The sequence below is a fragment of the Castanea sativa genome, chromosome 2 (genome assembly GCF_040712315.1).
Source record: "Castanea sativa cultivar Marrone di Chiusa Pesio chromosome 2, ASM4071231v1".
Taxonomy (NCBI): Eukaryota; Viridiplantae; Streptophyta; class Magnoliopsida; order Fagales; family Fagaceae; genus Castanea; species Castanea sativa.
Window position 1 is genome coordinate 33,031,634 of NC_134014.1, and position 67,728 is coordinate 33,099,361.

Genomic DNA, 67,728 nt, shown 5'->3' on the forward strand with positions numbered 1-67,728 from the left:
TCCACTCAAATGTAGTACTTTTTTATATTATAAAAGCATTGACGCAAGTGCTCTAACTGTGTAAATATATACGGGTAACTTTTTATTTTATTGCTTTAATATGTTTTGTTTCTCTCTCTCTCTCTCTCTATCTATCTATTCTCTTACTCTCTTTAGTGTCCATCAAATGAAGAGAGATAGTGTGTTGGTAGAGAAAAAATAATAAATGATTATTTAAAAAAAATATTGTGTATAATAAGCAATATGATGTTGGTATTTTGCAAACTGTTTATGTAAAATAGGAAAAATCAATTTTTATACTAAAATAAAAGAAAAATTTTAGACATGCTAAGAGCATCCGTAGCAGATGTTGCAAAAAAAAATGTCATTTTGCAATACCAAAACCCTACTTTATTATTTTACCACATCATTTTACAACATCTCATTTATCAGATGTTTTATACTTCAATTCTATACATTAAAATAACATTTACAACAAATTAAAATAATATATTAAATTTCTCCCCATCATCATCATCAACGCACCCACCACCATAACAAAAGAGAACCACCACAAATCTTCTGACACCACCACCACTAGCACCAGCTCACCACTGCTGCACTACACACTTGACACTACCACCACCACTAGCAACCCACAATTTACCATTAACATTGAACACCAAAAAAAAAAAACGCAACCCACGGTCTCCACCAAGCAAAACCCAACCCACGGCAAACAGAACACATACCCATGGTGAGCAAACCCAGACCCATGGTGGCAAACCCACGACGAGCAAACCAAAAACCACCAACCTTAAACATAACCACCGAAACCCAAATCGCAAACCGAAAATCACCAACCCAAGTACCACCCAAATTGGCCAGCCACCACCACTGAAACCCAAATCGCAACCCACTGACCAAAATCTCAACCCACTACACCCAAATCACAAGACCCACCACTAATCCATAACCCACAACCCGAACGCACCCACCACCAATCTGCCCATCCAAACCCACCCATTGCCTAAGCCATTCATCAAACCACAGCCAAAAAACTTGAACGGAAAAAAAAAAAAAAAAAAAAAAAAAGAACCCAAAGCGAAATAGAGAAGATAGATGGTCGGCGGTGTTGAGTCTTTGGTGAGATCGGCAGCATTGAGTGGTGGGCTTTGGTGATCGGCGTGCTGTGGAAGACGAAGTGAGAAGACAGAGATGAGAGAGAAGACAGAGATGTGAAGACGGAGAGAGAGTGATATCTGTGTGAGGAGAGAGAAAACGTAATAAAATAAGATTATATATTTTGCCACACCTGTCCGTACCATGGCAAAATTGCCACGGTACTGTTCAATGTTGCAAAAATTTGCAACATTTAGCCTATCTGATGAATGAGGGTATTTTGTGTTTGATGTGCCAAATGTGCCAAATATTTGGCATTTGGAACATTTGGCACATCTGCAGTGGATGCTCTAATGTTAATTCATATAACATTCTCATGTGTTGACATGGGAATACATCATGGGCGAAGCCTTGCCTCTCGTAATGCCCAAGTATAACATTTAGGAAGAAGAAAAACTTATTTCGCCCAAGCCCACAAAACAATCTCTCCTAAATCTTCAAAGCCACCACTAAACTTAAAATTACATTGAGACTTTTTTTTGGCCTTCAAATATCGTTTAGTGTATATGATCATGTTAAATGGTAAATTACAATGAATGCTTCTTATTTTTGGATACAAGATAAAAAATCAACTCTAGCATAATCAAAATGTATATGTGTGTGAAATTTCCTCCTGAATACTTGAACTCCAACCTTTGACCCCCACACCTTACATGCACTCCATCATGCCAAAGATATGTTTTGGTGGTACAATGAATGCTTCTAACTTTTAATATAAAAGTGCAACTTTAAATTAGTCAATATAACTAACTTCTTTGCCTATGCTATAGATATATACATACAATGCATTTTGGAGAAGCCACAATACGTTTTGGATGATAATGGAACATGAAGTGAATGACCTTTTTACTTTATCTACTTTCAAATTTATGTAGTTGGAATAACTTATGAGTTGTGAGAATAGTCAAGGGTAAAGTTATATTTAGATCCAATTTAAACATATAAATGGGTCCAATGTTGAATTTGCTATACTTGAGCTCCTCCACCCATTTTACTATTAGGTCATTAAGATCCACAAAAAAAGTAAGCAAAATGTTTTGGCTTAGATGAAATTTATAAATTCAAGTTCTTTTTAATTAGTTTCATTTACCTCCCCCCCCCCCCTCCCCCACATAATTTCCTGAAAATTAATTATGGTTTATAAATTACATTATTGGAGACGTTTTACCTTTTACCACAAGGGCAAAAAATGTAAGACGATCCAAATCTCCTCTTAGATTATTTAGAAGTGATTATTTGTAGAGAGTATCAAATAAAAAATGCATAAATGCATAAAAATTCAATACTTAGGGTCCATTTGGATGCAGCTGAAACTGAAAACTGAAAATACTGTAGCAAAATAATTCTTTAATGTGTAAAAAACATTGTTTACCCTTAAAATCACTGTTCATTGGCCTAAAATCACTGTTCATGACCAATGAACAGTGAACAAAAATTAAAACCCACTGGTACTGTTCATGGAAAAAGTCAACAATCATGGCTTGAAAAAAAAAAAAAAAATGCTGAAACGCCAGACGTGTGAGCTTTCAGCCGGATCCAAACGCTCTCTTAGTAAAAAGAGGCTAATGGTGCTTTAACAATAGAGAAATTAAAATGCCAATAACATAAATACATAAAACAATAGGTTTGAAACTTCGACCCACATACATCAAGAAGAGAAAATTAAGAGAGGTCGTGACAAAGAGAAGGAAGATTCCTCTATACCAGTATTTCCATCCCTAAGCTTCAGAATTGGGAGAATCATTGTTGGCTGAATGAGCTTTTGTTTACAAGATCTCCTCTATAAGCATAAGATGATACTAGAGTCCCTTGCCCACTCTGTAGCACACATATGCTATGCTCATACAAAATATCCAAAAGAAACCAACCTATACTCTCCAAACGACACTTCCTCATTTTCCTCAATATGTCGCATGGGCTTGGGCCATGCCAAAAAGAATAAAATAAATATAATACATGAATTGAGTTCACAAGGAAGTCAGGCTTAGCTGAATTAGACTTGTAAAAAATGCATTGCAAAAATAGGTATCAACACATACACATTAAGTGAATTAGCATGTAACTTGTAAGTGCACAATTGCACCTGGACCCAAAAAGGAATATTGGGCTCAAGCCCAATAAGCCTTATACAATAAAATTTGTAGAGTATGAGTTTGAAACCTAGGCTCGGGATATTGGAAGTTCGATTAACAGGCTAGAGTGTTACAATTTGTGCAAATGATGAACAAATATGACAAATAGATCTCCTCGGACGTAAGTCGAGGATGATTTGTTTAAATATACTCTCTTTAGGCCAAAGTTTATAGTCCTTCGTTCCTATTTTATTCTTAACAGAAAGTCTCGATCTCCTTCTCTTTCCTCTCTCGTCTCCTTATATACTTCTTCCTCTTCACTGTTCATCCACGTGTCGTACAAATCTTTCCCTTAGATACTTTTTTATCCACCGCCACCTTGAAGTCCTCAAACAAATAGTAGGGGGGGTTGCATCCTACTGTTCAGAGGTCATTTCCCCATTAATGCGGCCAGGGAGGTAGATGCAGGGTCTTTAATGTGGAGGTAGCAGCCTTTTCTCTAGATATTTCTATCACATCCTTGCGTCTAGAGGGTGCTTGGATCACCCTCTTACCCATCAGTTTTTCCAGAATTCTGCCTTTAACCTTCTTGGCCAGTCCCAGGGATATTGCTGGGCCTGTCCGAGGAGACATTCCTCCTCGGACAACTCCTTGGACCTTTACAGCGCAGACTAACTTGTGAGCCTGGAGGCCTTAATCAAAAACAAACTGGTACCCGTCAATAAAGCCCAAAGCCCAAATGTTTATTCGGGAATTTTTACCACTCACGTAACTCATGCAAATACATTAATGCATTTAAAATTAAACATAATTTTTATTATAAAAATAATTAGTCAAATTATTATATAAAAAAAAGCATGTAATACATGCATAAATATGGATATATTTAAAATTAAACACATTTTTATCATAAAAATATAAATAATTAGTCAATTTTTTTAAAAAGAAAACGTAATTAATTACATATTAAAATTATTACCTTAATTTAATACTACTTATAATAAGTTTTTTCTAATTTTTAATAAAATAGAATGTGTGATGATATTTTTTGTGTGGTGATTTTAATTGAGTATATGTGATTGGTTTTTTTTTTTAAATTTCATAGTTCATTAAAATTTTATTTTTAGTATTTTGCACTCATTAACCCACTTGTCACAAAGATTAAAAAATTTAAGTGGACACATGGTACAAACTTAAGTGGATAACTATAGTGTGGTCCCCACATAAATTTAGACACATGACACAAAATTGGATTCTAATTTCAAATTCTAATTTATTTTTCTCTGAGTTTTACCTATTAATATATATATATATATATATATATAAAGAGAGAGAGAGAGAGAGAGAGAGAGAGAGAGAGAGAGAGAGAGAGAGAGATGGGTTCAAGTTACACTTGGTGTAACTCTTTAAAGTTACACATTTTTTTAAAAATTGGATTTAAGTAGATCTAATGGTTAAAAATATATCCTCATTAATGCTAATATTCTGATTAGGATCTCATTAATTATTCCTCATTTATTACTTTCTAAACCTATCTCTAAACTCAAAAACGTTTGACGTTTGACTCTCTCTCTCTCTACGTTTCTCTCTCTCTCTGTCTCCTCCACCATTGTTCCACCTCTACAGGTTGCCAGCATAAGAAAAAAAAAAACCGAACACTAATGATCACAGGTGATGTACATTGATAATAGCTTAATTTTGCATATTTATATCATTGTTAGAAAGCATTATCATACTTATTTTGAGTTAATTCATGCATTTTATATTTGGTTTTGAAATAATGTTGAATAATCAATTTTGTGCTTAATTGAATCTTATTGCGTGAATTTATCTTTTGTAGGAGAATGGAATTAAATAAGTGAATTTGTGCATAGAAGAATGCTAATGGACTTTACATTTACAAGGGTCATGATGAAGTTAAAGAAGGCCAATCTAATTAAATTTAAGTCCAATTGGAGCAAGGAATCAAAGGAAATTTGCACCGAATCCAAGTCCAATTCGGATTAGGATTCCAGCCTGCACATCAATTAGTATTTTTGGCATAACTTTCAACTCAAATGTCCAATCGAGATGATTCAAGTTGGGCTGGAAATTTAGCTTAAAGGGCTACAACTTTGTAGTTTACCAAAAGTCCGAATTCTGATGTTAAATGGGTTTCTCCAAACGAGAATTCAACTTGTAATAGGATTCCTTAACCTATTTAAAGGCTCTTTAGGGCAAAATTCAGAGAGACTAGTGCTAGGGCTGGGGGTTAAACATAAAGAGTGCGGCTACTTCTTTGGTTTTCTTCCATGACAGTTAGTTTTATTTTATTTGTCTAGTTTAATGTTTAGTATTTTATTTTTGTAGTTTACCAAAAGTCCGAATTTTGACGTTAAATGGGTTTCTCCGAACGGAAATTCAACTTGTAATAGGATTCCTTTACCTATTTAAAGACTCTTTAGTGCAAAATTCAGAGAGACTAGTACTAGGGCTGGGGGCTGAACATAAAGAGTGCGGCTACTTCTTTGGTTTTCTTCCATGACAGTTAGTTTTATTTTATTTGTCTAGTTTAATGTTTAGTATTTTATTTTTGAGTTTTATTTTAATTACCATTAGTAGCTAAATTTATAATTAGGGCTGAGGATGAAACCTTGTTAAGGATTATTAGTAATATTTATGTGATTTGATTGTTCCCACAATAGTTGTTCTTTAATGATTTAAATTGTTCTTACTTCATATCAATTGACTAAGATGAGATTCTAGATATGAGTTCAATCATGTTTTTTCTCATAATTTAGGATTTATCTTAATTAGTTGAATGCTTGGTTTATTAATTCTTGATTATAAAATTGGATATTGCTTGTGATTTGTCTGTCAATAGATACAATTTATGATTCGATTTTTAGAATTGGATATATCTTGTGATTTGTTTGGCTATAGATACAATTGATGATTTGATTTTATACATAAGAAGTGAAGAAGAACATGCTTTTGATTTTTAAAATAAGAATTTTAATGAGAATATTTTCTGTGATAGCAAGATTAATTTCTAGATTATCATATAGTGGTTGGGAAAAAAATTAATGATCATAAATATATGCTGATATGACTTACAAAGCGGATTCCAAAACCATAATTCCTTTCCTTTGATTGTTTACATCTTTTTATTGCTTTATATCTTTTGCTTAGTTTAACCATTTGCTTAATTTTATTATTTGCTTAGCTTATTTAATCTCAGAAAAACCAATTTTTATTAAACTAGATTATGATTAATTTGGTTAAGGTTTAATTAATTTTCCTACGTTCATTCAAGTCTCTGTGAGTTCGACCTCGTTCTTATCAAACTATACTTCGGTACGACTCATACATTTACGAGTACCTTAAAATTTCACAACAGCAGGTTGCCAGTAGAAGCAAAAATAATCTGTTATAGTACTCCTTAATTGAATTTAGGTCAAGAGCAGCGGGCGCAGAGAGGCATGTGCATGACATTGCAGATTTGGATATGGGATATAGAAATTTATGATGCATATACGAATTCTATAAATGAAGGTGCTTGATGTTGCTATATATGACAAACATTTTTTTAATATAGGGCTTTGATCAATAATAAAATGTTTATTATATGATTTTGTATTCAATTATTTGGATCAATGTTTAAATCTCACGTTTCTATTTCTTGTGTGTTGAATTTTCTTGGTCAAAATAAGAGGTGGCATACAAAATCATCTCATCTATTGTTCAACAAGTTTCTTAGCCGGCCAATCTCTATATATATTTCTACCCTGGCGCGGCGGTTCAAGTAAAAACTCAGCACTCACAAACCTCTATCGTTAGTGTTTTTTTTTTTTCTTCTTCTTCTTCTGTTGGCAACCTGAAGAGGTGGAATAATGGTGGAGGAGATAGAGAGAGAGAAACATAGAGAGAGAGAGAGTTGGATGTCAAACATTTTTGGGTTTAGAGATAGGTTTAGAATGTAATAAATGAGGGTAATTAATGAGATTTTAATAAGAATATTTGTAATAATGAGGATCTTTTTTTAACTACTGGATCTACTTAAATTCAACCGTTTAAAAAAGGGTGAGTGTTATACCAAGTGTAACTTGAACCCATCTCTCTCTCTCTCTCTATATATATATATATATATATATATATATATATTTGAAGATTTGAAAGTGCCTTACAGGGTGTATGCTTGTATTTTGTAGATAATTCAATAATTGAAACACCAAGAGAATGTAAACTAATTGTGCCACAATACTTTTGGTGTGTATGTCAGTCATTTAATTAGAAGGTTATTTTTTTAGCATAAAAAAGATTGGCATTTGGTATCTAATTTCTTATTCACTTTTCATGGGTTACAATTATCTCAATTGGTAAAATATTTTGTTATTAAATAAGGAATTTAGGGTTTGATTGTCGTCTATATATAAAACTAATTAGTATTTTGACTTAATAATAAAAGACAATCATCATAAATGAACATCAAATGTTGAAATAATATCACATTTATCAAAAATAAAACAAACAAATCTCACTCACTCTTCCCACTAAATTGAGCATCAAAGCAAGCACTTTGAAAGACAAGATTTAGTGGAGAAATGAAAGTTGTAAGATTCGGGCAAAAGACATCACAAATAAAAATAATACAATTACCGTTAAACTATCACTCAAATCTTATAAATTTTATTACACAAATCTTACAAATTGGCGTTAGAGTAGAATTGATGTGATGATAAATTTGGCCCTTGGCTATAAATAGGTGAAGTGGGTTCCAGTTAGCTCAACTGGTAAAGTCTCTGATGGTTGTATAAGAGATTTTTGGTTCAATCCCCGCTTACACAGTATCTTTATCTGATGATAGGGAACTATGGCATAGGTTGAAACTTTCTAAAAAAAAAAAAAAAAAAAGAAGAGGAAGAAGAAGGTGAACCTAAATAAAAGGAAGAAGAAGAGACCGTTTACCCAATATTGGTTGATTAATCATGTCATCCAGCATGCAAAAAGAAGCAAAAAACAGGCTCTAAAAACCTTATCTGGAATCTGGATCCCTCTCCTGTCATGAGTCACCACCAAAATGTCCTCTAGTTCAACGTGTAACCCATGACAACCATTGATTTAAAAAAGAACACGTCCAACTCTGGCAAATCACATGAGTTGTTCAACCAAATTAATGTTAACACCCCTTAATTGAACACGTGATGGTGTTTGCCACCAAGTACTTTTTGAAATTTCTTTTTCTTGATGTATTGATGCAAAGAGTTTATTGAGCTTAAACGTAATGAAGCAATTCAAGTTTGACTCGCTTTTTGTAGTAGTGGAAAAGCTAAAAAGGTATGTGATTGCGAGGAACAAAGGAAAGGAACGGAGGCGGAGAGTCAACAATGAGGTCATAAACTCATAATAGGGGAAGTGTTTATAATGCGCGCGTGGTGTGCAGTACGCACCTTGAGTGACCGAGAGCATCAATAGGGGAATCTAAAGGCTTGAGTGCGCATCTAGTGAACTGTAGCGTTACTATATGCGAAGTGCAATATACTCCTCTCTACAAAAAATCACCATCTGGGAAACAATTGGGTATACTTGCTCTTATGCTTTTTTTTTTTTCCGTATTTTTTTAGAATATACTCTTACGCTCTGTTTGTTTCGATGAAAAATTTTGTGTAAAGATAATTTTTCATCTTTTCTAGTATTTGGTAGCATAAAAAAAGATGAGTCAAAGGAAAATTATCTTTGGTTAACATAAAAAGTATGACTTATTTTTAGAGATTGTTTTCCATTAAATTTTTTTGGAAAACAACTATATCTCACAGCAAGCTAAATAAGGGAAATTAGGAGGTTGTTTTTCAACTCATTTAAAGTTGCTACCAAATATTAGAAAATGAGATAGTTTTATAGAAAATACTTCTTGAAAAATGACTCGTTTTCTAGAAAACGTCATTGCTGAAACAAACAGAGCATTATTCTCCTTTTAGTTCTTACTTAGGCACAATTTAGTGGGATAAAAAAAAAAATACCATATTTGGTTACAAATTTTGGCGGTTTCAACTCGACAAATTAGGCGGGTTGACATTATTCTTTTGATAAACTACAAAGTATATTTATTTACATACAAAGATAACTACTATTGGTGCTTAAACTAATTGTATTACAAACTATAAAAAGTTAAGAATCACTAAAAGTATTAAACGTGCACAACAGTAAAACTAATTCTATTATTAGAAACTAAATGACATAGCTTTTCAATCTAAGTTACATGTCATTTTACATTTTTTATAATATATATATATATATATATATATTTATACAATATAGAATTTCTACTCTAGCCTAATCTAAGTGTATATGTGTGTGAAGCTTCTTCCTAGAGACTTGAACTCCGACCCTTACCCCCCACACTCCACAAACATTTATACTTGTGGAGCGACCACCGCACTAAAAGTGTGCAGCGGTCATTTTTTATAATATATAAAATGGGTCAAAAGACAAAATATTTGTAGATTTACAAAAATATATGGAGCCCAAATATAAAAGACAAACAACATGCATAGATACAAACATTAAACAATACAAGACAAAAAAACAATTATCTTTGTGGTTGTCTAGAAGAGTACGCAATTGATGGAAGGTGAAGAATTGAAGGGATGACAAATAAGAAATGCTTCAATGTTGGTTGAAGGTGAAGACTAAATACAGAGTGTATGTAGTATACGACTGAAGTGAGTTTAGGGTTTCAATGTTGACATTTTATATTTTGTTTAAGAAATTGTTACTAATTAGCTATAAAAATTGATTAGATGAATGGATTAGCTTTTAATACAAAAGATAGGTTACAAATTTTGAAATAATATATATTTTTCTATGTATTTATAATTAAGTGGGTGGGTCAGGTTGTAGCGGGTTGGCAATGTTTCAATCTGTTTCCCAACCTAATTTGCTATTTTGGGGGTCTAACCCGCCCAATCCAAACCGCCAAACTTAATGACCTGCATGGAGCAGCGGGTCGACTGCGAGTCGGGTGGGTTAGCGGGTTAAGCGGATATTCTGCACACCTCTACATGCAACTAATAAATATAATTTCTTAGAGTATTCACATTAGCTCGTGCAAACGATTATGTTTATATTAGAATAAAAACTTACATTTTCTATTTTACATACTCGTTTTTTAAAACATCCAACATCAGATAACCTATGTTACCCTATATTTCATTAAAATATATATTTTTATTTTTTAAAAATTATTAATCTTTTTGCACATAGAATATCCATTATCCAATTTTTTCTTTATCCTTGGGATATGTTAAAAAAATATAAAATAAATAGAGTCTGACCCGATCAGACCTGAAGGCCACGGATGGATCCGAATGTCCATACAGGTCGGGTGCGGGTCAATTAATTTTAAAATTCGGTTATTTGGGTCGGTTTTGGGTCCCTTGACTTCTAACCCGTGTAAACTGACCCGCCCGACCCAAAATTCTTACAAAGAAAAAAACACAGTGATGATGGGTCTGTACTTTGTTCTATGTTTGAGTTTCAGAAAGCATAAAAATTTCTCTCACGTTCTCTAATTTCTCACTAAAATCCATAACCTAGCCTCCTTGCTGCCGCCATCACCAAGGTGGGCCTTGTTGCCGCCCCTAACACTAGCCTCTTTACTGACGTTGCCCAGTCTGCCAGCATTGATTTAAGTTCCACAAACCTATTGCCGACTTTGCCCCTTCGTCGTTGCACTCGCCGTCCTTGGTTGAGTCTCAAACTCCACAAGCCTTCTTTGATCAACTTGAAATCTCCTCTTGATACTCTAATATGTGCATTTTGATGGTGGGTCAGTAAAAAAGGTTCTATTATTATTATTATTTTTTAAATTTTGTATTGATCTTGTGATGGATGTGTTGGTTAGTGGTGAGGGAGGGAATGGTGGTGGTGTTGTTGGTTTAATCTTCTCTTTTTCGTTTTAGTCATAGATCTGGGGTTTTTGGTTTGGATTTTAATTTCTTTGTTCTGATTTTTTTATTTTATTTTAAGATTGTTCTAGGTTTTTATTTTGATTTAGTCTCATAGATCTAGGGTTTTTAGTTTGGATTTTGAGAAGATTGTTATGGCTTTTTTTTTTTTTGAATATTGTTATGGTTTTTTTTTGTTTGGATTTTGAGAAGATTTTTATGGGTTTTGAAATGTTGTTGTGCTTGAGACCCGAAATCACCCAAGGCTCTGACCCGCTCAATCGATGACTCGCTTCGTCGGCCGCCGGTCTATTTTCCGTTCACCTGATTTAATCAGGTCGGATGCGGGTTAGACCCAAACCTGACTCGACCGGACCCGTGGACAACCCTAGTCCATGTAAATCTATATGGTTACTGTAGTAAATTTGTAATTTTACACAATCAATACTCTGATTGATGTGGGTCTTTTTAGGCAAAATTGTGTAAAATTATTATTATTAGGAAAAAATGCAAAACTGACCCTCTAATTTTTAGTTTTTTTTTTTCATTGCAGTTCTCTAATTTTCAGTTTTATCATTTCAGTCCTCTAACTTTCAATTGTTGTCAATTTGGTCTTCCGTTAAACTCCAGTTATGTCATGCTGTTGATTGAGCTAAAACGAAGTCGTTTTAGCTTTTTTTTTATAATAAATTTTGGAATTTAAAGAAAATTTAAAAAATTGATATTAAAAAAAAATTCAAATAAAATGCCGAAAATTGCGGGGACTGGATTGGGTGGGGTCGAGGAGGAGTTAGGTTCGAAGATCGGGCGCCATGAGCTAGGGTCGATCTTGTCCTCGGACTTGTGAGGCGAGTTGGACTCGGAGCCGAACTCGTCTTACTTGGACGAGTCATGGAGAGGGGTGGGATCGGGTGAGTCGGAGGAGGAGGATGAGGTGGCGTCTTTGAGATCATCTTGAGAGAGAATGAAGATGAAAGGGTGAGCGGTGAGTGAGAGAGGGTAGAGAGAGAGAATTAGGAGAGTGAGTATGAGGTTTTTGGTTGCGATACGCATTGTTTTGATTGATCGATGATGTTGATTGTTAAAGTAGAAACGAAAGAAAGAAGAAGAAGAAGAAGCAGAAGAGAGGTTGGGGAATTTTGTAAACTGGTGAGGGTGGGAAGGGATGGAGGCCGTCATAGTGTCTGCAATGGAGTCCAGCATAGAGTCTTTTGAGATAAGGGTGGGAGGGGATTTTGGTGTTTGGGAAGGTAAGGTTGTGAGATGTAAATTTCTGTGAGTGATCCTCGATTTTTTTTTTTAAATCCCGAAATTTATTAAAAGAAAAGAGAGTCAAAATGTCGTTTTGGCTCAATTAACGGCAGGACATAACTGAAGTTTAACGGAGTACCAAATTGACAGCAATTGAAAGTTAGAGGACTGAAATGACAAAATTGAAAATTAAATGACTGAAATGAAAAAAATTGAAAGTTATAGGACCAGTTTTGCATTTTTGCCTTATTATTATTATTATTATTATTATTATTATTATTATATGAGTGCTCTTAAATGCTGGTGAAATAGTGTTAGAGAAAACGTATATATGTATAGATGCTTTGGTTAGAGCAACCACATCAGCTCTTTTAAAAATTTCCTCTATTTTACACAAAAAATCTACATTTTCTATTTTACACTATCACTTTTACAAAATACCTACATCAGTTCATCTATTCTAACCCATCTTTTAATTAAATAATCAACTTTATCAAAAATTTTATTATTTCTCTTTTAACTACCTATATACATACCCGCCTCATTCTCTCTCTACCCATTTGAAATTGCTCTCTCTCTCTCTCTCTCTCTCTCTCTCTCTCTGTACCCATTTTCTAGACCACAGCTCCGACGAGCTCCGACCAACAATCCACCACAGCTCCGAGCCACGAGCTCCGATCCGACGATCCACCACAGCTCTAACGAGCTTCGATCTGACGATCCACCACAGCTCCGAGCCATGAGCTCCGATCCGACGATCCACCACAGATCCGAGCCACGAGCTCCGATCCACCATCCACAGCTCCGATCTGAGCTCCGACTCACGATCCACCATCCACACTCCGATCCGAGCTCCGATCCACCATCCACAGCTCCGATCCAAGTTCCGACCCACGATCCATACTCCGATCCATCATCCACACTCCGATCCAAGCTCCGATCCACTATCCACAGCTCCGATCCGAGCTCCGACCCACGATCCACACTCCGATCCACCATCAACACTCCGACCCGAGCTCCGATCCACGATCCACGAGCTCCGTGTTTGTGTATCTCTGTCTTTTTTTTTTTTTTTTTTTTTAGCAAGTGTATCTGTGTGGATGTGTTTGTGCGTGGGGATGAGCAATTAACTGGGAGAAGAGAGAGAAAAAACGAGCGAACTGAAAATTATTAAAAAATTGGATAACCGAGCTACAGTACCTGTGTAAATTTACACGGTACTGTAGCAATTTGAAGGAGCATGTAAAATATAGACAGTTATGCATGAGCTGATGTGGACTGTTTTTGATAAAAAATGTGTAAATTTGAGCATTTTTTTTATTATACACACTTATACAAGAGCTGATGTGAGTGCTCTTATAAGGGACATGAATGACGGCTGAAGATGTTTTTGAAATACTCCACTGAATGTAGTTTTCATTTTCAAATTTTATTTATATTAGGCTAAGATGTATGCGTTATTAGCTGATTAATGTTTATTTATGAAGCACCTTTTTCCAAAAATAAAAACAAAAATCCAATCAAGGCAATGAATTTCCATGGTAATTCAAATGTTTGGAGGATTTGGATTCAGTTGATTTGAGAGGCATCAGAGTACCTCTCAAACAAATTTCACCTTTATTAAATTAAAAAAAAAAAATTCTGAGTTTATAAAGGTTTTAATCTAGAACCAAGTCAATTTTTTGTTTGAATTAGTATCAAGTGCAAGTAAAAATCAATTTTGTCCATTAATACAGCCAATTGATGTTGCTAGGCTGCTAGCTCTAATTTGCAGCTGGATATATATAAATATAAATATATATATATATATATATATATATATATATATATATATATATATATATATATATATATAAAATAATGGAACAACCTCTTCAAACGGTCACCTGAAGATGATTGAAATGTAACATGTCAATTTTTTTTAACAAGTAAATCAAACATGTCATTTGAAGTATCATATACGACATTAGTGTAAAACTTTTTGTAATGATTATTGATATAATGATATATAAGAGTGCTACGTAAAGATACTACACAACATGCACAGTGACTTGTATATTGATGACGATGTTTTTATATAAACATATGCAGCACACATTCCCTGTCTTTTAAATTATGGATATGGCCAAATAAAATTAATAAGGGAACCAAGTTTTTTTTTGAGAAACAAGGGGAGCCAAGTTTTTTTCTGAGAAACAAGGGGAACCAAGTTATACATATCTGTATTGGAAATATTAATTTAAAAACTATAACAAAACAAGGGGTTAGCTGGTTGCTACCATGGAAAAAAAGAATTAACAAAGGGTTTAGCCACCAAATTAGATTGTGAAGTTATTACTACATTTTTGGACAAATTAGTATGATTGTCTATACAAACTTGAATCTCCACCTATATATAGATTATTATTTGTTTAAATGTTGTATCTAGATTCTCCAAGTTAATCAATAATCTTTTTGATAATCTGTAATTTTTGATAATTTATTTGTTAAACATGAGGTAAAAATTTGTAAATTTTAGTCTTTGTTTACCAAACGTGTGACAACAAGAGTTTGAAAAAACTAAGGGAATGAATTTTCTTTTTGCTAAACAAACACAATAATATAATAAAAATTTAAGTTTATTGGCATGAACTTATAGTACTCTTGGTTTTTGTTTTGTTTTATTTATTTTTTAAATGTATGATAATAATTGAGGGTTGAAAAATTTAAATTCTTAATTTCTCCATTAAAAACAACAAAAAATGCAAGTTAATCTACAATACTCACACTTTTAGGATAAGTCATACCTATAAATTCTGACCTTTGTGTATTTTGCATAATTTAAGCAAAATTAATTGTTGGTAAAAAAAAAAAAGTGGAAATAATTAGAGTCACGTGTGCATATAAAAAATCATTGATTCCTTGATCCCCGTCTGAGTAGCACACTATAGTGACAACTTGGCCTTTGAAAATAGTTTTTTTTTATAAAATTTTTAGAAGGGACCTTTGAAAATAGCTGAGTAGCCTGAGTTGACCGAGTCACAGAACAGAACAATACTCTTCCAAGGAAAATGGTTAGGTACTCCTGGAGTATTATATACATGCGTATTGTTTCCTCTCACATAAATAGTAAATTCTACTATAAGATTAATGAGTGAAAACCATCATTTATATGATGAAAAAATATTCATTTATGGTGGTACTTTGGGAGGGGAAAATAATTTTTCATCTTTGAAGCACAAAAGGCGGTTTGTACCTGGTGGAGCACATTAGCTGAGCGTCCACGTCAGCAACCCGTAAGTCCCACGCGAGGTGGACACGTGTCGGTCAATTTTCGTTCGATTGAGCTCTCTCTCTCTCACAGCTGAGTTGGCTTGGCGCGGCTGCTCTGTCTGACTGTCCCTAACCTATGGCTTCGGTTCGTTCGTTCACTTCTCTCCCCAAACTTTTGGCGAACATTTAGAAAATCCAAAACAAACTCTCTCTCTCTAAAACGCTCTCTCTCTTTAAAAGCTTTCTCTTTCTCTCTCAATCAACGGTCTCTGCAAAACCCTAGCATGCCTTGCCTCCGCCGCCTTTCACTGTTCCGAAGCGAGAATAGAAGAAGAGCATGAGCCACTCCTGTAAGTTGTTATAACATAAAAATTCATTTTCAATTTTCGTTCCCAAATTTTGAAATTTGATTTCTGTTTGGTTGCCGAGAAATAGGAGAAGCAATAGAAATTAGAAACTTGCATGTTCTCGTGCTTCTTACTTAACTTGGCTGAGTAACTTTTGTGTATTGTTTGGTAAATCAAACGAATAGACAGAGTGTACTTGCTGGTTAGTTATCTCAGCAACCAAGCGGTTCTTTGTAGATTGTTTTCCAATTTCTATGAATTGTAAGTTCTTAAAAGTTAATTCATTTTGAATTTGATTTGTGTTTGGTTGCCGAGAAAACTTAGGAATAAAAAGCAAGAGCAAATAAAATTAGCAATTTGCAGGTTCTTGTACTTCTTTAGTTAACTTAGCTGAGTAACTTTTATGAATTGTTTGGTAAATCAAACGAATAGACTGTGTGTATTTGGCCTTTAGTTTTCTCAGCAAGCAAATACTAGTTCTTTATAGATTGTTTTTGAACTTTTACGTATTGTAAGTTCTTAAAGTTAATTCATTTTGAAATTGATTTCTAATTGGTTGCTAAGAAAACAGAAGCAAATAATATTAGAAATTTTCATGTTATTGGGCTTCCTAGTCAACTTAGCTTAGTAACTATTATGTATTGTTTGGTAAATCAAACGAATAAACACTATGTATTTCCTGGTTTTTGTTTTTTGGCCTTTAGTTTTCTCAGCAACCAAACAGTTCTTTATAGATTGTTTTTGAATGTTTTATGTATTGCTTAAATGTTAATTAATTTTAATTTGATTTATGTTTGGTTGCTGAGAAAACTTAGGAAGAAAGACAGGATCTATAAAACTAGCACTTCGCATATTCTTGTGCTTCTTACTTTAACTCAGTTAAGGTAACTTTTATTTATTGTTTGGTAAATCAAACGAATAGACAGTGCGTATTTGATGGTTTTTGTTTTCTGGCCTTGAGTTTTATCAGCAAGCAAACAGTTCTCTATAGATAATTTTTGAATTTTTATGTATTATAAATTCTTAAAAGTTAATTCATTTTAATTTCATTTATGTTTGGTTGTGGAGAAAACTTAGGTAGATAAAACAGAAGCAAATAAAATTAGAAAATTTTAAATTCTTGGGCTTCTTACTTAACTTAGCTAAGTAAATTTTATGTATTGTTTGGCAAATCAAATGAATAGATAACATTTTCTAAAAAAAAAAAAAGAAATGAAAAAAAAGAATAGCGACTGTATTTGCTGAATTTTGATTTTAGCCTCTGGTTTTCTCAGCAAGCAAACAGTTCTTTATAGACAGTTTTTGAATTTTTATGTTTTTTAAGTTCTTAAAAGTTAAATTCATTTTGAATTTTTGAATTTGATATCTGTTTGGTTGCCAAGAAAACTGAGGGAGAAAAAGCAGAAGCAAAGAAAATGAGAAATTTTCATATTCTCGGGCTCCCTAGTTAACTAAGCTAAATAATTTTTAAAATTTTTTTTTTTATTGTTTGATAATCAAACAAATGGACTGTGTGTGTTTGCTAGTTTTTGTTTTTTGGCCTTCAGTTTTATTAGCAACCAAACAGTTCTTTGTAGCTTGTGTTTGCAATTATATGTGTTGTGAATTGGAAATTTCAGGGTCAGGAGGATGGAGATTTTACAAGAGTTCAAAGTGTTGTTAGAAAGGATCAATATTTCTGGAAGGATATTTGAATTTTGAAGATTTTTGATTGTGTTCTGTAAAAATTGAGGGTTTGTAGTGATTCCGCATATTGCCAATGGCAGAAGACGGCCTATGGATTGGTGGGCTTTCTTCTGGTTTGGCTGTAATCTTGAAGGGTGAGGATGACAGAGAGAATTCGTCAAAAACCCGTCTTGTTTCATATTGTGATGATTTTTGTCACCAGTCTGTGGAGCGAATGATTGAATATGTATTTGGTCTCCCTCACAAATCAATTGGTCCATTGACTAGTCCAGTTGACAGCAATTTTGTTCGCTCTATTGCAAAGAGTGAGTTCTCAAAGTTTTATGAGAGCTCGGGCTCTTTGGTTAGAAATAGGGATGGACTTTGTATATATAATGGTTGTGGTCCCCTTGTCATTGGTCTTGAAGATAGCAGCATTTGTGGTGATATAAGAATTATTAAGTCACCATTGCTTGTAGAGAGCTTAGCAATGTTCAGTAGTGCCAGGGCTAATGCTTGTGTTTGGAAAGGAAAATGGATGTATGAAGTTATCTTAGAAACTTCAGGTGTACAACAGCTTGGATGGGTAACTCTTTCTTGCCCTTTCACTGAACATAAGGGTGTAGGTGACGCTGATGATTCATATGCATTTGATGGAAGAAGGGTTAGGAAATGGAATAACAAAGCTGAGGAATATGGTCAGTCATGGGTTGTCGGTGATGTCATTGGATGTTGCATAGATTTGGATTATGATGAGATTTCATTCTACAGGAATGGCATCTCACTTGGAGTGGCTTTTCATGAGATTCGCAAAATGGGGCCTGGTTTGGGGTATTATCCAGCAATTTCTCTTTCTCAAGGTGAACGTTGTGAATTAAATTTTGGGTCCCGCCCCTTTAAGTACCCGATTGAAGGCTATTTCCCAATTCAAGCTCCTTCCTCTGTAACTTCTTTTGCTACACAGTTGCTGCAATGCTTGTCAAGGCTTTTGGATATGCAACGGAAAGAGCAGGGTGACCATGCTTCTGTTGAGAAATTGAGGAGATTGAAGAGGTTTGTTTCATTTGAAGAACTTTTTGATCCTGTATTCCATGGGATATGTGAAGAATTTTTCTCTATACTTGAAGCAGATGCTGGGAGTTTGGAGTATATAGGTCGAGGTCCATTTATGTCATTCATGATGGAAGTGTTTGGAGGGCAGGCACCACATGATTATTTAAGCTTGGATAGAGCTATCAACGTCTTTCTAGATTTTGAAAAATCTCATTTGTTATTTGAGCACCTGATGAATGCCCTTTCATGTGGTTGTAAAACAGCACCATTTGTTCTAGCAGAATGCCCATATTCAGGATCATATTCTTATCTTGCATTGGCCTGTCATATCTTAAGACGAGAAAAATTAATGATGCTTTGGTGGAAGTCATCAGATTTTGAATTCTTGTTTGAAGGATTTCTTTCACTGAAGTCTCCAAACAAGGAGGATCTTGAGTGCATGATGCCTTCAGTGTGGTGGCCTAGTTCATCTGAGGACGTGTCCTGTGAGAGTGGCATGATTTTGACAACTACTGCTTTATCCAAAGCAATTAGTAAGGTGCATTTTTAACTACATTATATATATATATATATGTATGTATATATATAATTTTTTTGAGTGTGTATGCTACCTTAGATCCAAAAAGTGAAAAAGTAGTCAGTGAAAGACAAAGAATTTCATTTTTAAATGCTAATAATATAATTTCAAAAATAGAAGTATGCAAATACTGGTTAAGAAGTTTGAGTAACTTGCTGAATTTTGCCTCATCTTCTCATTTAGCTTGCACTTCTTTGCACTTCTTTAGAGGTGAGTTCAAAGGGCTTTTTATTAGAAAGGTTCCCTACGTTATATAAAAAAAAAAGTTGGGATATTTCGTTGACGTAGTCAGAAACTATTGGAAATTGGGTGCAATGTGTAAAATACCAATTTTCCTTTTATAGTTGCAATGGCCAGTGGTTTTGGTTTAGTATGTATTGCACCAACTGTTGGGAGCTAATATTATTTTGAGTAAGCTTGCTCCCAAACAATTGGACTAATCCTGCTGCTTCCCTGACAAACTGACCACTTGCTCCTCTTTTGGTTTTGAAATTTTGGATATTTTCTTTATGTTTTTACAATGAGACTCAAATTTCTTGAACCATTTTACTTTCTGTAATGGCATCATCAAGCATAAGTATTAACAGTGCATAAAATTTGTAAGAAGCATGAGTGTTAATGTATAAATAATTGATGTTCAATCGATATATTATTGCCATGTTTTAATTTCCCCTAAAAGTGTCCATTGTACTTTTAATGGAAAAATTGGCATTTTATATTCTAATGAATTCTTTGATGTAGGAAAAAGATCCCATCAGTTATTTATGGGATGGTGATCTGTGTGGAACACATAAGGGAGGTTAATGTGTAATTTGAAACAGGAGAGGATGCATGTAGTCTGGAGGGAGGTTAGTGTAATTTTCCCTTAAAAAAAATATTGAGGGCAGTTCCCAAATATCACATAATGTGATTACCATGAGATAGAATGCAATAGAAGCAAATCTTTCTAATTAAGTCAAATAAAAATTTCTATCTGAATTTGAAGGATTAAGATGAATCAAGTCTTTTCACTCACTTTTGGAATCTACAACTTAGTACTTAGCAACTTACCATTCTATATCAAATTTTTGTTCTAAACCCGTGTCAAAAATGAGTTTGAATTTCTCTGTTGTAACTCTTACAACTTCTTGATATCGCCATTTTTCCCAGAGGTAATTTAGGCATTTTATAGGGAAGGATACAAGGTTTGCATGTGGCTTTTCTCCTATGAAGCACGGATGCGGCAACAGAGGCGCTGCACCGGCGTCCAACGCGGGGTGCGGCATGCGACGTGGCTGCCTGCGTGTCGGTGCCGCGTCGCCTTTTTTTTTTTTTTTTTTTTCGTTTCCTGATTCGCGCTGACTCGGCGCCAAATCGGGCCAATCTGGGTCGTATCGGCCGAATATCGGTGTGTTTCTGCCGGAAAAAGGAAATCGGCAGGTAAAAAAAAAAAAAAACTTAAACCGAAAATACTGGTGGACTGGACTGGATATTGTTACGCCACTGTTGCCGGTGGACTGAAATCATATCTTTGCTTCTTCTTTGCTTTGTCTTCTTTGCTTCGCCGGTGGACTGGGCATTGGTATGCCATTGTTCTGTTTTGTTTTTTTTTTAAGAGTTCTGCTAACTTCTGTTTCTCTTTTTGGTAAGGACAAGTGGACAACACTTAAAAAGCCCCTTCTTTGTCTTTTGTGCCTCTCTGACCAACCACATGAGAGCCATCTCTTCATTTTTTTCTTTTTTTCTTTTTTAATGGGAACGTGAGAGCCACATCTTTTTTTTTACTTAATATTATCTATATTTTTATTATTATTATTATTATTATTATTATTATTATTATTATTATTATTATTATTATTATTATTATATGAGTTTTCTATTATTATTATATAAAAAAGCATGCTTAGCAATATATAAAATAGATAAATTAAAATATTTTTAATAATTTTTTAATCGTTGCACCTCGCCGCACCCGCACCCGCACCTTATTTTTTCAAAAATTACCGAGTCCTGCACCCGTACCTGCACTCGAATCTAAAAACGCACCCGTGCTTCATAGCTTTTCTCTTGTAAGCACACTTATCGGCGTAAAAAAAAACCTTGTTGCACGTGAATTCAGGTTACTTATGTTTACCTGAATCAAACTCTTATTTTCCTATTTTATTTTTTATTGGTCTGATTGATATTCGTGTTCAAGTTCAGATATTTATTATTAATACTCTCCATTTGTCAAATAACCTTTTTGCCTCTCCCTCTTGAATCTTTTTTTTTTTGTTGACAATTACAAATGGTAGTTGGCATGGCATCTTGATATAGCATATTCACAAGGTATAGCATATGAGACATGCATAATACTCTTACTATTTCTACAATTAAAGATGCTGGTGCTTCTAAATTTATTCTATTAAGAGACAGTTTACTTTTTTGAAATGATGAACTAAGCAGACCTTTGGTCTTTGTTTAACATGAATGTTGTCACCCAGTTGCTATGTTGCTGGCATAAAAAATGTAGCAGTTGAATTTTTTACCCATTTTTTAGAGTTTAGTGGGAAATTTTATTCATACTGATGAAGTCGTGAAAACATGCCTGACCTTGAGGTGTTTAGAAGGTGTTACTGCATCCCACCTAAAATCTTAAGCTTGTAGGCAGAGGGGCCAACAAGTAGATATACCAATAATCAAGCACAGACCACCCAATGTGGGATTCTTTGACATCTCTTATGTCTAAGCTCCAAATAAACTGAAATCATGAAAAATGACCCTGAAGACCTACCTAAAACAAATAGATATAAGCTTGGCACATGGTCCAAAACAAAGTGGGCTTTAATACCATACTAAGTTGTTTAACCTAAAAGCTTAAGCTTGTAGGAAGCTTGTAGGTGGAGAAGCCCAACAAGTACTTATATCCATAATCTAACCAAGTACATAGCCAACTTATGTGGGATTCCATAAGAAGTCAAGTACAGATGGGCCATATTTGTGTGAGAACTTGAAGGCATGACTGTTTTTATTTAGTAAATGGCGCTACCAAGAATCAGCAATGGGTTGAAGTCTCTCTTTTAATTGCTGCAAAGTTACTTAGTTCCATGTTGAAGTAATTCACATATTTTATTTGTCTGCTTGTAATTTAATCTTTGACTTGAAGGAAGAAGTCCCCTTCCAACTATATGATGTAGGTTTGAATTTTTGGCAAACTGCTATTGTTTGAGTGGTGTCGATCAATTAAATATTTTTTGATGATGTGGAATCTTACCAAGGCAGGCCCCTTTGGACCCACCCTTGGGGAGTAAACCACGGATACTCGACCTCACTCGCCAGAATCGTGTATCAGGTAATCCAGGGGAACTCCTAGTGGGGGTCGATCTTAGGATGTCTGGTTGTACAGCTTATCCCAAGCCTCCAACCACTAGGCTGCATCCTGACAGGTCGATTATGTGTACTACTCACATATGGAATGTACTGATTTTTTTAAAGTGTATTCTCTAAGTTCTTTGTACAAGAGCTTATCATGCTTGAGGCTTGACCTTGTGGTGCAAAATATTCAATATGACTTCTTGACTGTTTGGGGGGTTCCTTCAATTGTATATTCTCTATAGTATATTTAGGTGCATAAAATACGCATATTTGTCTTGGATGCTAGTGTTGTGATTTTCCATTAACTGACTCACGAATTCTATTTGCAGATAGAGGAGAAGCATAGGGACCTTTGTCGCTTGGTCATTCAATTCATACCACCTATTGCACCTCCTCAGTTGCCTGGTTCAGTGTTCAGGAAATTTTTACAGAATCTTTTATTAAAGAATAGAGGAGCAGATCGTAATGTACTGCCTCCCGGAGTTTCAAGCAACTCTGTTCTTGTTTCTTTGTACACAGTCATACTCCATTTTCTATCTGAAGGATTTGGTATGGGGGACATCTGTGGCTGGTTGAAGAGCTGCGAAACTGACCCGGATGTTGGTTTTCTTCATAGGGGCGGTCAACAAAGTTTTCCCATGTACTTATTTCTGAAAAATGATCCTCATCGAACTGGCATATCTAGGCTTGGAGGGTCATATAATCATCTATTGAAATCAAATCCTGTAAAGAATGAGGAAGTGGAAGTGATCCGGTGGGAGGAAGGCTGTATGGATGACGAAGAAACCAGAGTAACTCATTTAACCAGGCAGAAACCATGTTGTTGTTCAAGTTCACGGTATGATGACTTCACGAGAATCTCAAAGGATCCAATTATATACACAGCCAAAAGTTCTACTGGCCATTGCAACCATATTCCAGAGAGATCAGCTCATGTTGCTGCAGAATGTAGTGCTGGAACTTTGAATGATGAGATAGCAAATAAGCCTAGCTCCAGTGATCAATCTGAATCTGAATTGGATTATCGTCCAGTCCAACATGTGATGATTGTACCCAGGGAATGTAATGTGTCTTCAGCTACACTAACAGAAGAAGAACTTCTGGATGCTTTACTGTTGTTGTATCACATAGGCCTTGCACCAAACTTTAAGCAGGTGAGGAAGCAACATGGAAAATTCTCTTCTTTAAAGTATACGAGCTTTGATGTTGATGAACATTTCTGTTTTTGCATGTTTGTAAACCTTATATCCATATTGTTATGCTTCATTGATGTGACTGCTTTGACTGAAATCCATCCACTTTCTTAAAATTATAAAATGCAGTGTCACGGTAAAAATGAGAAAAACAAAAAGATACAGAGAAGCGAATAGATAAAGCACTCGCTATTTATGTATGTATGTTATTGATTGAGGGTCAAAGTCCCCATGGACTCAAGGTCATCAGCAAAATATCAGTGATTTTGATCACTTGATGAAGCTTAATTTTTTTTTTTAAAGATTTGTTAATTTTGGGAGTAAAATTTTGATATTGTTGTTATTACACATGATAAATTAGCTTAAGTTGATAGGAACGGATGAATTTAATCATTAAAACCATTATTCTAACACCCGCTCATGTGTGGTCTCAAACTCCCCCATCATTTGACTTATAAATCACTGCCATGCCTGGTTATTTCAAAGCATTTCCTTAAATGAGAATTTGTTTTAGTTTGAAAAGAAGTGTTTTGTGTTTGATTTTCCACCTTCCCCCCTCCCCCTCCCCCTCCCCTTTAGTAGCATTCTCTTCTCATGTCCACTCTCAAGACCTTTCACTTGTCTACATTGTTGTTTTACTGAGTAACTAACCTGTTGTTGTTACATTCCTAGATTCTTTTGGGATGTTGTGAATAATCTGAAATAAAATCTTCTGATTGTAGGCATCATATTACATGTCTCATCAGTCACATTCAATCTCTGTTCTGGAGGAAACTGATAAACAAATAAGAGAGGGAACTTGCACTGAGCAATTAAAGCGTTTGAAAGAAGCTCGGAATCTTTATCATGAAGAAGTTACTGACTGTGTGAGACATTGTGCATGGTAAGATGAGGACAATGAAATATTTTTGAAGTTCAATTTTGCTTGTATTTATGGTTTATTCTTTTTCATCTCTACCCTTATCATAGTTTGTAACTGAGTCAGATGTTTTGGGTGCATATGTTGCCTGGTTAACTTACTTTGTCATGAAGTTGGTATCTGCTGATCTTTTTATGGGAAGATATGATTGTTGAAAATTTTTGTGACTATATGTGAATGTATTTCAGCTGTGAAGGTCATTCCCTTGTGTTTAATGTGGTGTATTTGGAGAGAAAGGAATGAGTGGACATTTGAGGGAAGAGATACCTCCAACTTTGAGATTGAAGAATGTGTTCTTAATGATTCTATATGAGTAGACTAAACAATCCATCTTCTTGCTCTAGTTTTCTTGATTTCCTGCATATGTTAAATTTTAGATCTTAATTTCTTTTTATTTTGGGTTGTCTCTTGTACACACATTGTGTACCAGTGAATACCCATGTTCTCTCTTTTTTATGGAAAAGGTTTCTCTGCAAACTAGTTTGGAGAGAAACCCTTCAAACTCTTATATCTTTTGATTAGATGTGAGTTTTGAAAATTTAACTATTGGATTGCATGTTCTTATTATATCCTCTATGCTTGCAAAATTTTAGGAAGATCAAAGATCAATAGTCATGTCATTTATGACACGTTTAAATTTCAAATTTTTGTGGTAAAAAATTATACATAAAAAATAAGTTTATTGATTGAATACTAAATAACACCCCATTTGGATGAAAATTTGACATGCATGTTAAGAACATAAAGAACATGCAATTCAATGGTTTGATTTTTAAATTCACATTTAATAAAAAGATATAAGAGCCGTTTGAATGGTTTTCCATTTTTTATCATTAATGAGATAGGTTATTATTTATAAAAGAAAAACATGTATGTATTTAAGCTTCCCTGCTGTTAGTTGGGAATCTTAAAAGAAAGTCGGTGAAAGTGACAGTTCACCTTGTGATTCAAAAAAGTTGAGTGTTTGCATTCTTATTTTCTAATTGTGACTGTTGTGCTTTACAGGTACCGCATTTCTCTCTTTTCTCGATGGAAGCAAAGAGGGATGTATGCTACGTGCATGTGGATTGTCCAATTGCTTCTGGTTCTTAGCAGAGTAGATTCAGTGTTTGTTTACATACCGGAATTTTACTTGGAAGTTCTGGTAAATAGAGACTTTATTCAACATAAAAGCATGTAATATCATTTTATATGAGAGTTGTACATAATGGTTATTGTTTAATTTGTTGCATGAGCATATATAAACTCTTTTCCCTGCTCTTCTTTCTTCTGTTGCGGTGTGTGCACATTGTTACAAGTTTTATATTTGCATCTTTTGCCATTAGTGTATCAAATCAATGCAAACTGCAGTGAGCTTGAACAGAATGTTTTATGGCTACATTAGGGTGTTATAGAGTTGCATAGTGAAATTGCAGTTTGACATTCAAAGATATTGACTCTCTCGCTCTCTCTCTTTTAACATGTGTGCCTGCATGTGAAGTAGTGGTGGTTGGCTACTAATCAGCATAATCAGCATGGTACAATAGCAAGATTCTCTCCTGTGTCTGTGTATTTGTCCTCCAATTGTGGTGGTGAATATGAAGATACTAAGACAACCACACGTACTGATACTTATATTTCCACCTGCACGCACACACCCTTGATCTTTCTTGAGCCTTTTTTATTCGTATGACTTTGTGCTCTTTTCATGCTCTTTTCATCTTTTATATTTTCCAAAATTAATAGTCACGTGTTAGGATTTTGAAAAACCGCACATAGCCAGTAGTTATGAACTTTAATGAGTAGTTTTTACTGCTAACATTCATATTATGCTTGTTCTTAATTTTTATTTCCTGTATGTTTAATGGGATTTTGACATTCTGTTTCCATTATTATTATTAATCTGTATTCTAATCTCTGTCACAGGTTGACTGCTTTCACGTGTTGCGTAAGAGCGATCCCCCATTTGTTCCCCCTGCGGTATTTGTCAAGCAGGGACTTGCTTCATTTGTATGTCTCATCTGTCAACATTCTTCGTCTTCTTCCAATTATTTTTGCTATTTTGAGTTTAATTTGGAAAAATAAGAGTGTATATTGAAAAATATGAATGCTTTCTCACAACTATTTTGAGTAATCTATTGCGGGATTATTGATTAGTGACATACTTATAGGATGATGGGAAAGAACATTTATCATTTATCTCAGTCATTTGAAACTTAAAACTTCACTCAAAAAAAAAAAAAAAAAAGAAACTTAAAACTGTATGGAATCATGGCAAATGGAATGTCATGCATCAAGAAAAAGAATGTTCCTATCCTTCAGTGATTATATAAGCTTTGTTGTCAATGGCCTCTTGATATGTGCAACATGAATGACAAAACAAAGTACAGGGTTAGCTCTTGTAAAGAATTCTACATATATTTATGTATCTTCCATGTCCTAAACAAAGCAACCAAATTTTAGAAAGCTCCAATAATTTTCTATAGTGGGGTTTTTATTGCTTTGATACAATGTACATGGTATTATTTGACCTGCTTTTCTTACATGCAGTTTGGAATTAATTATAATATGCATGTGATATGCTGACTTCCTACATGTCTAGATCTTACATGTGCTAAAACTTGGGCCTGTTAGTCAGGCAACAGACTCATGATGTTTGCTCTATTCAGAATGTTAAATGTGTGTAATAGTGCGGGTCAAATAAATTACTTACGGATGTCTTTTTGATCAGGTTACTTTTGTAGTCGCCCACTTCAATGACCCAAGGATATCAAGTGCAGATCTTAAGGATCTTCTCCTTCAATCTATATCAGTCCTGGTCCAGTACAGGGAATATTTGACTGCTTTTGAGAACAATGAAACAGCAATCCTGAGGTTGCCAAAAGCATTGCTGTCAGCATTTGATCAAAGATCCTGGATCCCAGTTACCAATATTCTTCTGAGGTTGTGTAGGGGTTCTGGCTTTGGTTCTTCCAAGCATGGGGAATCATCATCATCGTCGGTGGTTTTCCAGGTGAATAGTGAAGAGTTTTTTTTCTTTGATTATAATGATGTTTTATTCTTGCTAGATCTCTCTCTCTCTCTCTCTCTATTCTGTTGAATAACTTCTGACCATTTTTTACTACTTCTATTCGGGCCTCTTCATCCATTTATAAAGAGATTACTACGGGAAGCCTGCATCAATGACAAAGATCTGTTCTCAGCTTTCCTCAACCGCTTATTTAATACTCTCAGCTGGACAATGACAGAATTCTCAGTTTCCATTCGAGAAATGCAAGAAAAATTCCAGGTATGCGTAATCTTGTTCTTATCTCACTAATAAATAGTTTTTTGTTTGTTTGTTTGTTTCAAAACATGGTTATTGTTGAAGTGGTGGTTTTATTTATTTATTTTCCTCATTTCATACATTACAGGTCCATTTGGGAACAACTTATTTAACTGAAACTGAAAACTTTTTGCTGAAAGTACTGTAAATAAAGTTAAAAGTTAACTGAAATAATATAGTGTGACCTATAGATAGTACTAGAGAGTGCAATGAGTCTCATGAATAGTAGCAAAAATAAGTTAAATAGTAAAATAAGCTACTCAATTAAGCTATCCCAAACGCAACCTACATGTGGCATGTATAGTGCATGGTGGACTTCTGGCAACACTTTGGGAGATTGAGAGGACTTAAATGAACAAAAGCAAGGAGAAAGAGAGAGAGGTGGGGTTGCTAGGGAATGTGAGAGGAAAAAGTTATAGACAATTTTTGGAGGATCACAAGCAAATAGAAGAAGTAGCTATTAAATGGATTGGATGAACAAGTTCACGGCAGCTGATCTTTATCTTTAGAGTAAATTTGGTTAATGATGATACTGATTATAGATACCTAATGGCCAGGGTAGCAAAATGTTGGGGAAATAGGGTGTTGATTTGGACCACTATTGAGCATAATGACTTCACTTAGTGTGAACCTGGGATGGGACTAACCTGCATCTGGATTTCATACAACACTGATTAATTGAAACCACCTGGTTTAAGCTGGATAATCTGAAACGTAGTAGTGCAAAACTGGGTGACCTACAATAATACATTTTCCCATTTTTTTAGCCATTTTTTCCCTGCCACATTTTATAGCACTGGAATGTGTGGTGCGAAGTACAAATAAATGTGCTGGAAAATTATAGCCCAATCTTTAGATATCATTAACCCAACTATGCACGATTTTACATAATATATGAATTAAAAGACAAATTTCACAACATTGATTTGGGAAATTTGTTTACATGTGCTTGCGGTGAGTAGTGTGGATGCTGTATGGTGCAGTCTGGGTATACTGACATGCTAATGTGGTATATAATAGATATGATTTCTATTTATCACACAATACCTAAGAACATCTAGACCAACTGATTTAGGCAGACGTAACCAACCCCTTGGAGTTTGGCTTAAGGAGGGTGACAAGAATTCCATGTTTTTTCAAAGGATGGCAATTTCTCATAGAAGGTATAATCATTTAGGAGTTGTGGAGTTGGATGGTTTGTTTTCTGAGGAGGACTTGGAGGTGAGGGATCAGGTGGTGCATTTCTATATGGTTTTGTATCAAGAAATGGAAGGGTGGAGGTGTATAGTTGATGGGTTGGGCTTTGCCACTATTGGGGAGTCTAATAGTCTGTTTGGCATCAACTTCAGCTTTTAACTTTTAGTTTTTATGTACAGTTTTTTAAAACCTCTCTCTTTCCCGCTTTTTCTCACTTTTTCAAATTTTTTCATTGTACAAGTATACTTTAGCACGCTTTTAGCAAAAAGCTAAATAAGTTATTCCCAAACAGACACTAAGAGAGGGTTTGGATCCACGTTCACGTCTGCGTTTCTCTTCATTGCGCGTTTTCAGCTTTTTTTTTTTTTTTTTTTTTTTTTTCAGCCGCTGTTGTTGACCAATTCTCCTCATGAACAGTGCATCCGTGCACTGTTCATGGACCCACAAATTTCACTTTTCAGCAACTTTTTCATTAAAAATGGGTCCCACGGCACTATTTACACATTTAAAAATTATTTTGCTACAGTGTTTTCAGTTTTCAGTTTTCAGTTTTCAGCAATAAGTTCTATCCAAACGGACCCTAAGAGTAGTATACTTGAGAGGAGGTTTAAGGAGGATATTTTACCGGTAGTGAGTGAGTTTAAGGGGGATAAAGCACTGGGATCAGATGAGTTCACTATGGCCTTTTTTTAGCATTGTTGGAGGGTGGTAGAAGCGGATGTGATAGCCTTCTTTGAGGAGTTCTCTTAGCATTGTAATTTTGAAAAGTCTCTTAATGCATCCTTTATGAGCATTGTTAGTGGGTCTCCTTTTCATTTGGATGGAAACATTGGGGAAAATTCTTACTTGTGATAATCTCATAAAGAGAGCTTTTCTATCTTCTATAAAGTTTTGTTATTTATTAAAAAAAAAAGATGGTTGGTGTTGTATACTTGTATGTGTTGGTATGGCGGGAAGACAGTGAACCATTGATGGATTCACTGCATGGTTGCATGTGACTTGTGGAGCTTTGTTTTTAGATTTTTTGGGATCATTGGGATCCACTGGGTCTTACCGGAGAAGGTTGTTGATCTTACGCTTGGTTGGAGAAATTGGGTGTGTAAGCACTTGTTGGATATTTATAATATAGTTCCATTATGTTTTATGTGGACTATATGGAGGGAACGTAATTGGCGTACATTTGAAGATATGGAAAGTATGGGGATTCAGTTGCTAGCAACTTTTCTAGTTCCTTATCTAATTGGTCTTGCACATTGGGTTTTATGAATAGTGATTCCATTGTGGTGTTTTTAGAGCCACTGTCTTTTTGTACCTTATTCATTCTTTATGCTTCTGCTTGTCCATTGTACATAAGGTAGTCTTCCTTTAACAAAATTATTCTTACCTATTAAAAAAAAAAAAGACAGATATTTGTTGAGAGAGAGAGAGAGAGAGAGAGAGAGAGAGAGAGATTTGAATTTCAAATCAAGTGGATTTTACCTGGGTTTTAAAATCCGTGTCTGCCTCTACTGTTGCATTCATTTCTCTCAGGTCTGGTTTCAATTTGACTTATCAAAATTGTCTCATTTGGCTAATGGTTTAATTAACCTGGATTGACCCTGTACTTGTTCCCAGTCCTGGTTATTGTTTATAATTATGGTTCAGATTGAAGTTAGTTCCGCCATACTCAGTTTTGAGGGTTGGTTTATGCAGCTGCTAAGTAGTTGTATATCCTGCTGTGATACTCATTATAGGGAAAAACTGTTTTTAGTTTTGTATTGGTGTTAGTTCTCTATCATTTCATGGGTAGAATTCTTACTTATTATGAGACCTGGAGAGTTTATTCAAAGTAATTATTATTATATTATTATTTTTTAACCTTAAAGGTTTTGTCAGCTTTTGTAGTTTCTGATGGTTTGACTGTTATTCATTTTTATGCAAGTGCAGATTTTCTTCTTCTTGCTTTAATTACCCCCCCCCCCCCCCCCTTCTTATATTGAACCTAATGAATTTCCTTGTCATTTCTTTTTCAAAGATCATGTAATTGTTGTAAATCATCTTTGCAGGTATTAGAGTTTCAGCAAAGAAAATGCAGCGTAATATTTGATCTCTCATGCAATCTTACAAGGGTATTGGAGTTCTGTACCCATGAAATTCCTCAAGCATTCCTGTTGGGAACTGATACAAACCTTCGACGGCTAACTGAACTGATTGTCTTTATTTTGAACCATGTAACGTCAGCAGTGGATGCAGAGATTTTTGACTTGTAAGTTTCTGTGCTAGGGAATACAAATTCATGCTGTTCTCTCTCTCTCTCTCTTCTAATTAAGTTATGATTGTTTTCAACTTTAATATTATTTTATTGTACTTTGAAAGAAACATCTTTTTTCATTGCTGGGTGAGGAGCTGCAATAAGGAAATTTTTATTTATATAGGGTCATGAAAAAAAGTGTTGCATTCAATATGTTTTTGTTTCCAAATGTAATTTTCTTGAAGCATTTATGTTTTTTTTTTTCTTTTTCTTTTTTTGTTGTTGTTGGTATTATTGAACTTATATGAAATAATCTCTTATCATTCTTTAAATGTATAAACTTTGGGATTGTTGTTTTTTGGTACAAAGTAACATTGGCTATAATTTAAGTCAGTCTACTCAACTCAACCAAAACTTAATCCTAACTAATAGGGTTTGGCTACACAGATACTTTTACGTCACTCGGGCTATTTTAGAGCCATGTGATCATGCCTTCCCCCCCTCCCCCCCCAAAAAAAAATTACCTCTCCAATCATGTCCAAACCATCTCAAACTAATCTTCCTTGCTGTATCCTTAATTGGTGCTACGCCTTCTCATAAATGACTTCATATCTTATCCTAACGTGATCCATAGCTGCAATTAAGGGGGAAGGTTACATTTTTTCTCATATTATTTCATGTTAATTTTGCAGGTCACTTAGACGACATGGCCATTCTTTAGAGAAAGTGAACCGAGGCATGATATTGGCACCTCTTGTGGGGATCATCTTGAATTTGTTGGATGCTAGTTCTGGGGCAGAGTGCAGGGAGCACAATGATGTTGTGGGTGTATTTGCAAGCATGGACTGCCCTAAAACTGTTCATTGTGGTTTCCAGTATCTTTTGAATTATAACTGGGTTAGTTCTTGACTGCTTTTATCTCTCTGTGTGTATGTGATATGTATGCATATTTGTATTTGCAACAATTTTAAGCTTCTCCCAGCAGCTGGAAAACAATTTTAGTTTATGATATTTAAGATGCCACTTTTGATGAAATAGATCAAGGATATGTTTGAATTAGAGAGAGATGGTGGGAGAAAAGAGGGGAATATACTAAAAATTAAATTACTATATTCTGGCCACCCTCCCCTCTCCTCGCTCCATCTCTCTCCATTTCAAACATAGGGTAAGAATATTATGACCTCCTTTTTATCTTCTATATAGCCAATTCTTCAGGCACAATGTGCAGTAGCTTACTAACATTATGTTGATGATGCTGTCTTATTAAATATCATAGATTCACCTCTCTGCCTAATTTTGTTCTCATAATGTATAACTATTTGCAAATTTATTGTAGCTGCTGTTAAATTATCCATAGATATCCAGACCTAAATTGGTCCATCACAACTTGTCTCAATGTGTGCTGGACATTAGTCAAGCTTCCTTTTCTTTTTGATCTTGAGGATTAAGCTTTTGAGGATTTCTACTGGAACATGCATTAGTTTATGAAATAAACATATGTATAGAGTTCACATCTATTTTGGTGTTTGTAATAGCTTGTCAGCTTGTGTCATGAATTTGTGTTTTTGGCTTGCCCTAGCTTGAAACATCTAGGAAGTATATTTGTTAATGGTTTTTAATTGGAATTTATGCCTCTATTCCCTTTTCATTGATTTTCCAGGCAGGATCCTTCAGGGGGGATGCGTATCTTGGAAAACTTGGGCGGCTAGAGAAATTTGCAAGCATCATTATTAGCCGGACTGAGTCACAAGTAATTGACGAAATGGGATATGGGGGAGAAATTGATGGGGATGATAGCACGTGCTGCATCTGTTATTCAGGCGAAGCAGATTCGCAGTTTGTGCCTTGTTCCCATAGATCTTGTCATGGCTGTATAACCAGGCATCTTTTAAATTGCCAGAGATGTTTCTTTTGCAATGCAACGGTTGTGGAGGTTGTCAGGATTAGCAATGAAATCTGAGCTAGTGGTATTTAGCTAGTGTCTATGCTTGGAGGTTGTGGGGATTGCAATGCACTCCGAGCTAGTCTTTAAGCTTGAAGGCCAAATTTGGTGAAGGCAGTGGTACACTAGCTAGAAAAAAAAAAGGGGGGGGGGGGGGGGGAACCATTTAAAGTTGCTGCAATTATAATTTTGATTAATAGGAGAATGGTAGTCTATGGAGTTGGGCAGATATTCTCATGGGGTTCTAAAGAATTTTGTAGATAATTTAGAGGGCGTTACTTTGTAAATATGAGGTGTAAATGTCAAGGACTTTTTTCTCAGTATTCAGAAATTTCTGCAAGGTGTCTGAATTGAGAAATTCAGTTTAATTTGGTCTCATGTATGGTATGCAAGATATATATATATATATATATGCAAGTAGAGGACCCAAGCCAACATGCATATCACGTGAGACAGATTTGAAGTTTTATATACTAATCGACTAAATTAAAGTACACGGGGTCTAAGTGCACCACTTCCAAGTGCAAACAACTCTAATGTTCAAGAGGTCTAAGAACATTTTAATCATCTAATTTTGCTGCGCTGTTTTAACATTATTGGCCAAAAACGGTTAGCCATCAATCAGCGTTGGATAGGTTTGAGCAAATAATCGATACGTAAATGGGAAAGCAAATAGTAATGTTTTTTACTATGACAGACGCTCGTTCTCCGATAGTGAATGACCACGTTCGAGCATTCATATTTAGTTACTAAACCTTGTCTCGTTTTTATCTTTTACAACTCAAATTAAAAAGATTGAGAGTGTTTTAAGAGCCCTGTCTATTTCATACACTCACTTAGTAAACAATAACTATTAAAAAACAAAAATTGATGCAAAGATAACTTTTTATCTTATCTTTTCATTTGCTTATACACAATTATTTATACTTTCATCCCACGTCACAAATTTAAGCCTCCACACCCTACCAGACAAATTCGTGCACAAACACACCACAACCGAAAAAGTTGGAACATCTAGTTCATCTAGCTTTAAAATATGGAAATTTTTTATCGTACACACTCATGCAAGTAGTAGGCGCACTCAGCTTTTTTGAACTAAAAAATTGTGATTCAGGAGTCACGATTCCAATATTTTAAGTTCATTATATTTTTCTTTGATTTTTTATATATATATATATATAAACCAAGAAATTCAACTGTCGGAGAATCTCAATACTAGATGAAATTACTACTTTGTTACTTGAGCATCGGGCGCAGTACAGTTTGAAATAGAAAATGTAGGCTCAAGATTGAAAAAATTTGGAGGCAAATTGCTATACCAAACACAAGATATTTTGGTGAATTGGTGGTTTAAACATTGCTTTCACCTCTTTAATTTCTCTTTGCCTTTTTCCACTATTGGGCTTAATAGTCAAGCAATTCTTTGTACGTAGCATTCTTCCACAACAATGTGCTTGTTTCGTCTGAAAGGTATATCTTGAAAGGAATTCAAGAGAATACCAAAAAGAAAAAGGAGAGGTCTTGCATTAGCCATGCCCATGATAATCAATGTGCTCCGCCTAACTCTCCTGAAGGTTCACTGTTAATATATGTCTTGATGGAACTTGACTAGATGTAGGCTTTGGAACATTGGTGATCTAGTTAACCTATGAGTCACAAGTTGAACCAGGTGGTTAATTAAGAAAAATGAAAAATAATAAAAAAACAGAAAAATGTTAAAATTTGATCAATCATATTAAAGTTAGAAAACACTTTAATACAACATACTCATCATAAAATATAAAATATATAATTACATACTTAATTCAATATTAATTATTGAGTTCCTTACGCATAAGATAAAAAAAAAAATCGCAATATATTACAGTTTTCTATTTGTTGTACATGTCAAAAAAATCCCTGCACTTCTTAGACGAGTTGGTACTTCCCTTGTTATAAAAGGCCCTCGGAGGTCCAGAGGAGGCAGGTTCAAATGGTGGGCAACGTAGCTAGTAAGAACATTTGCATTAGTCAATGCAAAATTAAAAAAAAAGTGCTCAATTTTACACATTTAAGTCCCAAAATTACCTAATTAGTCAAGTTAAAGATGTGTAAATTTGCAAAGTTGCTACAGTAACTATATGTAAATTTACAATGGCATTAGTCATTTTGCATTCAATTTTTTATTCTTTTTTTCATATTCGAGGATGAAGAAAGAAAGCGAATAGTGGTTAATGTGTGTGAAGAAAGAAAAAAAATTAAAAAATTGATATTTTAATTAAATGTAGTGTAAAATAAATAATCTAATCTGGGGTATTTGGAAAGTGGGTGTGTAAATAGAAAAAGTTGGATTTTTGCATGAACTAATGCGAATACTCTAATAGTATTTTTAAGTTCTAACCATTATATATATATATATAAAACTTCACCAAACACCCAAACAATATTAATTTGGTAGATATAAATTTTGGAGTAAATGGAAAATCCCAAACAATTTTACAAACAATGTTTTGTGAGTTTCATCTAGCTCAATTGGTAAAATTTTTAATAGTTGAATAAGAGATTTATAGTTATTCTGCCTACACCCGAAACTGATTAATATCTTAGTTTGATGATAATAAACTATCATTAAAAGTAAATATCATAAGTTAAAACTTTCTAAAAAAAATTATACCTTGAACATGTTACAGCAAAATCTATTTTTTTTTCTTTATTTTTTTAATTTTTATTTCATCCTCCTTCCCCTATAGGTGTGTTTCTCAAAAAAAAAAAAAAAAAAATAGCACCATTTTATCCTCGTCATGTTAAATGTTCTCGTGCATAAATGTACAACCTAGTTTTCAAATTTATTCACAGCCACATTGTTCATTGTATTGTTCATTGTATTCAATTCTAGCAATGTCATAAATATTAAAAAAAAAGGAAAAAAAAGAAAAAAAAAAGAAAAGAAGGCAGCAACATTTGGAAATGTGTGGGGATAACACGCAAGCCAAAAAGCGTCCAAAAAGAGTTTCCACGTTTGTGGTTAAAGCAATCCGTGAACGTTCACTCAAGCAATCAGAAGCCCCCAAATCCTCAACACTCATCTTCCTACTTGCCACGTGTCCCAACTACCTCCACTTCCTTCCCTCCATTTCTTGTTTTTTCACTTATTTATTTATTTTTTCATAATACTATTTTATTCAATTTTTTTTGTTGTCTTTCACTCTCTGGTAGTCTCTTCCTCTTCTCACTTCTTCACTGTCACAACCACAAATTTTAAGCCTTCCAAAAATTTCAAATCTCTCTCTCTCTCTCTCTCTCTCTGTAATGAAAAATTAGGGTTAGAGTTTGGAGCTTGATAAATATGGCCACTACTTCACTACTGCTACCCGAGCTCCTTTTTCTCTCTCCACAAGCCACATTCAAGCGCCGGGTTTTTCTCTCTAAACCTTCTTCTCTCTCTAGAAACCTTAGGCACGGTTGTGTTTCTGTTCGGACTCGTCGAATCAGAGCTTTGAAGGAAGAAGGAAGCGCGGTGGTGGAAGTCGACGAGAGAGAGAGCAAATTGATCAAGGAATTGAATGGAAACAATGGAGCTGCTACTACTACTCGGTATGAGGAGAGGAGGTACTCGAATGGCGTGGCGGCGGCGGCGGCGGTGGAGAGTGAGAATGGGAGCTTGGTGAAGTATGTGAATGGCAATGGTGTGGCGGCGCCGGCGGCAGCGGAGGTGGTGGAGGATTCGGCGGCGAAGGAGGACGGAAGGAAGAGAAGGCTAGAGGAGATCGGTAAAGAAGATGCGTGGTTCAAGCAAGCCGGGAAAGAAGTTGAGGTATAAAAAATATAAAAAAAAATTTGTTATTAATTTGATTTTTTCAATTCTGTGGTATTTGAAGGAATAATAGTGTTTGTTTTACTGTGATATTATTGTTTTGGAGTTGAGGTTTAGTTGAATTTGAAAATTCAAGGGTTCGATTTTGAAAGACCCAACTCTATGCCAAGGAATGCAGAGCGAGTGTTTGTTGTTGTTGGTGTTGTATGGGAGAAAGAATTGTGTAATCTTTATGTGGGATATTTGACAGAAATGCTACTTTATATTCTTGCCTATTCTATTACATCCAGGACGTGTGTAAAGAGACATTGGTTTAATCTGTGTTATTGAAGAATATAACTTTGGCTATCAATCATGGAAGTTAGAGTACTAGTTGGACATGGTGGTTGTTGATAGATTTTAGTTGTCATTTGTTTAGTTTATAACACCATCTGTGTCTGTGCCTAGTGTTCATATTTTTTGTCTGTCCCATAGCTGGTTCCGAGCTCAGACAAAAGAGGAGGTTGCGCTGATAAAAAAAAGAAAGAAAAGAAATGTTTTGTGAAGGAGGTGACAGAGAGTATGATTTAGAATACAATGGTCGAGAAATATACATTTAAACAGTCCTAATTAGTCTGTTAAGGATTCATAAGCCCATAAGTAGTTTTTTTTTGCTATAAAAAAAGCTAAACCCTTAGTTTTTGGAATTAATCTTTGTTGTTGTATTTGTTAGTCAGGAATAATTAAAAATTTCAGCATGCAATTTTATGACTTTGAGCTGACTTCAGGCCTCCTAGCTTTGTATAATATTATGCGTATTTGTGAAGATATTCCTTACAAGTTACAAATATATTGTCAAAGGTTTGTTTGTTTTTGTTTATTTTTCCTTTGTTTTTTTGTGCTCAAATATATTCTCGGAATCAGACCAGTTGGTATATGGCAAATACATATTTGTTAATGACATATTGACCAGAACATTTTCAAGAAATAATTATCTTGTTTTAAGTTATTTTGAAGCTTAGCTTTCTTTTTTTATATACGTAAGTTCATAAAGGGTAACCTATATATATGTTGAGAATAATTTTTTGCTAAAATATGGCTTTTGCAGGTTTCTGTTACACCTGGTGGCCGTTGGAGTAGATTTAAAACCTACTCAACAATACAGAGAACCTTGGAAATATGGGGATTTGTTTTAGCATTTATCTTTAAGGCTTGGTTGAACAATCAAAAGTTCTCTTATCGAGGTCAGGCACTTCTACTGGTTGAGAATTTTCAAACAATGGAAAGCATGTAGTAAAGGCTTTTTTCTTAACTAAAACTCCAACTGTTGCATTCTCAATAGCTCTGAAAATCTGGCTCTTACTTATCCATCTAGGATCCTAGTGAAGAAATAAAGCAAGCCTTTTGCAATATTTAAGGCTTGAATGCAAAATACTTTGCAAGTGTCAAGGATGAAAAGAAAGTCCTCATAAGTCATAAGACCATGGTACAACATTACCAAGGTTTATACCACCGAAACTTGGACTTGCTTTCTAAGAATAAATCCTATTAGATTCCAATCAGGAGCAAGCTACACTGATCCAAACATGGTATCAACGGTTGAGAGAAGATGAACTATTTTAACTAACGTGATCATAAATAAAACCTATAGGCATTGGAATCGGATTCTCAAGGAACAGAAAAAATTTCCTATGACATGGCCAACAGAAGCAGAAATGAACTCATCACTGAGCAATGGCACAAAGAACAATACTGTCCTCTCCTGCTACTTAAACCAGCTGACCAAGTGAAGGAGTTCTTGTTCTTATTATTCGATTATCTTGTTGGGATTTTAGTACCATGTTACCTTCTCACTGGATTTGTTAGCATAGGAATGCACTATGATTGCTCCTTGCTATTTTCACATGCACTATGATTGCTCATTGCTATTAGGATCTCAGAATGAACAATGTTGGCTGCCTCATAAGTGTTTTTGATGTTGAGTCAACTAACAAACACAGCAAGTAACTTTTGAAAGTTAAGTTTATAATAGATTCTTGACGAAAACTAACAAATAATGTATTATGAATATTTAAAGCTTTCTTTGTTTTAGAATTTGCTCGAATGGACAAATGCTTCAGAAATCTTTACGTTTACTTCCTTACCAGAATTGCTGGATAGCTGTACTTATCATGCATAATTGTTGTTTTTATGGTTCTTAGCACACTGCTTGTGTGCTTTGGCTTTTCATCTTTTTTGTAATATAGTATTATTTATATTTCCAAAAAAGAAGAAGAAGAATGTATTATGAATACTTGGGTTGAGTCATTAACCCTTTGTGGTATTTAATAATGCCTTGATCCCAACAACTTGGCGTTGGCTGCATGAACCCATTTGTGCTATTTTTCTTTACCTAAAAAAGGTGTTCAAATCTTTCACTCCAAAAGTTATATTTAGTTTACAACTAGTTCTTTTCCCCTATTCTGGTTGGGATGGCTGTGAAATAGAACTTCTAATAGCCCTACCTTGTCATGTGAGGTAGTCCAGATGGCCAGGGCCCACTAGATGATCACAAGTAGTCGAAGCTAATATAGACCTTGCTGATCTTTGTAATTAATTAGAGTGTTTGTAATTATGCTTTCATTCTCTTTTTGTTTCTGTTGTTTCATTATGACATTTTTCTTGTAAGGTTTTGCTTTAGAAGATTTTGTTGCAGAGCAATTGCCGAGGGCTTGAAATCTAGAATTCTCGAGCAATACATAACTTGAGTGTTTTTTTTTTTTTTCCCTGGAGAGGGGGGTGGTGGTTGAATCTAGACGTAATATCAAATATGTGAATTTGCAGGAGGAATGACAGAAGAGAAGAAAACTTTAAGGCGGAAGGCCCTTGCCAAATGGCTTAAAGAAAGTATTTTGAGATTAGGTCCTACATTCATCAAAATTGGCCAGCAGTTCTCCACAAGGGTGGACATTCTTGCTCAAGAATATGTTGATCAGTTGTCAGAACTTCAGGTTGAAGTTGTTTTATTAAATATCATTTATGAGTGTTAATAGCCCTTTTTTTTCTTGTCACAAATGCTAAGCTAAATTATTTCTATTGGTCAGTTACTCGTGCACCGTGTGTATTTTTAACCCAAAGCCTCACTCCACCCATTCTTATGGAAGAAGGAAGTGCTGTTTGAGCTAGAGCTCATTGGCTTAGTAATTACTAATTACTATTTTCCCCCACCCTTTTGGACATTTGCCATTGCTTTTCTATTAGGTTTCTGAAAGTAAAAGCTAACCATGTTTTTCTCCTTACCTTTCTCAAAGAACAAGTGAACAACATTCACTGAATATTATTGGTTTGCTATCTTTTTCTATTTGGCGATTCTTTAAGTTAGAACTGAATTGCTTTTTTGCTTCAGGATCAAGTTCCTCCCTTCCCATCAGAGACTGCTGTGTCTATAGTTGAAGAAGAGCTTGGAGCTCCTGTGACTGCTGTCTTTGATCGTTTTGACTATGAACCAATAGCTGCTGCTAGTCTTGGTAACCTTGATTTGCTTTTGACATTTGTTATACAGAGATTTGTGCGAAAGTAAATTAAACTAGCTCAAGTGTTCCTTATTTTGTCATTTATCAAAAAAAAAAAAAAGCGTTCCTTATTTTGTTTTATTCATTTTTTATAATGGTAAAGCTGTTTTTAGGTTTATAGTTTCATAGCTGATAGATTTTGAATTATCAAATTCTGTTATCTAATTTATACAGGTCAGGTACACCGTGCAAGATTGAAGGGACAGGAAGTTGTTGTTAAAGTACAAAGGCCTGGACTCAAGGGTCTTTTTGATATTGATCTTAAAAACCTGAGGGTTAGTTTTCTTTTTGGCATTATTCTTTTAGTGATCATTATAGTCGTGAAATCCTAATTATTCATCAATTTGATTTTTGGTCTTTTGTCCTGGAAAAATTGACATTTTTCATTAGATATATTAATATACCATGATTATGATGTCATGGTATTGGTAATGAAGAAACTTGGAGGCTTTTAATATAATTTTTAATGTCTCTATGTGTCTATGTTGTGTTTACATCTATATGGGCATCAACATTTTTTTAACAAATTATATGTGGAATGCATTTGAGGGGGTAATTCTTGATATTTAACTCGTTTTACTTTTAGGGGTTTTGCAGTTATAATGTGCATGGTCATTGTTTATTTCAGGTAATTGCAGAATATCTCCAAAAAGTTGATCCAAAGTCAGATGGTGCAAAGAGGGATTGGGTTGCTATCTATGATGAGTGTGCTAATGTCTTATATCAGGTAGTCATATTGCCTTGGTTGCCTCATTCTTATGTTAGATTTATTATGAAACTATCTTACTATTTTTCATAAATTTAAGGCACACAACATGACTATAAGGGTTGTTATGCTTAAAGAAGAAACATATCCATAATGTAAAATGAATTTAGTTGAGACAGGGATGTTGATATGGAAGAGTAAGGCCCACAAAGAAATAGACTAGTAATATTATGTTAAATAATTTGAGGGAATTCGTGCAACAACATTAAGGACAATACTAGAGAAAGTTGATTGTGAAGCTCAGTCATGCAACAGAGGCCGAGGGAAGAAAAAGGAGAATGTGAGTCAAGGTTGCTAGTAAACGATGCTCTATGAGTTATCTTGTCTGCAACCAGCATAAAGTAAAATGTTGAAGCAGAATGTGCCAATGAAGTTGGCTAATGACCTCTCAAATTTCTTATATTTAAACTGGGCAAGTTGAGTGTGGTATCCTGCCCTGTTGACTATGACCAAAATCCTTTTTATCAATGCCTGATCTTGCGGTGTTAGAAAAAGGCTCGTCAATCCATTTGCTTCTAGTATAAATCTAGTTTGTTGGACATGTTTCCTTAACAGCGCACTGGCCTGGTTGGTTTTGATCCCCTTTCCCCATAGGTATGTTCCAAACATCAATTAATTGATAATAAAGAGCTTACAATGACGTTCCAGTTAGCATCACGGGGCCATCATGTAGTCATGTTAGATATTATGGTCAAGTTGACATTCTAGTCATTCAAGTTGGAATTAAATTGACTTCCTGATGGTTCGTTGAGGAATGCTATTCTAGTGAGAGAACAAGATATTGCTGAATATGCTGTAGACTGATTCTGTACTGAATATGACATATTGTTCTGAAGTGGTTTGATGAACAAGGCTGCTGATGGAAGATTGTACATGAGCTTCTTTGCAGGCTATAACTATGGGAAAATTCAAATCCTATTTGTGAAAGAAAATTGTGTTGGGTTGCCATTTTAGTTCAACCTTTTATGATTCAACAGATTAGATGTGATAAGCAGAAGTTTAAAAATACGCTGTGATCTTATTTTATATTGCAGTTTTCAGTCCCTAATAGATCATTGATGCAGAGAATACTTTATTTTTAATTTCATATTCAGCTCCTCTCTCTGTTTCTCTTTCTCTCTCTTCTTCTCCTTCTTTTTCTTCTTCTTCCCCGTTAAAGTGAGCAACCTGAAATTTCAAATTTCAGGAGATTGATTACACCAAGGAAGCTGAAAATGCAGAATTATTTGCAAGTAACTTCAAAAATATGGATTACATGAAAGTTCCATCAATATTCTGGGAATACACAACACCGCAGGTTTCATTCTTCTGTATAGTGACCTCCCAACAAGTGAACATTAGTTCTTTTTTTTTCTTTTCTTTTTAATATCTTTCTCCTTTCTAATTATTTTCATTATAATTTTATGCATGTAGGTTCTGACGATGGAGTATGTCCCAGGGATCAAGATAAACAAGATAAAAGCTTTGGATCAGCTGGGCGTTGATCGCAAAAGGTTAATCGAATTCCCTCCCTTTCATCTTGGTGAAATCATTTTTGCAAGTGACCTTCAACTCTTACACATCACATGTGACCTGATGATTCTAGTGCCACATTCTGTAGGTTGGGTCGATATGCTGTTGAATCGTACTTGGAACAAATTCTGTCTCATGGTTTTTTCCATGCTGATCCTGTGAGTTCCTGCTGTTGCTTTTGATTTTTGGTTCTATACTATTTTTTGAAGTATGCTTACAATTGTCCAATTAGGACTACTTTGTGGAATTATAAAAATGATTCCAGAACAGAAGTTTATTGTGCTTGCATATTGCTTAAGCACTTACATTGATTTTGTTTTTGTTTTTTTATATTTAATTTTTAATGATGTGCAACAACTATGTCTGAAGGCTTGCCTTATGGAATGATTCTCTAAAAATCTGCTGCGCACTTGAGGCAACAATGTGTCAAGGCTCATGCTTTGCAGGATTTTCCCTAACATTTTGAAGTGTGAGTTTTGCCTGAAGGCTGTGGCATTCACCTGATGCACCAGCTAAAATGCTAGAATTCTCCACACCCCCCCCCCCTGAAAACTTGAAATTTAAATATCATTTATGAAGAAAAAATATTCTTTCTTCATTTTAATCTATAATTGGAATCAACGGATGCATAATTTGTAATTTATAGCATTTTTTTTTTATTTGGAGAAAAGTATTTTGACTTTGGACTACAATGCGCATAAAGTTAACTTGTTTAATTTGAAAAGTTCAGTCTCCTAGATATCACAGACATGAGCCGATGAGCGGGGTCAGGAAGATAGAAAGAAGGGGGGATGGGGGAGTTGGACGAGTCTCTGTTTGTAATTCTTATTTTGTTTGGTGTCAGAGTGTCCCTCCATGATATGGTGGTATTAGCTAAGGAAAAGGGCAACTCTGGTGGAGTGCAGTGGCATTTTCTAAAAGTCAATCAGGGTTAAGGGAACAGCATTGAACAACCTGAAAAATCTGATTCCAACCCAAACACATTTATGGTCACTGTATTTGATTTGCATTGTCACAGTGGTTTTTCAATATGCATCCTTGATTGAAAAAAAAAATGCTAAAATGAGGTCTCCTTTTTATATTGTTGGATATAGGCAAGACAGATTTATTGTAAAGAGGAGAAAGAGAACTCTTATGAAATATATATTAGAATCATATAAATGATTTAAAAAGGTGGTCTAGAAAACCCTCGCACTATACTGTTCTGGAACAGTGGTTTTATCAATCCCTCTTGGCTGTCTGTTTGAATATATCTGTTTGTGTCTTTTCTCTTATTTTATGCTGTTTCAATATAATAGCCATGACAGAGAAGTTTTGTTAGAATTCCATGTTTTCTGTCTTACTCAGGTTTTTAAGGATCCATTTGTGATCTACAATTAAGGAAACCGCGTCCACATTTTTTTTTTATAATCACATACAATCCTGCTATTAAATATCTATCAGCTAGATGTAACCAGAACATCTTTTTATTCCTATCTGCAGCATCCAGGAAATATTGCCGTTGATGATGTCAACGGTGGTAGGTTGATTTTTTATGATTTTGGAATGATGGGAAGGTATTTCTGGACCCTTTGCTGTCTATCTACTGTAAGAATTTACTGACAAGTACATTTATCAAGTTTTCTTTCGTGACTGTCCTGTGCATTTTCTGTCTCTAACTTGCAGTATCAGTCCAAATATCAGAGAAGGTTTACTGGAAACATTCTATGGAGTTTATGAGAAGGATCCAGACAAGGTAATTATTTCAACTCTCAAGTAAAAGTGGCCATCATTACTTTTACCATATGTTAATAATATTGTGGTTCCCATGCTTGGTTTGTGTTTACTTTATCATTGGAAACTCTTGCGCTGGTGCAGGTCCTTCAGGCAATGATTCAAATGGGTGTTCTTGTGCCTACTGGAGATATGACTGCTGTCAGACGAACAGCACAGTTCTTCCTTAACAGGTGCTCTTAGTGTAGAGAATAATAGCGAGAGTTGAGTGGAAATTTCCCATGGGTTCCATTTCATATCTTTCTTTCTCTTCTAAAGATTTTATTTCATTAATGCTTTTGCTTACTTTCTTTGACATATTATTTTGCCATTTGAGCTAAAGATTGGATAAAAAGGCATTCTGCCAGTTGATATATTATTTTGTTTGTGTAAAATTACCAATAATTATTTTTTTATTTTTGACCAAAAACAGAACTAAGCTAAACTTTAGCTATGCCTCAAATGCTCACTTGGGCAGAATGTCTTTATGTCAGGTCAAATGTATTACACTTGAAGAACACTACCAATGCTTCTAGCTGACTAATTTATTGCATGATAGAGCTGACATGGAAGTCATTTAAAAATCCACCAGATATGAAGATATTAGCTTTTGGAATAATGTTATAGCCTAATGTTGGTAGAGTTATAGTGCTGTCAATCGTGAGTTATACTGTAATACTTGTGTTATCTTTAATCATGTACAGGGTGGAATTGAAAATGTGCTGACTTTACCTATACATGATATTCTGTTATTTTGTATTTTAGTACGATGATATTGTTTTAAGTACAGCTCTACACGTTGTCTGCACTGATTATGCTACTGTTTTATTTGCACTGTGAACCTCAAATAAGCACTGGGACCCTTGGGTAACATAAAACAAAGAAGTACCAGTGAAATCTCAAGACATTTTTTTTCTTTCCTGATTAAACCTTTCTCTAACCATGAAATGAAATTCTAAGCTGACTATTTTGCAGTTTTGAAGAGCGTCTTGCTGCGCAAAGAAAAGAAAGAGAGATGAAAACAGCGGAACTTGGGTTTAAAAAGCCATTGAGCAAGGAGGAAAGAGTAATGAAAAAGAAACAAAGGCTGGCTGCAATTGGTAATTCACCTGGTCTAGATTTTGTGCCTGTGATAGGTTCTATGCTTGTTAATGAGATATTGAATGTAGCGCCATTTTAAAAGATTTTGGGAGCTAAATACACGTGGTGGGTGTGGGCCCAATCAATACAATGCATCCTGCCCTAGTATTCTTCCTCCAAGAACTATCCTTTGTTTTACGAGAAGCCTTGGCTTTTCAGAAAAGATTCTGTACTGGGGTCACATTGTGTAACTTGAGAGCTAGGGAATTACCGCGTACTCTGGAGTTAGAATTATCTACCTGTTTGATGGGAACACAAGCAACTGTATTTTGGCAGATTAATGCTTTAGGTCTTGTAAGAGTTGTTAGAATACAGGTTAAATGATTGAATTCATAATTTCTTAATAGCTTTAGCCTTTGGGCAATTGGTAAATTATCGTGGTATCAGAGCAAGTGGTCATGAATTCAAACTCTATCTCTGCTCTACCTCCCATTTTAAAAGTTAAAAATCCCACATTTTGGCCCCACTTATTAAGGGGGAGTCTAGGTCCACACATGAGGGGAGTGTTAGAATATTGGTCAAAGGATTAAATTAATAATTTCCTAATAGCTTAATTTTTTGGGACAATTGCATTTCCTAATTGTTTAAACTTTTGGGACAATTGGTAATTTATCAAGAGCAATTTAAATGAATTGTGGCAAAAGTATCATTGAATATTATGTAATGTATATATGTATAATGGTAACGTGTTTGTGTATGCCTGTGTATGCAAAACTTTAGTAAAATAAAAAAATACTGTCTTATGTTTGAACTTCCTACCCTCAAATTAGTTGTGTAATTTTCTACCTTGGAGCAAATGAAAGCACTATGGGTTTCACTTATTCACCATGAACTTGATGAGATGCTAACTGTTGCATTCTCTTAATAGGGGAAGATTTATTAGCCATTGCTGCGGATCAACCCTTTCGATTTCCTGCCACATTCACATTTGTTGTTAGAGCATTTTCAGGTAATATAAAAAGACCACGGCCGCTTCATAGCTATGAATTGGATTATAATACATGAACCTAAGAATACTAAATTATGATTGTATCTGCAGTTTTAGATGGCATTGGGAAAGGCCTTGACCCTCGATTTGATATTACTGAGATTGCTAAACCGTGAGTTTAATCTTAGTTTCAACCAATTCTTTGAGATTTAGCAAGCCATATATTCGGTCTATCTGACTTGTCTTTGATGCTTTACGTTGCAGCTATGCAATGGAGTTACTAAGGTTTCGGGAAGCAGGAGTTGAAGTTATCTTAAAGGCAAATGAAACTCCTCTTTTTATTTTTTTGGCTGAATGCAAATGAAACTCTCTTGATTCTACAGTTACCTTGTATATTGATATGGTATGTTTCTTAATATCCTAGTGAATCTTATATCTGTCAGGACGTCAGAAAGAGATGGGACAGACAGTCCATTGCATTCTACAACTTATTTAGACAGGCTGACAGAGTTGAAAAGCTTGCAGAAATTATCCAACGATTGGTATTTATTCAAAATTGTTTGATGTGATATATGTTTTGTTGATGTGGCTTTCATTTTGATGTTCTGTTCTCCTTTTGATACAGGAGCAAGGTGATCTAAAACTGCGAGTTCGAACTTTGGAGTCTGAGAGGGCATTCCAGCGTGTTGCAGCTGTTCAGAGAACAATAGGGAATGTGAGTTTTGCTGGCTGATCTCCTAGTGGAATTATACAAGTCTTACTCATGAACTCTTAGATGAAATGGTTTCAGCACATGATAGTCTCACAAAAAAATTTATTTCTTTTCTTTGTGGTTTCTTCAAATACAAATAAAAGAAATTGTGAAACATGGAGGGTTATTGGGCCCTTGGGGCTCCCAAATCCCAGAGCACCTAAACAAGGGGGAATAAAGAAGAAAGAGAAGAAAAAAAATAAAGGAGACATGGTAGACCGCTTTGTGTCTATATGAAGAAGGCTATTGGATGTGGCAGTAATCATCACTTTCCGAAATTCTGTACCAATATCTTAGGTGATATCATTTCTTTGGAAGATTTTGGAATCCATTTTTTAGCATACGTGCTAACATTGTCAAATCACTATTTTGATTGGTATTTTTTGCAACTTTAAATTGAAATGTGAAAATAAGGTATTGATTTTCTATTTTGAAGAGAGCTGTATCTAAGAAAGGTCTGTGCATGGGGATGGGAAGTTGTGTGTACTTACAAAATGCTCAAGTTTTTTCACATAACAATGGTTTTTGCTTTAACACATGGTCAGGTCACCAAAAACAGAAAAAGAAAAGTATTGAATATCTGTTTGTAAGTAGTTAATAACATGACATGAACTACAAACTTTGTACAGTTTTGGAAATAGGGTAATTTTTTATTTTTTATTTTTAAAAAAACTAGAGATTACCATGACAAGTTTTAGAATAGAGATTTAAAATGTTAATAAAAACATTTTTAGTTTCTCTCTATATCTTTTGGACAGGTTATCTCATAAGTTCGACTGATATTTATCAGAAAAAAAATTGGAATATTCTTTATATCATTTTATCTCTCCTTGATTGTATCTTCTTTTGACTAACAGGCTGTAGCTGCTGGAAGTCTAATAAACCTTGCAACAATTTTGTATTTCAATTCCGTTCGAGTAAGCCATCTGTGACAATTTTTGTTCTTTGCAGACTAAAGTGTCTGTGGTGCTTAACTCTTATCTAATGCTTTGGTCAAATTGTTCCTTTTTAGGTGCCTGCCACTATAGCATATGCCATCTGCGCATTTTTTGGCTTTCAAGTTCTATTTGGTATTCTAAAGGTCAGAAAATTAGATGAACAGGAGAGGTTGGTTACAGGAACTGCTTAAACGATCGGTAAGATTTTCTATAGTTTGTTTTTATAAAGTTTTAGTTCTCTAAATCATCTGTGCAAGACTCTTTAATAATATAAGCCATGCCTGGCCCCTAGTAACTCCCTTCATACAAGTACATCTATAGGACACATAAAATATCTTACATATAAAAGAAAAAAAGCTTTTTTTTTTGTTTTGTTTTTAACATTCATTGAAGCCTCTTTATATTCAATAATTCTTCCTTTTCAATTTCCTCTCATTCTAAACAGCTTAAAAATTGTGTCAGATACGTGTGACCGAATAATTCAAGTTTTTTATTTATATATTTTTTTTATAAGAAAAATAATTGGGCTAGAAGCAACTCTTTTTTCAATTTATGAAACTTTATTTAAACAATCAATTGATGTGCATGGGAGTCTGTGAACGAGGAGAATTGCCATTTCCTCAGTGCCCTCTGTTTTCCCGAATTCTGTGGGTGTGGGAGATGGGATATTTTCCTTGTGTGGGTGTAATGTTATTTGTTTCATTCAACATATGTTATTCAGAAGAAAATAATAAATTAAAATAAAAGAAAAGAAGAAGAAGAACTAGGAGATGATGAAATGACTTGTCATTGTTCATAGACCTTCTGATGTTGGCAATATTATCTTATTCAATGAATCTGTTCAAACAAGCTGTCCTGGAGGAGGGTGAACCTGGGTTTGTGGAATGGAAGACTGAAGAATTGTTCTCAAAATCTGCCAAGATCACCCCACTCCCCTTTTGTATGAGTAAGAAAGGGTAGGACCCAGAGCCCATGGAAGGCATTCATTGAATAGGTGTACCCAACTGATCCCATCAAGCATTGAGCAAGGAGAATGGGTGCATGTACCATTCATTCATTGTGCCATGGTGATAAGGTCTGCCAAGAGCAAAACAATGTTCACATTGGAAAAACCTAACTGCACCAGCTTCCAATGCCTCCACCTTTATCTTCTTCTTTTTTGTGCTAAGCAGCTGCCAATACCTAACTGCATCAGCTTCCAATGCCTCCACCTTTATCTTTTTTTTTTTTTGTGCTAAGCAGCTGCCAATACCTTTATCTCACATATACCCACATTATTGTAAGACAGCTTATGATAAAAGGGTAGCCATCAATTTTCTGGCATTCTCTAACACTTGCATGAAAGTGGACAAACTTTGTTAAGTTGATTTATTCCCTAAATAGGATGTCAAGTTATAACATAATAATTCCATTTATAGAGTTGTACAAATTCCAGACTTAGCAATTTAATCTGTAGCAGGTTGTCCATGATGAGCAACTAGGAACCTAACCTCTCTGTGTCATAGATTTTCAGTATCATTAAGTGTGTGTTTGGCTCTAGCTTAAAAAGCCAACTTATTTTACTATTCAAGTTATTTTTGCTACTATTTATGGGTTCCATTACATTTTTTGGTACTATTCATGAGTCTCACAGTACTATTTTAGCTAACTTTTACCTTTATCTATAGTACTTTCAACAAAAAGTTTTCAGTTTTAGCAAAATAAGTGGATCCCAAACAGACCCTAAATATCTCATCCTATTATCAAATTAAAGACTAATATAAAGCACCTAGGAGTAAGACTTTCTTGAGCCAGCTCAGTATATCACTGAACAAAATAGTTCCAACCAAGTAAAGTGGATCATCGGGATTCAATGTGTAATTTTTTGACAACCATCATCCACTCACTATTCTTGCCCTTGGAAATAAGTTACTGAGAGCCTCAGCCACTAGCATAGATAATAAGTTACAGGCCATATAGGAGCTCACTAATTAAGCTGATGGCAAATAAAATGATGAAGTGCAAATACTTTGTTGCAGTATAACTACTTTATGAACAGTTATGAAAAATTCCTAATTGCTATAATAATGTGCCTTTGCATGTTGACCATTTTGCGCAATCATTCTTCTGATCTTTAGGGATTGTGAAGCATTTTACTGGTTACAGTTTTTTATGCTATATTATTGTCACTGCTGTGAAGCGTTCCTGTTATATCAATCTTGACCATGGACCACGGTTCATTTGGTTGGGTTCATTGCAGATCTAGAGTGGAGATTCAGCTCATATAAAGCTTTCTACTCAAACATGCAACATTCAGTCATTTGAAGAAAATAAGAGCTTAAAGGGGCACTTCATGCAAGTTCTTATACCAGCAATATGAGCAAAAACTTCCAACTCTCTGATTCATGATAAAAAAAACTTCTTGAGGCTGAACACTTTTGCTGGATTCTTCACATTCATAATTATAATGAGATCAAACTTGTAAGTAGGTTAGCTAAGTCACTTTGTTGTAATTATAAGTTTCAACAAGGATGTTCCCCAAAGGACTAGAGTCTCTAGACGTGGTGACTTTATTGGCAGGCTGATGGCCGTAAATGATAGCTCTCAGCCCTACTCAAGAGTTACATTTATAACATATATATTGTAGATGTCGGCACTGTAGCATCCCATCATATTTGACAGGATGGGATGTCCATTAGCCTGTGTATAATTTTGTACCATGAAGAAAATTGTTCAATAAAATGTGCTCCCCACTTTTTGCTTCTCCCATTTGTTTCAATATCTCTGACGGAATTTGAAATAATGATGGTTGCAAACCTCACAATTTTATTCTCTTTGCTCTAATCTTTTTTGGCACAATCGATCTGTTTAAATTTCGAGCAACTGTATTTACTTGAAGCAAATTTTGCGCATAGATTGACAAAGAAGAAAAGGTACTCTTTCCAAACAAATTGTACATATCTGGGTATTCCAGTGTTCAATGGTTGAATGATTATTTAGTTACATATGTTGAGAAATATATAGTTCAACAAATAAGTTATTATTAGGCTTACTCACACGTTCCGAGGGCGTTGCAAATCTCTTTAACACCCAAATATATTTACCATCTGACCTATAGCCTATAGGTCATTAGTTATGAAATGAATGTTTTGAGTGAGTTTAGGGCAATGATATTATTTAAGCTCCCTGAAATTCACTCGCTTAAAAAGATATTGTATTCCTAATACGTACAGCAAAAGAATAAAGAATAATAATACTGAAAAAGTAAAGATGGCTTAAAAAATTATATATTCAAAATGATTGTTAATGGTACTAAAGGATGCCATAGGGAAAAAAAAAAAAATTCATATTCCCACATGGTCATGTTCTCATGTTCTTGCTAATATGAATTCTCCTCGTGTGTATGTGTGTGAAAGAGAGAATCTTCAATGAGCCAGCAACTCCATTTGACTTCCGATTATCCTAGTGCTTGAAGCCAGGTCAGCTGAACCCAAATGAGAGGACAAATATCGTATTGTTAATGTCTGAATTCACACCAACCAAGAAGTATGTTGGAAGAGAAAATTAAGATAAGCTTTAATTTAAGTCTTACTTTTCCAGAAACTAGTTGTTACTCTATTTTAAGAATATATTTTGTGGTCAGAGCAAACAGCTAGAGTTAACTTCAAGAAGAGCTGCATGCTGGGAAAATTTAAGAAGAGCTGCAGCTAGGGATGTACATTTTTTTTTTTTTTTTTTACAATTATTAAGATAATAAGTTGTGATTGAAGTAATATTACTTTGATATAGGTCTACTATTGACACTATTTTTATACACTGTCACACTGTGCTATCTAATTGAGTATGTAATTTCTGGGATAAAATAGAATGACACACATATTAATGCCATATAATATATTGCCTTTGTTGCCTTGCTGTTGTCAGTTCATTTGGTACCAATTGTTTTTTTATCTGCATTTTTCTCCCACTTCCAAATTCATGAATTGAGAAACACATCATGCTTCATAGAAGCAGCAATGTCAGGGAAGGTATAGAAATGTATGAGTTGTTTCTAAAGTTGTTCAATTGGGAAGGTCCAATAGGGGATTGATCATTTTAGTCTGGTGATATTAGCACCCTCTGTGGACACCCTATCACATCCACAGTAGTCAGTCTTTTAGCCAGGCTGTAGTACCAAAAGTAATCTAAAAGAAATAAACCTGATTCAGCAATTGAAGTACTCCTCTTTTTTTGCATGCAATGTCATTCACAAGAGATTGGCTTATAATTATCTCAAGTTTTAAGTAGTTGAATAGGTTTTAAGCATAGTAGCTTTAACTAGTTTGCAATTCCTGACCAATAGGGGTAGAGTTCATGAGAAGAACTATAACTTTACAATGAGAAATTATGAAATTGCATCATGACAGGAAATGATTGGTCCATTTCTTTCTTTTGGATCTAACTATATGATTGGCTTTAAAGGGCAAAAGTTGATCATACATATCATTGATTCAATTTATTGTGATGGTTATGGTGAATATGGCTACTGGACACCTTTGAAATCGATATATATGCATTTAAATGAAATAGACTTTCTTTTATTTTCAGTGGCAAGCCCCACCTTCCCCATCTAAAGTCATTGTCAGCTGAAAATTGGGGTTGCAGGCTCAGCCCATTATTGAATGTTTTGAGTTCTTTATCTTACTAAAATTTAAGTTACATGACTTTGAAAGTAATTATTAAGTACTTTCAAAATATTGTTGATGTGATACTCCACACCAAAAAATATTAACTAATTAATACTATAATTAAAATTTTCTATTGATTTTTGAGCTTATGTTATATTTTTATTATCAAATGATTTGCATTTATTGATATGGAATACTAATATGAGAGAAATTAATAATTTTTCCATCACTTCGCAAACAAAAGAAACCCCAACTCTGGAATTTTTCTGGTCTATTGAGCTGCAGCCTACAAGATCACCATTTGACAAGTGATCAAAGGATGTGCTTTGTGAAATTTCATGATTTGGATGGATAGAAACTCCACTCTACTATAGACACACAGTCAAACCAAAATATGATTAATTGCCTTACTTGGTTGACGGTATTGCTTAATAAAAAAAAAAGTACGTCTTGCTCTACCAAAAGGAGAAATTATTTAGTGCACGCTACCAACTGATACGTACATTGAATGCAAATTTACATTACTTGAGCAAGGAAAAAGAAATTTACATTACAAGGAGGTGTATCATCTAAGGAAGAGAGTTGGTGTAGATATAATCCTCATTCTCATAAGCATTCTCTTCTGACCCACCATTTCCTTCTTTGCACTCAACCGCATCCTTGCTACACTCAGCTCTTCCCTGCATCATATCATTATCAAACTGCTGTTAACCACTGCAACTCTAGACGTTTAATTAGTTATACGAGAGAGAGAGAGAGAGAGAGAGCTCACCTCATTGACAGAAGTCCCTGCAGAGCCCACCAGCAATTCATTGGTGTCTGCTTTCCCTTGAGCAACAAATATCAAATAGTAAATGAAAGCCAAAGTGAGTAAGAAAGCCAGTCTTGAAAATCTCATTGTACTTGGTTTGAACCTTGTAATGGATGATGTGAAAACGTGCAAATACAACCATGTATTAGGGGGTCTTAAAAAGAAGAATAAGAAGAAGAAGAAGACAGCACCGACATGATCTTGAAAGCTTCTTGGTACAATAATATTCTCTAATACAACTAATCCAATATTTATATATGAACCTTGTGAGTGTTATCTGATCTTTTGACCTGTCTCCTGATTCCTTAGCAGCAAGCTCGACCCTCAAGAGCATGGGTTGGCTTTTCTTGGTGTTTTCTCACTAAAATATACACAGAGGAGGAGAGGCAGAGGGCAAGGAAGTTGTCACTTGTCACTTGTCACTTGTTTGGTCTCCAAGATTCCTCATTTTTCACTTGGTTTGGCTTGCATCTACTCTCTAGTTTCTTACCTACTGCTATCTATCATGCAAAGGGCATTTTATCACGAGATGGATGGCAAATCGTGATAGATGGACAATCAGTGTTAGAGAAAATGGGTCATATTCTGTATTGTAATATGAAAGTAATATTGGTCTCTACTAGAGGCCACCCCTTGCAGTATGGTAAGGGGTATATTGAAAATCTTCAATATATCGTGTTAGGGTTTCTTTGGATGCGCTATAAAGTTATTGTAAATGCTTGATTTTTTTTTTTCTCTTTATTTTTACTGATAACCAAAGTTTACAACACAATCATTTTCACATATTATCACTCACATCGTTTTTTTTTTTTTTTTCGTTATTCACAAGCTGCTATTGCTAGTTGGGAAAAAGTTTTAAAATATCACTAGATCTATTCTTCTAACTTATTAATATTGTTTTTTTTTTTTTGAGCATTCTACGTGCATAAAAAGTGTCAAAGAATCCAATGAGCTTTAACTTATTAGAAAATTTTTTTTTTGGTAACTGTACAATTCACATGAGAATTCAAATACTTGAAACCGGATCAGACCAAGTTGAATATAGCAAATATGTTTTAGCCACCAAAAAAAAAAAAAAAAAGGTTTAGCACTCGATGTAAATTTTAGAGGTGAAGACACACTAGATATTGGTCCTTTTTATTTATGGCAGCATGGCAATTGGCATAAGTGAGAATTAGTGCGCTCATTGGAGGATATATATATGGGTGTTACGGAAAATCCTCATTTTGTAGTTACAGGAAACACGCAATATTGCTATTGCTATTTGTGATCAATTGGTGCTCGCAAACACCGGTTCTATTCTCAACATTAGTCTTCCTCATCAGAATAGATTTCAAAATCAAGAGTAAAAGTGAAAAGAGAGAGGAAAAGCATAGGCTTAATGTGGTTCAACTTAACAATCCACGTCCACAATGAAAAGCCTTTAAAAATTACATTTTTATAAACTAAAACTGTGTTACAATAAATATATATTCTATTGAAAGTAATGCAGTAAACTTGGATTTAATTACACAGATACACTCCATGTAATGTTAGCATATGGAGGACTATGATAATTTTTCTTACCTTTCAAATTGGTGTCATTACAATCAACCTTAATTAGGAAAGTAATGGATTTGTCATATTTCTCCTTTCAAAGGTGGAGGCTTGGACTTGGAGTTTGAAACATGAGGTTTGTGTGAATTATATATGAATTTAAGGATTATTTGCAGAGAGTTTTTATTTATTTTAATTTTTAACTATTTAATTATTTTTTAAATTTTTTTATGGAGAGTTGTTTGATCGTAGATCACAGTTCAAATTCACGTAGTAATTTATTGAGAGATTACAGTTTCATGGGGTGCCTTGACTGACAAATTGAAAGTCGTGTAACTATTATGTGGGATACTTGGTGAGTCTCTCCAGGAAAACTAGGACAATATTGGTTGGATCAAAATATGCTTAAAAGATGAGGTACGTAGTTTTAACTTCCCTCTTGAATCAAGACACTCAACAAGTAATTTAATAAGGTGACTAAAAACTTGTTATGAATTCCATGTACTTGAAATATTTTTTTCTTTCTGAAGTTTGACATAAGAGGATTTTTTTTATAAATTTTTTTAAGCTTTAATTTAATTAACAAAACTTCATTAGTTTGTCAAGTTGACATTTAAAGAACGATTGATGATAAATTATATGTAATAACCTCCAAGAAAATGAAAATTTATCTTGTTGGATGATGAAAAAAAATTGAAAATTAATAGCAGTTAGAGGCTTACCTAGGATTGGAGTTCACAATTTTTTTGCTAATATTGATGTAGTAACGTTTTGCAAAGCAAACATTTCATCTAATAGTAGGTTTTTATTCCTCTTTCAAAAAAATAATTAGAAAAATTATGTGCTTCCATGTCTAGACTTTGAGATAGAGGTTGTCAATGCAGTTTTATATATTATCATTTTACCAATTTATTTATTGTTTTATAGAGTTTGAGTAATTATGCACTATTTTGGGAGTACAACAATTGTGATACTCTTACCTCTTTATTATATATATATTAGATTTCAATAATTAAATTTATAGAGAAATCTACCATTCATGTAATAAAAAATGGTAGTTCCTCCTAAAAGGAACGACACATGACATAACACTAAGAATAGTTGCTTCCATATCCAGTAACGAAATTAAAGATCAGACTTTTTAAAGGCTTATAAGTCAAGCTTGATACCTTTACAGTACTGGGCAAGAACAAAATATTGGAAAAAGCCATTTTTCTTTTTCTGAAGCTAGTGTGCAGGTCCCAGGGCATCTAGATTTTTAATTTCCCAATAAAGGCAAAGCCAGTAGTACTTCAAATTTCTGGAAACGAATGAAAAAGAAGACCAGATATAAAGCTTGAGCATTACTTGTACCTCTCTCTCTTTTTTTATTTTTTATTTTTTAAGGAAAGAAGATAAGATAGGCAACCAGAACTGATAAAAAGTTAAAAATTTAGCTCCACTGATGTGGATGCTAAATTTTTAGCTTTTTAGCTACACATAAAGTTATTTTATCTATTTTTCCTTCTCACATTCTACAGCAGTGGAGCTATTTTTAGCTTTTAACAGAATAAAATAATATAAACACTACAATAAAATAATATTTCATTCATCCACCAACTTCCAACCACAACCACCGTCAAACCCATAAAAATTACTGTACAACCACAACCCACCGTGCCATCAAATCCCATCAAAACCAGTGAAGAAGAACAAACCAAAAACTTAGAAAAATCAACACAAAGACCGAGGGGCACGATTTTAGTATCGGTGGACGAGACCCATGCCCGATACTCCGTCCGATTCGACGGTGGACGATACCCGCACCGAGGGGCACGGTTTCATGGTCTTCACCGACGAATCGAGCCTTAATCGATACGGACCGCCCGATTTTGCCGCCAACGGCGTGGCTCGGTCCTTCACGATCGAAATCGAGCAAGGCAACACAGTGGATTCAACACAGCCAAACCGAAACCCATGCCCGATACTCTGTCCGATTCGGTACCGGCCGACGAGACTTGCGCCAATCATCTCTCTTGGCTTCGATCTCATCGCTCTACTCGTGGGTCTGAGGCGGATGGCGGATCGGCGGCGTGGGTCTGAGGCGAATGGCGGATCAGCGGCGTGGGTCTGAGGCGGATGGCGGCGTGAGTCTGAGGCTGATCGGCGGTGGGTCGGTGACATCGAGCTTCGGAGTTGAGAGAGATGAGGTTCAGAGAGATGAAAGCTTCAGTGCACAGAGATGAGAGTGACTGAGAGAGAGACAGAGACAGAGAGAGAGAGAGGCTTTGAATTATTTTAATCGGGCCCGAATTAAATATTATTATTTTTTTATAACTTTTAGCTACAGTGCTCATGTATTGATACATGAGCACTGTAGCGCAAAGCTAAATTTTTTTAGCTTTGCCTCCACTGCTGTAGGTGGGTTTTTGTGGTTTGAGTGGAGCTAAAATAGCAATATAGCTATTTAGCTCCACTGCTGTGAATGCTCTAACCATGGTAACAAGTGCACTTTATCTTCTAAGGAGCCAATGTTTGAGCATTATTATTTTATATTATGTAAGAAAATTGAATAATAATATTTTGATTTATTGATGATTGTTTAATACTAATATCATAAAAAAATAAAGCTAGACATGAAAATTTAAGATTTCCAAAAGTTTTATTTTTATTTTTATTTTTTGTTTGAAGGTTCGTTTCTAATAGAATTATGAATGGATTTACATACAGGAGTAATATACACGCTTGGGATGGAGTCATGAAATCACTAAAATATTATTGGACGGCCAACTTTGTAAATTGTTGGATTCTATTTCTATGGTGTGGTTGGTGAGGGTGGGAATCACCAACACTCAGACCGAAATGGAAGATGTAATTGATATGATCGCCTAAAGCCCTAGCTAAGTAAAAAAAAAAAAAAAAACCCTAAATTTTAACCAATAAAGTTATTTATAACCAATAAATAAAATAATATTTTTTTATCAAATGAAAAACAAACAAAAAAGATAGAGAAATAGAATATCTATAACATTTTTTACAATACTTTTACAACAAATACTAAGTAGTAGGTGTTATTAATGGCAAAAAAATAATTATAGTCATGAGTTCAAATAGAAAATAAGAAGTAACTAATTAACATCTAGCATTTGTTGTGAAAAATATTGTGAATGTTAAATTTCTCGAATAAAAAAAAAACGAAAGAGTAATACACAAAAAAATTCACAATATTTTCATAATAGTTGAGTTAACAAATTTTTACTAGTTCTCATTTAGGTCCATTAGTAACATCACACTTTACTTACCACTATCAATCTACCATATCAATAAGTGTAAAAAGTTGTCAATTTTTTTTTTTAATGTTTATAAACTTTCTAAAATAAGAAAAAATCATGTGTGATTTATGCAATTTTAGTAGTAATTTTGCATCTAAAATAAGATAGTTAGTTTTCACCTTAAGTCTCTAAATGCATCATGCTGCCCTTGCTAACACTAACGGGGATAATAAATTTAGAGTATATAAGGGATAAGGAGTCCCAATACTTATAGACTTTTTCATATTTCTTTTATATATATATATACACACATACACGGGCGCACACACACACACATATACACGGGCACACACACCAAGAGATGTATCTTATATAAGAAATTAATATAACTCTTGAGTAAATAATTAACTATAATTTTAAAATTAATTAATTCCTCCCTTATGGCGTGATCACCCACTACTATTACCTACTTGACATAGATTAATTTATCAGACAGTGACTTTTTTAGTTCATTAAAATCTAACAAAGTTCACAAAATCAAAATGGAACTTATCTGGTCCTACTTAGTGCAACCCAACTTGTAGCCTCAAAATATTAAGGTTGCCTTTACTTATCAAGATAAGGGCATAACCTCCGAGCCGGCAAAAAGTGAAATAGAGCCTTCTTCTCTTCTCTACTATTCCTAAGGCTAAGATTGTTTACTTACTTTTTTTTTAACCAAAAAAAAAAAAAACCTAAAGAGTTTTGAATTTAGCAAACCAACTTCAAATAGTTTAATTCTTGGACTCACAGTGCCATCAGGTACGCATTTTCTTTATTTATTTTGTTTTTGTCAAAACCAACTTCAAATATTTTAATTCTTGGACTCACCGTGCCATCAGGTATGCATTTTCTTTATTTATTTTGTTTTAGTCAAATGTTGATACATAAACGATGTTGTTTGTACAAAATTTTAATTCATTTTAGTAATTTTTTTTTTAGAAGTTATAACTTGTTTTTTTTTTTTTGAGAGAGTTAACTTGTTTTTTTAATACCACACAAAAATTAAGATTTTGTGCATAGTGCATACTATTATTCTTTTATCCTTTAAATCCATTATTTTAGTACAATTTTGAATGTCACATTCATTGATTTTTTTTGTTTTTTGAGAAACACACACACATATACATACACATATATAGGGGAAGGGGAATGAGATAAGAGAATACACTCACACGTCAATACCAAAACTACATGCCGACAATTAGTGTCGCGGAGCAAGTGTTAAATCACATTCATGAAATTCGTTAATTGTAGAAACATATAATTTTTAAGTTACTTACCTATCAAATAATATGGTTTAATGTACTTTATAAACTCTATGAACTCACATTAGGTTAAGACAACTCGATATTATTTGCGTTACATAGAAAAATGAATTTAAGTGAAATTTTTATTTAGATTAGGTTAAGATTTTAATATATAATTTGACCAAAGTTAACTAGACTTTAAGACTTAGTCAAAATATAAAGTTTATTTTATTTTTATGAGATGATAGGTTTATTTATTTATAGAAATACCAGCAGCTTGATTAAGAACAAAAGTCTCACAACTCTACAAAGCAAATTAAGACAAAGGACAATTACATCAAAATACCTTTTCAGTGTGATGAAATGAGAGTTTAGATCAAAGTTAACACATTAAAATGAGTTGTAAGTTTCATGTATTCAATCCGACTTATATTAAATAACAGGTCTTAATTCTCCTTTCATTTATTCAAATATCAATTCTTACAAATAGTTTTTAGCAAAACTTGAACCCAAGTAACTGTAAAAGGCTTTTCTAAAGAAAAAAAAGAAGAAGAATGATTTTCTTGTAAAGGAGCTGGACATAATCATCAAGAGTCAAGACAGAAATCGATCGTGTTTAGCCACTATTTGACCTTAGAACCTTTTTTTAAAATTTATTTTGAGACTTCACTATCTCAGTCTACCATGGTTGACCTGTACTTTGTTAATAAATCGTAACCGTCCAAACACAACTATATCTTCCTTCAGACAAATTAGTACGAGAAAATCGAATCCCCCTCGTATCCTTCATGGGGGGCCTCAACACCAAAGGCAAAAGGACTTGTCCTTCGATGGGGGCCCACATTTCCCTCTCCTTATTTATTTGTTTCCTAATTTTTGGGCCACTATTGTAATTTTATAGGTTATATACTATTTGTGAAATTTCAATCCAAAATTTTTGACCCTCTATTTTTGTTGTTAATAAATGATCGTGTAATAGTTAGAAGCAAATTTTATGGAATAAGGACTTCGGCTAAGCTCTAACTGACCAAATCAAGTAGTTGTTAAGATAGAAAAATGAAACTTACTCACTACTTTGGAGACCAATTAGTGAGGCTAGTTAGAGGACCTCTCACAATCAAGTGAGGAAAAGGATTTTGGAGAGGATTAGGACTTAGGAGTGGTATTTAACTATTTATATGTGTGTACATTTTTTGTAAATTGAAGTGATATTATAGACAAGGACGAAGCCAGAAATTTTTGTTTAGGGGCTAAGTTGTGACGCTAATATATTTATCAAGACAACCCTCACATATATATACACACACGCTTTTTTATAATATACACACATATATACACATACTTTTTTATTTGATAAGTTATATATATACACACAGCAAAAAAAAAAAAGTTTAGTATTTTCAATCAAAATTATTTTTAATGGCGATCTTTTATAAAATAAAATTCATTTTTTCTATTTTCATAGTGAAATTCTTAAAAAGTTTCATTTTAAATACAAATTATCAAATTTTATATTAAAGTACGTAAAGAAAATCTTTCAATTGAACTAATGAAATTTTCAAAAACATGAATGATCTATAACTTGGAGGAATAAGTTAGACTCCAAACACATATTTAAAGATATCTTGCTCTAACCCATTATGTGACAACTAAAGACACATTTCATGTGTAGTTTTAGTGACAAATTCTTTTTAATAAGTCAATGACTTGTAAATCCCCACATAACGAGTTAAAAAAGATAGATTCAAACATGTTTGATACCAAACTTCATTAAATATTTAATAGATATAAGAGTATATTTTTACAATAAAAAATAAAATTGCAAAAAATAAAGTTATACCTCTATAACTATTATACTAATTATTTTTTTTAGAGCATTATTTGATTAATTCAAATATTTGGGAGGGCCAACTCTTATTTTGTAGACTAAACTTTGAAAACATAAAAATAATTGTATATATTTAAAAAAAATTCAAATTTTGGGCACCCTTATACATACCTCCGCCCCTGATTATAGAGTTGGGTCAATAGGAGCCTTCCCCAAAATCAAGAATAGGCCTTAGAGCATCCACATCAGTGGATGTAAAACTTTGCAAAATACAAAAAGTAATCAATTTTTCACATTTTGCCCCAAAACTCTTTCACATCAGTTTTTCTAAAATTGTGCATATTTACATATACGCACGGTTACTGTAGATATATCCTATTATTTTATTAATTTTATATTCGCACCTTTTTTTTCTCTCTTTTTTGTGCACAACGAACTCAGTGACTTCTCCTCTCCTCATCTTCTTTTTCCTCAGATACACACAAACACAAACATACCCACACATAAACACATTCACACAGACAAATCAACACAAAGATACACAAACACACCCACGCCCACACGAACAAACCAACAGAGAGATAGATTGGTGTTGGTGTTGGTCGCTTGTAGATCGGTGGATCGGTGCTGGTGGTGCTAGATCAGAGTTCGTGGGTCGAAGGAAATGGGTCTAGATGCTTGTGGATCGGTGTTGGTGGCGGAAATTGGTGCTTGTGGGTCAACAGGAATGGGTTTTGATGCTAACGGCGGAGATTGATGCTAGTGGCGGAGATCGGTGCATGTGGGTTGACTGGAACGATTCTCTGCATGTGCATCTGTCGTTGTGGGTTGGTGCTTGTGGTAAGATGATGCTTGAGGCGGCTTAAGGGTTGAACACAGGTAGAGGAGATCTGACTGAGAGGGAGTGGAGATTAGACCGAGAGGGAGAGGAGATCTGAGTAACGAATTGTCTATGGAGATCTGACTGATCGAGAGGGTGTGAATTAGATCGAGAGGGAGAGGTGATTTGTGTTTAGAAATGGGTATAGAGAGAAAGCAACAAATCAGTGTTCAGAAAAATAGAGAGAGAGAGAGAGAGAGAGAGAGAGAGAGAGAGAGAGAGAGAGAGAGAGAGAGAGAGAGAGAGAGAGAGAGAGAGAGAGAGCGCGCGTATGTAAAGGGTAGTTGAGAGAAATAATAAAAAAAGTGAGAAAATTGATTATTTAAATAAAATAGATTGTAGAATAGATGGATTGATGTGGATGATTTTGAGAAGTAGGTATGTAAAATAGAAAAAATAGGTTTTTAGTGTAAAATAGACAGAAAATTTTAGCCGAACTAATACGAATGCTCTTACATCTCATTGTCCACTGGATTAGTTGAGAGGATGTGAAAGTGTGTTGTTTCCTGCAAAGCGTTGGCTTCTATCAAATAGTTTTTAATGATGTTAATGATAAATGGATGAAATAAATACTAATGTGGAAGATAATGAGTTTCTACATAGATTTTTTAGGCAATGTACTTGACCTTCAACCTGTTTAGAGGGAGCTAGGGCACTCTTGGCTGGTACTTTGTCTGGGTAGACTTCTAATGTAGATTGGATGCTATATTCAGTTCGATATGTGTGGTCGAGCTATGACACGTGGTTGAGTTGATGGTAGTAGTCACCGATCGTGCCTAATTAAGGTTAATCGAACATGAGATCTAAGCTAAACTAGCCTTTGATCTTATGGGCTTGACCCTGTTTGTGCATTTTAAATTAAAATTATGTTAAAACTTAAATCAACTGAAGATTAATAAATGAATGAGTTATTGTGGAATTTGTTAAAGAAAGAGTTAACATGTATGTAAGTTAAATTAAATTAATTAAGATGAGTTTTTCTAAACTAATAAATAACATGTAGGTTATGAGAAAGATTGAAAGACTATATATATGTATGCTACGGACTAATTTTATATCAAGGGTGAATGGAGAGAAATAGTTAAAGCAAATGTGTGAGAGAGTGAATTCAATGATACTCCTAAATATTTGAGCGATTTCGGGCCAAAGAAAGGTTTTTTTTTTTTTTTTTTTTTTTTTTTGGAGCTTTGAGTTTCAACCACTTATGTAGAGTTGGTCCGAGCTACACAACAAATTATTGGGCTGTTATACCTTGGAGGGGACAAGTCAGAAGTAAATTTCTGCTGTATCAGTTTCAAGGCTTTGCCAATTGCAGAGAGCTTGAATCTCCTTAAAAAGAGCAAACTTTCTGTGCTTCAATCGAACATTGTTTGCTTATATTTATATTTTTATTGTAATAAAAAATCATTTTATTGGTAATTTCTCCAACAAACCCAACATTCTAGCACAGATTGGCTCTCTAGGGTAAAACCCTTCCAAATGAAATGCAATATCAGTAATTGGCAATGTTAGAGCACATTAGGCAAATAGCCTTGTGGCTTAGTGTCATTACTCTGATTCTCTATACAAGGAGAACCTATGTTTGAATTCCATATCCCCACCTTGTCTAAAAAAAAGGAAAAAAAGAAAAAAGAAAAAGAAAAAATGTTAGAACATTTTTTATTGTAGATTCGAACAGGCATGAACACAAGCCATTGTCCTTTACTTGAACAACACTTATATTATAGGTTTTAATATTCCCTCTGCTGCTTTGGTGTTCCTACAATCAAATTGCTATCCATCAACATCAACTTTACTTCATTCGTGTTGATCCATCGACATAAATCTTGCAAGTCAAGAATTACTCACCTTTGAAACCTAAGCATATCACTCGAAAGATCTCAAATTACTATGCTAAACATCACAAAAATCAACTCTAACAGGCAAGATCACAAGGGATTGTTTTACTGTCTTCTTTCTTTTAACAAGTAAATAGTCCTTAATAAAACTGATATTCGCAACCTTTCAAATGTTATTCTTCTTGCACAATTTTTATGGTGATTTATATTCTCTTAAATTAAGGATGATAATTAGCACGTAAGGAATATCAAAAAAAAAAAAAAAAAAAGTAGGTAAGGAATAATGAAACTCCCTCTCTCCAAATTCTTCCCTCCCATGGCCGCGAGGTGATCCATTTTTCTTTTTCAGAAACGATCCATATCTTTATTTTTAAGAATAACAACTTTATGGTAATTTCATGCCAAATTACATGGATATTTCAATAATAACAATTTAAAAAGAAAATTAAGAATTGTTATTACTTTGGACTATTTATTCTAATTATGAAATGTAAATTAACAATGATATCTGTCAACTCCTTGTATGAAGTATCTTCCAAATAGTTTGTTTTCATCATTTTTCATTTTCCTCTTATCCCAAGCATGAAAAAAAAAAAAAAAAACCACAAAAGGAGGAAAAAAAGGGGAAGAAGAAGAATGAAAAATTTAGATATTTTTATTATCATATATAGAGCAGTATATATCCTTATAATATAAAATAGATAGTTTATTATAAATGCGGTAGTTAACTTACAATTTTTCCAAATGAGACCATGTGATTTTTTTTTTCGGTGTAAGACCACGTGATTCAATGGAAAAAAAATGAAGAGGGGAAAGACTGAATTTCCGATACATATACAGACTTACAAGTTAGAACAAAGTGAAAAGGAGATATTTGAATTTAAGTTGTCTACAATACATTGACAATGACTTATTTCATTTCTATTTGGATTTTGGACCTATAGATTTGTGTTCACCGAGAAAGATGGAAGAGGGGTTAAAGAAAACTTGTTGTTTTCAACATTTGATTCTTTTGTTTTGAAATTACTCATATGCCTTTCATATATGCTCCACATTTTATCCTTTGCAACCCAAAAAAAGAACATAAACGAGGATAAAAGGGTCAAATAGTGTATTTTCTTTTTCTTTCTTTTGTATGTACCAACCATTAATGTAATCCTAATCCAAACATATCTTTACTTTTCTTGCATGCAATCATAGTGAGTGTTAAAAGAGTATCCAATTAACATACAGTTGGAAATTGGAATGTCAAATTTTGTGTATTTGAAAATTGCATTTTATTGGTAGTGAAAGAGAAAGAGACACCCATCATAAATTTTTGATTTTTGATTTTTGATTATAGTTTGTTTATAGTTGCACCATTCCAAACATGCACTGAACCTCGCTCCTGCTCCTTGACTCCTCGACCAGTTAACGGCGTTAATATGCGTGTCACTTAGCTTAGCTGTGTGCCACCACTACTATTACATACCATTCCATATTTGTTAAAAATTACTTCCCTGTTTCAACTTTGTATTCCAAGAACACGGCCCATTGGTCGGTCCCGACACAATAAATTTATTAATATTTCTGGGATTAATCACAGCTTAGCCATGGATGTTTCCATTGGTTTTTTTTTTTTTTTTTGAGAAACGATGTTTCCATTGGTTGTTGGGAGAAAGATTAACTTAAGAAAATGTTTATTATTATTATCATTATTGTATATATATCATTGATGGCGTACGGATTTGAATCTTAAATATCTCTGTTAGAAATATTATAAGTGTCAAATGGGTAATAAGGTGCTTGATGATGTACGGATTTAAAATTTTAATATCACTATTGGAAACATCACAAGTGACAAATGAGTAAAAACCTGCTTAGTGAGATAAGAAATTATTGAATATTATTTTATAAATCTTCATTCCAATATGAATAAAATTTTCCAAGATTGACATATGAGATGTTAGGATTCAGATCCTCTAGAGTTCATTAAATCCTAACCACTCTTTAATGATTTAATGGTTTAGATTCTGCCTTAAGGGCTGCTTCACTTGTCTTATCCTTTTTTTTTTTTTTTTTTGAGGGACTCATTTGTCTTATCCTTGATTTTCATATTACGGTGCATATTTTAATGCTGCATAGCACAAACAATAGTAGTTACAATACAATAAATCAAACAAATTTAGCGGTCCAAACATGATTCATTTTGTAAGATTGTAATAATTTATTTATTTTTGTATTAGAGTGTCCCACTCAATGCATAAACTAAACAAAATGAAAATGACTTATGCAAAATAATAATAATAATATGGCAATTAGAATTACAGTTGCTGCAAATTTAGAATGTAAGTACAATTTCATTTGGATTATTAATTAATTGAACTCCCATTTTAATACATTGTACAGTTATATTACACTGAAATGTTGAAATATAGCCATAATCAATTTCTTCTGCAAATGGGATATAACCATAGAATACACACACATAGAAATGAGGGACATACCGACATACACTACACAGTACACAGGAATTTTTTTAATTTTTTTTATCAGATTAAGAATTAGTCTAGTCTATTTTTGTGAAATACAAGTTATTTTACAAATACAATAAAATTTCACAATTTTACCATGATTGAGATGTCAAATCATCATAGATCAAAATTAATATATATATATATATATATATATTTATTATATAATATTGAGATTTTCACTTATTTTGCTTTAAAATGTTATAGAAAATATTTTCAACATTTTAGCATGTTTATTTTATTGTAAAATTTGGACAAATCTAAAAATATTTTCTGTTAATTATAAAATCATTTATAAAATGTTTTACGTTAAAAAACTTGACAAGACATTTAAAAAAAACATACTATAGCTCTCCGTCCCTCCATTTGGTAGCCGGCCAATAGTCAAGTAAAAGGCACCAACTTAGGTAATTTATATTTGAAAAAATTAACATATCACACATATATTTATAAACGGTAAAAATATTTGACAGAACTCATCCATTCCACGTTTTTCTCTCTCATAGTCATCCTTGATGGAAATAATAAAATAATAATTCTATAAAAGTTAAAAATATATTACAGAGAGCTAAGTCCATCCCCGTCTTTCTCGCTCGTAGTTATCC

General features: G+C 34.1%; 2 protein-coding genes and 1 long non-coding RNA gene across 3 annotated transcripts; 2 read left to right on the forward strand and 1 right to left on the reverse strand.

The window, feature by feature from the left end:
* Positions 1-15,838: 15,838 nt before the first annotated feature.
* Positions 15,839-33,797, forward strand: LOC142624383 (E3 ubiquitin-protein ligase RKP). Its single transcript, XM_075797948.1, has 11 exons — positions 15,839-16,011; positions 17,628-19,264; positions 22,966-23,790; positions 24,552-24,712; positions 25,754-25,892; positions 26,654-26,737; positions 27,459-27,740; positions 27,885-28,016; positions 31,295-31,494; positions 32,172-32,376; positions 33,140-33,797. Exons 2-11 carry the CDS (start codon positions 17,768-17,770, stop codon positions 33,437-33,439), a joined length of 3,825 nt encoding a protein of 1,274 aa, XP_075654063.1. The 5' UTR covers positions 15,839-16,011; positions 17,628-17,767; the 3' UTR covers positions 33,440-33,797.
* Positions 33,798-36,580: 2,783 nt separating this feature from the next.
* LOC142624389 (protein ACTIVITY OF BC1 COMPLEX KINASE 8, chloroplastic) lies at positions 36,581-51,274 on the forward strand. The gene is made up of 21 exons (XM_075797954.1): positions 36,581-37,214; positions 38,302-38,437; positions 40,017-40,183; positions 40,579-40,699; positions 40,919-41,019; positions 41,373-41,471; positions 42,697-42,807; positions 42,924-43,003; positions 43,111-43,180; positions 44,505-44,578; positions 44,688-44,757; positions 44,880-44,968; positions 45,750-45,874; positions 46,783-46,863; positions 46,954-47,014; positions 47,107-47,161; positions 47,286-47,384; positions 47,468-47,557; positions 48,451-48,510; positions 48,606-48,729; positions 50,771-51,274. Exons 1-20 carry the CDS (start codon positions 36,747-36,749, stop codon positions 48,720-48,722), a joined length of 2,274 nt encoding a protein of 757 aa, XP_075654069.1. The 5' UTR covers positions 36,581-36,746; the 3' UTR covers positions 48,723-48,729; positions 50,771-51,274.
* Positions 51,275-53,659: 2,385 nt separating this feature from the next.
* Positions 53,660-54,304, reverse strand: LOC142626406 (uncharacterized). The gene is made up of 2 exons (XR_012842501.1): positions 53,950-54,304; positions 53,660-53,857 (listed from the first exon to the last, which is right to left on the reverse strand). It is a non-coding gene; the product is annotated as an uncharacterized LOC142626406 (long non-coding RNA).
* Positions 54,305-67,728: the final 13,424 nt, after the last annotated feature.

Excerpts from the sequence above, each read along its gene's own strand:
- LOC142624383 (XM_075797948.1), top strand. The coding sequence starts at position 17,768 with ATGGCAGAAGACGGCCTATGGATTGGTGGGCTTTCTTCTGGTTTGGCT. Across the intron at positions 19,265-22,965 it reads TATCCAAAGCAATTAGTAAG|ATAGAGGAGAAGCATAGGGA; the intron begins GTGCATTTTTAA and ends TTCTATTTGCAG. Across the intron at positions 23,791-24,551 it reads TTGCACCAAACTTTAAGCAG|GCATCATATTACATGTCTCA; the intron begins GTGAGGAAGCAA and ends TTCTGATTGTAG.
- LOC142624389 (XM_075797954.1), top strand. The coding sequence starts at position 36,747 with ATGGCCACTACTTCACTACTGCTACCCGAGCTCCTTTTTCTCTCTCCA. Across the intron at positions 38,438-40,016 it reads TCAAAAGTTCTCTTATCGAG|GAGGAATGACAGAAGAGAAG; the intron begins GTCAGGCACTTC and ends GTGAATTTGCAG. Across the intron at positions 48,511-48,605 it reads TGTATTTCAATTCCGTTCGA|GTGCCTGCCACTATAGCATA; the intron begins GTAAGCCATCTG and ends GTTCCTTTTTAG.